The sequence below is a fragment of the Ascaphus truei genome, chromosome 4, assembly GCF_040206685.1.
Source record: "Ascaphus truei isolate aAscTru1 chromosome 4, aAscTru1.hap1, whole genome shotgun sequence".
NCBI lineage: Eukaryota > Metazoa > Chordata > Amphibia > Anura > Ascaphidae > Ascaphus > Ascaphus truei.
Window position 1 is genome coordinate 73932309 of NC_134486.1, and position 72089 is coordinate 74004397.

General features: G+C 42.1%; 1 protein-coding gene across 5 annotated transcripts; it reads left to right on the forward strand.

Annotated features, from left to right (window-relative positions):
- The first annotated feature begins 12024 nt into the window (after positions 1-12024).
- Positions 12025-46828, forward strand: BTBD3 (BTB domain containing 3). 5 transcript variants are annotated; one of them, XM_075596046.1, is made up of 5 exons: positions 12025-12205; positions 41281-41539; positions 41808-41898; positions 42136-42254; positions 44516-46828. In XM_075596046.1, exons 2-5 carry the CDS (start codon positions 41397-41399, stop codon positions 45546-45548), a joined length of 1386 nt encoding a protein of 461 aa, XP_075452161.1. In that variant the 5' UTR covers positions 12025-12205; positions 41281-41396; the 3' UTR covers positions 45549-46828. The 5 variants fall into 5 exon arrangements, with proteins under 5 accessions (XP_075452161.1, XP_075452163.1, XP_075452162.1 ...); XM_075596048.1 differs by lacking the exon at positions 12025-12205 and adding an exon at positions 12254-12388; XM_075596047.1 differs by lacking the exon at positions 12025-12205 and adding an exon at positions 12254-12383.
- The last annotated feature ends 25261 nt before the right edge of the window (positions 46829-72089 follow it).

Below are 72089 nucleotides of genomic sequence, written 5' to 3' on the forward strand. Positions count from 1 at the left end.
GGAGACTTTACTCTCTATACCAACCTCAAGGTCATTAGTAGACAAGTTAAAAAGCATGGTTCCCAGTACCGATCCTTGAGATACTCCACTTACAACTTTAGCCCAACCTGAAAAGTTTCAATTTATAACAAATCTCTGCTGTCTATCCTTCAACCAGTTTTCAATCTAGGTGCAAATATTTGTACCCGGAAAAAGGCCCTTTATTTTGCCTTTGCAAAATCTAAGTAGACCACATCAACTGCATTACTTTGGTCTAAATTCTTACTTACCTCCTCAACTAAACTAATAAGGTTAGTTTGGCACGACCTATCCTTCGAAAATCCATACTGACTATTACTAATAATTGTGTTATCCATGAAGTATTCTGGAATATTATTCCATACTAAACTTTCCAGCAGCGTCCCCACTATTGATGTCAGGCTTACAGGTCTGTAATTCCCCGGTTGTAGGTCCCTTTTTAATAATTGCTTTACACCAATCTTGTGGTACTGAGCCTGTGGAAATTGAGTCTTTAAATATTAAATGTAATGGTTTGGTTATTACTGAGCTTAGCTCCTTAAGAAACCTTGGGTGTATACTATCTGGTCCTGGTGCTTTATTTACTTTTATTTGATCAATTTGTCTATGCACATCTTCCTCAGTTAACCAATTGTTCATTAATAGAGGCTGCACCTTTCTCCTAACAATAGTTTATCAATGGACGCCTCCCTGCTAAATACAGAGGTAAATATGTAGTGAGTAGTAGAGCTCAAAAATAGGCTGCGACCATGGAAATATCTAGCAGCTGGTTTAGCTCACTGCTAGAATTGCTACCCTGAATAGCTTGAGGTGGTGGGCTCTGATCCCAGTAGACCTGACAGTACTCCCTGTAACAGTTTCGGCAATGGGCTTCTCATAATAAAAGTTGTAAACATGTATTTTATAATGTACCTGTGAACCTTTATGTCATGTAAATGGCAAAATGTGTATTTCTGTGTTCCCTTGGTAACACTTATCCAGCCTGCACACCAAGGGGTCTGGGTTTTGTTGATTGAGGAGGGGGAGTTGAAATCCTGGGGACAATGTCAATGTGTGGCTGGGTGGTACTCATCTCTGGGAGATGTTGGCTTGTAGAGCAGAACCTTTGTCTATCCCAGACATCAAGGCGCTTATCTCTGCGGGAGATATCTGGCTGGCCCATCACAAGCGAAACCTCATTCGGTGATTGGCCCGGGACACAGAATCTGCTCTGTGATTGGTCCAGACTCCGTTTTCATGCTTTTCTATGGTAGCAGGAATCCATGTAAAGCGGAGCCGATTTGGGCTCCAGAGTTCATTCTGAAGTTAGCATGGTAGCTAAGCTGTGTGTTTCAAGGCTGTGTCGGAGACACCACAGAATGAGGCTCATTGCAAAAGCAAGTGGGATATTCCAACTTGAAACTCTCCAAATCCCATCTCGAGGTCGTGAGACCGGAACCCCTGCTGACGTGGAAGTACTCATGGGTAGCTACTGAAGTTGCCCAGCTTGCTAGGATTACCCCCATAACCCATTTTGGTGAGTTTGAATCTTTTTGTGTATTTTGGTTGGGCCTGTTGGCTCCAGAGACAATAAACCTTCTTTGTTGAACTCCTTTGTCCTGTTTGATGCATTGATCCTGGTGAATTTTCCTGGTCCCAGTGACACTGTTTTTATCACAAGGTGCTATAGGACCTGGCCTATCAGTATAGGTTTTGTGGAGTGTGTCATTGAAATATACTTTGCATATTCAATTAGCATATTTTCCAGGTGTTCTTCTTTTAGACCACAGGTGTCTCTCCCCATGTCGTTTTGAGGGGATATATCTATATCTAGATATCTATTGTACTTGTGGTGCAAAACCCATATTTCAGAGTCTGGGCGAATCGAATGTCACAATATACACATAGGCGAATGTAATGATTTCATGCTGATTGAAAATGGCAGCGGCCTCAGGAGAATTCACTCAAAATGTGTAACTGTCAAATCCGCCCTTGGATATTCACATGTGGATCAGATTTGGACTAATTCGCCCATCTCTAGTATTAAGCTAGTATGGGGGGGAAAAAATTGGCAAAACATTTCCTAAGAGAAAAAAGGTTGCACTAGTGAGTAACACTCACAAGTGCAAAGGGGGTGCGCTGATGTTTACACAAATTGTTATATGTCCATAAATTCTGGGAAGGGAAAATCTATGGAGGGGGGATTTCTCCGAGGTGAATGAATGTTGAATGATCAACCTACAAACAAAGCAACTGTAGATAATAACCTGAAGTCTTGTTCTGATTGATGAACACAAAATGTAAATTGAATAACCACTGATACTAGATGCAATCCCTTAAAACAGCTCAGCAGAGTTCTACTCACAGATTTCATACAATGCGTATTTTACCAGTGTTAATGTCCATTGATTATAGACCAAAATAAACTGGTCCTCACAAAATGGAGAATAAAGGATCCTTGTAGTTGTTAGCTATTGCATGCCCACACAGCAGGATACCACTCCTCATATATACCTCAAACAGGAAAGAAAAGGAAATTAGGTGGAGGCGCAATAGTAAATGGAATCAACTTTATATTCACCTTCAGAGTGAGTGGTCAATAGTATTGTAAATAATACATATATAGTGCACTTCTGATAAAAGAACATACATTAAAAACATAGACAAATGTTCAAATTGATATTGCTGAATATCATATACTGTATAAAAACCCAAAAGGAGCTCCAGCATGAGCTTCTTTTGGGTTTCTATGATGTACAGTGGGGTTGTTTGGGCCCACTTTGTTCCATGCACCCTGTACATTTTGAGTATATTTTCGTTTTAGAGTGCTGTCTATTAGTATATATATCATATACTGTATGTGAACTGGTAATACTGTGTAAAGATCAGAGTTGCCTGTGAGTAAGGTGGTTGCCTTAATTGCTGCTGGCTGTCAGCTCCTGCATGATCCTTCCTCTCTGGGGTTAACACCTGGATAGTCCTGCCACAAAGCTGGATCGGGCGCTCACACTGCTGGGACTCACTACTTCCGTGAGTAGGCGGGGGCCGTGGGTCTCCTTGGTGTGCTCCGTCAGATGGGACCGTCCTGGGTGTCTTCCATATTTCCTCCTCAGGTTCACCTCCAGAGTCACCGGATTGCAGCTTGGAAAGGTAGCAGGCTGATCAGCTTGCTTTGCAGCAAATAACAAGATATTCCACTCGCAGCTCACAGGTCATGGCTTCCTCTGTGTTCACTTCACACACTGCTGACTCAATGCTGGCTCCTCCTACGCGTTTCTCCACGTGATGTGGCTTCATCAGGGATAGGGTTGCACCTCCCCCTGCTTACCCCTATATACATGCAAAGTGTTAAACAACACAGGTTCCAAATTAAACCAATTAGATGATAATTGTCATAGTAAGCTGCTCTCACTTGCATGTCAATAGGGAATAAGCTGTGGGGGAAGAGAGTATCAGTGGTTATTGGACGCAAAAGTACATATATACACTATAATATAGGCATGTTGACACCCAGGACGGTCCCATCTGACGGCTCACACCAAGGAGACCCACGGCCCCCGCCTACTCACGGAGGTAGTGAGTCCCAGCAGTGTGAGCGCCCGATCCAGCTTTGTGGCAGGATTATCCAGGTGATAACCCCAGAGAGGAAGGATCATGCACAAGCTGACAGCCAGCAGCAATTAAGGCAACCACCTTACTCACAGGCAACTCTGATCTTTACACACTATTACCAGTTCACATACAGTATATGATCTTCAGCAATATCAATTTTAACATTTGTCTATGTTTATAAAACATTTCCTAAGATAGGAATAATAAAAAATTAAAAAACAATTTAAACATTTTTGTGGAATTCTTCACAAAATGTTCTACTGAAAGTTTCTACTGAAACATTACAACACCTACTAAAACAATTGCTTTTCTCATATTAATGCTTTGGGTAGGAAGATATTTAACTTTGTTATAGACTTGCAACATCTGATAAAATCTAATATTGCATCTTCCACTCAATTATCTCCACAATCAAAGCCGTTTTATCATTAACTGGGCAGACTATGGTTTGCGTGTGTAGTCTGCCAAACACATGCAAATATTTGTAAGAGGCAAACGCTAGACTCTATAACTCAAAATATCTAAGAAAGATCCTACACCAATGAAAATATATATACTTCTTAGCAAGATCATTTGATATTTTTATGACTGTTATAGTATATTGGAAATTATTACTACTATGGGATCTGCATTTTGCAGAAGGAAGTTTATCTGACTATCTGAAAATCTATAATGAAGGCATCATGATGCCACATTCACAGACATTTCACAATACTGCTGCGGCCGAGTTTATTCGAGCATTTGCCCGTTCTCGGCCGCAGCAGTTACCTGGCGCGCGCCGGAGGGTGCCGGGCGCGCGCCGAAGCAGCGGAGGAGAGGCCCGCCGATCGCGGCTTCCCCCTCTCCTCTCCGGGTCCGCCGGGTCCCCCGGAACCCCCTGCCGCCGTCCCCCACATCGCAGGACACCAGGGCTCCCTCGGGGAGCCCTGGACGTGCGTGCAGGGGGCGCAGGCACCCGATGACGCGTGACCGCGCATCGGAGACGCGCGGCACGCCGAGGGGCTGCCACTTGCAAGCCGGGAAATCTCCCGGCTTGCGGTACTGGCCACACTGCAATAAAGTGTGTCGCCAGTGTATCTTACCATAATAGACTCACTCTCTAATACACAAACTTGCATGCCTTGGGAAGGTGTAAGACATTAGCCTATAGTAACTAATCGGTGCTGTTACAAATGAATGTCTATAGACATTTCTATAATCCTTGGGATGATCATAAACATCAGGCATTGTATCATCTTAATAATTTCACCCAGTGAACTATTTTGATAAAGCTACTTCACTCTTAATCATTTATAGCAGTTATTTCTAGCAAGGGCAATGATCTGTACTAATTTTAAGATACATAGCTATGTTTAAAACACGGCAAGAAATGGTCAGCACCTGTGTGTGCCCTTGTTAGAAATAATTGCTATAGAATCAATTTGATCTATTACCCATTTCCTAAATTATGTATTGTTGTTAATAATTGCTGATACAATTACTTGTATTTACCCCTGCTTTTTAACTTGTTTATTAATGACCTTGAGGTTGGGATCGAGAGCAAAGTCTCCATCTTTGCTGATGATACTAAATTGTGTAAGGTAATAGAATCAGAGCAGGATGTAATTTCTCTTCAGAAGGACTTAGAGAGACTGGAAACGTGGGCAGGTAAATTGCAGATGAGGTTTAATACAGATAAATGTAAGATTATGCATTTGGGATGCAAGAATAAAAAAGCGACTTACAAATTAAATGGATATATATTGGGGGAACCCTTGATGGAGAAGGATTTAGGAGTGCTTGTAGACAGCAGGCTTAGCAATAGTGCCCAAAGTCATGTAGTAGCTGCAAAGGCAAAAAGATCTTACCTTGCATCAAACGGGCAATGAATGGAAGGGAAGTAAACATAATTATGCCACTTTACAAAGCATTAGTAAGACCACACCTTGAATATGTAGTACAATTTTGGGCACCAATCCTAAGAAAAGACATTATGGAACTAGAGAGAGTGCAGAGAAGAGCCACCAAATTAATAAAGGGGATGGACAATCTAACTTATGAGGAGAGGCTAGCTAAATTAGATTTGTTTACATTAGAAAAGAGGCGTCTAAGAGGGGATATGATAACTATATACAAATATATTCAGGTACAATACAAGGAGCTTTCAAAAGAACTATTCATCCCACGGGCAGTACAAAGGACTCGGGGCCATCCCTTAAGGTTGGAGGAAAGGAGATTTCACCAGCTACAAATGAAATGGTTCTTTACAGTAAGGGCAGTTAAAATATGAAATTCATTACCCATGGAGACTGTGATGGCAGATACAATAGATTTGTTCAAAACAAAGTTGGACATCTTTTTAGATGGGAAAGGTATACAGGGATATACCAAATAAGTATACATAGGAAGGATGTTGATCCAGGGATTAATCCGATTGCCAATTATTGGAGTCAGGAAGGAATTAATTTTTCCCCTTATGAGATATCATTGGATGATATGTCACTGGGGTTTTTTGTTTGCCTTCCTCTGGATCAATAAGTAAGTATAGATATAGGATAAAGTATCTGTTATCTAAATTTAGCATACAGTAGGTTGAACTTGATGGACGTCCTTTTTTGTCAACCTCATCTACTATGTAACTATACTATGTAACTATGTACTCTTTATTATGACCACCAGATATCGACATTATTTTTTTTTTATTTTGTGACGGTCAAAATGAGAGCTCACGATGACACTGGTCATACACAGTCTGGATCAGAGTGCATGTTTAGAACACATAGGCCAAGATCCACAAAATGGCAGTAAGCTTTGGTGCACCTTTATTCCCACTCAAATAAAAACTGTTGTACTAGTACAGAGAGGTGCACTTTTGCTGTTATCGCAACACACATGCCACATATGATAGATCTCTAAAAATAAATTAAAATGTATCTCTAGCCACAAAATAAAGGATATCTGCAGCATCTAGTTTTGGTCTTGTACACTTTTGATTCATGTCTCATTAATCCATTTGAGCAATTCGTCTTTCACTTGTCTTCTACATCGTTGCTCCAGTTTTTCTCTTTTAATATATATATATATATATATATATATATATATATATATATATATATATATATGTACTGTGGCAGGATGGCCTCGCGGCAGGGTCAGTAAGACACCAGACACGGTATAAAACTTTAAACTGTAGTGGTTTACTAGCCACAATCAAATAAACTCTGGGTGCACTGTCCCTTTAAGAAAACCAAATCATAGAAAATAAACACCTATTCCATTTAGGGAAAGCTAACTACAGAATAGTTTTTGCCCTCACTAACTGCATGGCCAGCTAAGCTGGTTCCCAAGCCAAAAACATGCCCTGGCATATGCCACAGTGTCACACAGTCTCTGCATACAATAATAAGGGTTTTGCTTATCTTAGTCCTTTTTGCAGCAGACGTCCCTGCTTCAGCGCGGTCTCTCCTCCTTTTTTCCTAGGGGAACTCTGCCTCACATTGAGCCCAGAGAACTCCTCTATAGGTCATCTATACCAGTTGTCCGAAGCTGGGGAGCACTTCTATCTCCCCTACCTTCTCTGGGGAAAACAGTCTCTCTCTCTATCACTTCCTTTTTTTTAAACCTGCAGTCTCTCAGGAATCCTGCTTAATTAGGCTACAGGTGCATGCAATTCTCCAGAAGTAGGTTAACTGGTTGAGTGCTGGACAGTACACATATCCTCCATTCCAGCCTATTGAGTCAATGACTCTGTCACAGTATACACTGACGAAGTTGAGACATTAGGGGGTCTGACGTAACAGCATTAGGGTCAAAGCAGCCATTTTGTTTTACTATTTTAGTCCGCCATCTTGTCGTCTTTATAAGTTTATATATCATCTTTCTATGTGAAGAAATCTGTGTGAACGAACGTGTGAAACAGAGAATGGAATGTTTTCGCTCCTAGCTGACTTTATTGATCTTTCCTCATCCAATCAGCTCCAAAATGAAAGTGTAAACAGGCCAGAAGTTATGAGAAGCCTCGTTAGTAGTCTAAGATAAGCTCAGATTCTTGCAATGAAACTGTTTCTCATACTAATATGCCAGGTGGCAGAACAGACACATCCCATTTAACCCCATAATGATTTTTAGCTCACATACATTTATCCAGTATTATTATGTATTACAAAATTACATCAGCTTTAGTATTGTTATGTATTACAAAATTATGTCATATTTAGTGACGTGCAAGCCCCCCCATAAATGGGTGGAGCTTTAGTTTTTAGGGTATAAATATATGGCATACCGTGTTATCTGGGTGAGAGCTTTTTGTTTTGAAGCTGTCTCCACTGTGTGCACTCTGAATAAACTCATTTGATAACTGAATTTTTGTTGTAACATTTTTACAGCTTTTACAACACATATATAATATATATATATATCAAATAAAAATGCTCAATACTGTTGTGGGGCGAAATGCTTTTATTTGTGCGAGCTTTCGAAGAGAGAGAGATAGTAACAGCAGGCACTTCACTGGCTTGAATAGGGTAGGTGCATGTTCTATAGTGTTCAATAGAAAAACAATGTGACCCAATGGGAAACAAAAACAGCACTCAAGGTAATAATGCAAAGAACAAATATATTAGAGAAAAACAGGCACAAAAATCCAATGTTTCGGTCCTGTATAGGACCTTCCTCAGGGACGTGCTAGAGAACATTGCCCATGAAAAACATTTATACCCTCCACCAACCTGTGCAGACAATTAGAAGCAGCTGTTTATAATTAAAAAAGGGATCCTTCGGACACCGGGAGCTGACAGGCTATACCCTGCATTTGTACTCCAGATTAGTACTGTCGCTGTTAACATGTAATAACCACGCATCTGGAACATGTTTTTAACTCTTCAACATGTTTTTTACACTGTATTTTTATATGTTTATTTTAGGGATCTGATCGTGTGGTAGAAGTGACGTCATCGCCGACGCACAGCCCTGTGCTCCTGACCTCTGTTTGAGTCCGGTCCTGCCTTCGCAGCCTTGGTGCAGACGCTTTCGAATCGTCGCCATGGCAACGGGGGACGCCGTAGACATCTGGCGTGATAGCTGGCCTCTCCCGTAGATGCGCATGCGCGATGCGAACGGCATTGACAGCCGGATGTAAACGGACTTGCAGTGAAGCCTGACTGATGCGCGGTGCTGACGGAGCTCCCGGCATCCGAAGGGTCCCTTTTTTAATTATAAACAGCTGCTTCTAATTGTCTGCACAGGTTGGTGGAGGGTATAAATGTTTTTCATGGGCAGTGTTCTCTAGCACACCCCTGAGGAAGGTCCTATACAGGACCGAAACGTTGGATTTTTGTGCCTGTTTTTCTATAATATATTTGTTCTTTGCATTATTACCTTGAGTGCTGTTTATATATATATATATATATATATATATATATATATATATATATATATATTGTGAGAAAAAGAGACCCGCTAAGAGCACTCAGGTGTACCAAAAATGAAAAATAACAATTTATTGAATTGACACATAGATATTAAAAAAACAATGCAGAATAATTCAAATATGGCATGGACCCCTGACACGAGCACTGCAAAAGAACACTGATGTATAGAAAAGGTGAACTTACACTGTAGTCACCAATAACTGTATAATAGCAATAAGGAATCACCTATATCCACAGTGAGGTAAATAGCTTGTTAATATGATAAACCTGGCACAAGATCATACAATGCAAGGAACAATATCCACTGTGCTGAAGTTAGAGTATATGAAACTCAGCAAATAAAGAGGTTAGCTGGCTGTAGAATGTTAATTTACAATCAATCCTCAAAATTAAGCCTGTGATAGCAAAATAAATTCCAGGATCAGAGGTAAACTGTAGATTAAGAGAACTTTCAAACTGTAAGAATAACAGTAAGCAGACAGCAAGCCACATAAGGTATGTTATAATTGAGCACACCTAGATGCATGTAATGTCCAGTTGCCAACTCACTGATAGGCTCCTATAGGTGGTATAATTCCAACCAGTAATGTAATCCCCTGAAGAAATCAGCTTAGTCTGAAGAAACGCGTAGGGACGTGTTACTACTGTCATTTTACAAGTGCTCAGAATTAGTGCCAGTTGTGAGAGTGAAGCCAGACCCTGTTCCTGTGTATTGGGACTCTATACCACAAAGGGAACTTACATGCAAGAGACGGGAGTTGCCGGAGGAACCTCCAAGGTGTAACACCATCTAGAGAGACGTGACGTCAGTCCGGAGCATACCCAGTGGAGCAGAGGCGCCAACACACGAAGGGTCGGAGCATGAGTATTACTCATACAATGCTTTTTATATTTGGAATCTTGTGAGATTTGAATCGCGATGTCCATGTTTTATTAAATTTTATTTACGTTAATACACGAAGATCGGGCGCTTCTTCTACTTTTTTTCTGTTATATATATATATATGTGTGTGTGTGTGTCTGTGTGTAGCCATGCCACCTATGGCTACTAACCTGCCCTACTCCTGGCAGTAAGCCCTGGTGAAGCAGGCTTGCCTGTAGTCAATATGGGGTTTCCCCACTCACTGGTGCTGCACTTGAGTGACAGGGGGAGGCGGTGACATCAGGCCTGAGCATGTCCAATCATGGGACAGACCTGATGCCCTCTGTCCTACCTGTACTTAAGGGTGGCGACGCTCCAAATTTAGCAGTGCCTCTACCCCCATGAGCCTGAGTCTATCTTCCCCTTTGGGGGAAAGTGAGTGTGGACCATACCTCTGCCTCTGCTAGAGGGGCAGGGAAGAGCTGGGACTGCTGCGGGTGCCCTGTAGTGAAGGTCCAGGGACCATCCTTCAGTGGGTAGCTGCGCGTGGGACTGCATTGGGCAGAAGATTGCCGTGTACTGCTGTTGTTGTACAGACAATAAACCGTTCTGTTGTTATACCTCCAGTCTGATGAGTGATCTTACTGGAGGGGGGGGGGGGGGAAGAGAAGTTATCGGTTCTACTGTGGGAGATTATCTTCAGTTCCCTGGAGCCTACAGCAGACGAAGGCGCTGCACTGCTAAAGATATGTGGGGTATGAACCCCAGAAGCCTAGTCCACAACTATCGGCGGGATGACTCAGCCCTCCTGTTACCTACCAGCAGGTATCATGCACCACACGACCAGTAATGGTAGAATCTCCCGTAGGGTGGGGGAAACACTTTTACATATCTTTTATGTGTTACATTTGAAAAAAATGACAATTCTAATAAGAAAAAAATATAGTCTTAGTCATTTGGTGACATCTCACAATCAGTAATTAACACCACTGAGAATGTCTGCCACTCCTGAGCACAATTATAATATTGCACACTGTTTTGAGACACTAGATTTTCTTTTTTCCCCCAGTTCCAATAAAACTTAAGGCTTTATTTAATTAAGGCTTACAGCTTTTTTTTTTTTTTTGCCATTTGGTGTTCTCTTGTGGTTTTCAACAGAATTACTATTTAATTTACTGTACAGGTATTTGCCTTTACAACATCCATGTACAGTATCTACAACTTAATTACATACATATTTCCACATGTATCGAGTACCGCTTCAGTGAAATGTTCTCACAATCCCAAAGCTTCAGTTAATAAGTGTCGCTTAGTGCTTTTCCCCCCCTTTAGTAAATGCTTTCCTTGTTCTTTATTAATAGCCTGAATGTGCTTTAATATCGTCATTATAAAATTCGCATAGCATGGTTTATTAAGTTATTCATATTGAGGTCTATTAGCCTTTTTTGCCAATCCATGAGTCATATAATTTGCTATCATACAGTATATATTATACATGAATATATTTATAATACTCCTTAAAAAGAAAATGTATGTCGTTTCTTTTTTTTTTTTTTAAATACAAAGTCGTTGTACTCTGTAAACATAAGCACACATCACACGTTTGTTTGATCTTTGTATCAAGGAGATCTGGGAGGCATTCATAAGGGGGGGTGGGTAGTGGGAAAATGCTATTTATATTCTATCTTAATGCCTGCAAGTACCAAAATCAGTGACATTACTGGTCCAAAAAACTATTTCTGTGAACCGGTAGGTTGAAGTTCATGAGGCTGATTCCATATGAGTAAGACAGAAAAGCTGTGCAGGTTAACACTGTACATATCAGGGTGTCCTGATAATGAGGGAAACTTTGGATGTCTGTACTAGGCTTTTAACAGTTTACTATGAGGTCTGGGTATCCAGGCATCCGAAACAACCACCAGGCATTCATAATTCCATCTCCTCAACTTTCCTCCTCATCTACCTCCCTCTGCAGTGACCGGGAAAAGGAAACACTAAAGCACCCCCCCACTTCCTTGCAAGACGCAGAAGGCAGGAGAGGAATCTCTGCACCCTATTGGTTGCCCGCCGCCATGACAACAATCCAGCCGTCTGATTGGCCCTGGGCTCAGCCTTGTCCCCCCCTCCAGTGCTGGGCGGGTTGTTGCCTAGGAAACGAATTAAAAAAGAAATAGAAGGAAGCTGCGGCGCTCACAGCCGACTAGAACGTCCGAATTCAAAAATTAACGGCTGTTTGTGGCAGTTGTATATTGATATCGCTCCACAGAGAGCCCCGTGCATTGCGGTAACTGCGGAGCGACCCAGCAGCAGGGTAGTTGAGTGAAAGGTGCGTGTTTCTTTTGTTCTTATCCTTGCGCAATGTAAAGTCAGCGGGCGGAAGGATACGGCTGTAATGTTACCCATGGCGATCAGTGACTCCCACAGGCCGGAGGAATAATGGGATGTTCCTGCTTTTCCATTACAATGTATATTGTTTCCTTCCTCGCTCCCTACTCGAGACTTGTGTAAGGTGGGAAGTTATCAGGGATCCGAGCCGCCTTTGTCGTGTTATTTTCTATTTAGATTAAGGACGTCTGAAAAACAATCGCAAGAAAAACCTTTTAAGGGAAGGTGTGAAAGATCCTGTTTGCATTTACCTACAGTAATAATGTGTGTAAAGCATTGAGATAATGTACTGTAGGTCGTTTTATTAGGAAAGTGATGTTTGGCATATTTGTCAACTCTTCCTATTCAGGAAGGCGAGTGCCTCAAAACTTGTCGGATAAAGGTTCCCCCTAAAAATAAAATAATCCCATTCGCTTTATACACATCCAAAGGAAAATAAAGAGATTTCTCACATTATTCTGCCAAGCATCCCTGAAAAAATATAAAGATACCTGTGAGGATCCCCAGAGATCCAGTATACCAGAACAGCAGGAGGGATTATCACATAAAAGTGGTTTACTGGGTCCAAAATGCACACATATGCCCTACAAACCACTTTCATGTGATAAGACTAACTATTTACCATGCACCACACGTGCCTCTACAGAGAGGTTTTTTTCGTGCGTGTGTGCGTGCTTAGTTAAGTTATGGTGGGTAAAAAGTGACAAAATCCCACAGCAAAGCATATAGCAAATGGAAATATTACTGTATGCACATTTGCATGTCTTAGACAGGTCTGCAACCCCACCTTTCAACATTATCACACAGCAATCAACACTTCCACTGCAGCAAGGGATTCTGGGAAATGACATGCAAATGAGCACACAGTGCCACCTTTTGCTTCAAAACCATTCAACATGGTTCCCATAGGCTTAAGCTTGCTGAATGGTCACAGCTTTGAGCACAGCCAGGGTTAAGATGCATAGCCAGTAAACCTACCCACAGAGAGACTTTCGACCTTAATGGGTCTCCTCAGTGTGGAGGTGGTTACTGACTATGCAAAAAATATATATATATATATATATATACACACACACACCGATTTAGCAGATCTTAAATGGTATTGATTAAACATTACTTTTTGTATTCACCCCTCCCTGTAATGCCTTGCTGTCTCCATCATGCCTCGCTCCTCTCCTCACTTTGCACTCCCTTCCTTACTGTCTGCTCCTCTCTGTGCACATTACACTTCTTCCTCCTTGCTGTCTCTCTGTTTCCTCCTCCTATTTTAACATGCTGTCTCTCCTCCCTCTCTTTGCCCTCCCCCCTGCCCCATGGCTCTCCATTCCCTCCTCCTAGTCATCCTACTGTCTCCTCCTCTCCTTGCTGTTTTTGCCTAGCAACCCTGTAAGAGCTGAACCCTTTTACAGAAACATACATATCTAAGATAGATATATATTCAAAAATGAATTGACAATACCGTTCTGTGGCTAACGAAATGCTTTTATTTGTGCAAGCTTTCGAGATACACTGATATCCTCTTCTTCCGGCGATGTTACAATGCATAAAGCAAGAAAGGGGTTTACTTAAAAACAGTGTCTCTTGGAATGTTATCTGTGCTTATCCCTCCCCCATGTGTAGATGCAATTTATGACTAGGTGTTAAATAGTCCCTGAATGTTAGTGATGTGTGTGTATGTGTATGTGTGTATGTAAATATAAATGAATGAAGAGCCCACAGTGTATACAGCACTTTACAAAAGGTGTGTGTGGAGTGGGAGTGTATATAAATGGTGTGGACAGGTGTGGAAATGTGAGTGTGTGTTGCATTATTGATCCTTTATTATTAAGCTTGATTATTAAGCTCGGCTAACAAGGTACAGATACCTCTACATCAAAATATGGAAGATACCACATTGTACCACACTCAAATGAAGCTAAACGATTTACTGAAAAAACCTGCAACACTCTTTCAACATTTCCACATCCACTTGGTTCCTTTTGTCTTTTCCATCCTTGGATAAATGGCTGGCTGGGATTTTTGCGGGGCCTCTTACCTTCTCCAGAGCGGCATCTCATTTTGCTATGTCGTGTTGTCGTGGCTAGGTATCGCCATGGCGTCACATTTCCAGGTTCTATATTAGCCAAACCATTACATTTAATATTCAAAGACTCCATTTCCACAGGCTCAATACTACAAGATTGGCATAAAGCAGATGTAAAAGCCTATATGTAAAAAGGGTGCTAGATCACAACCGGGGAATTACAGACCTGAAAGCCTGACTTCAATAGTGGGGAAACTACTTGAAGGTTTACTACAGGATAATATTCAGGAATAGCTCATGGAAAACAAAATTATTAGTAATAGTCAGCATAGATTTATGAAGGATAGATCATGCCAAACTAACCTTATTTGTTTCTTTGAGGAGGTAATTAGGAATTTATACCAGGGTAATGCAGTTGATGTGGTCTACTTAGATTTTGCAAATGCTTTTTGATACGGTTCCACACGAGATTGATGTAGAAAATTAAGCAAATTGGACTCAGTAAAAATATATGCACCTGGATTGAAAACTGGTTGAAGGATAGACAATAGAGAGTTGTCATAAAATGAACTTTTTCAGGTTGGGCTAAAGTCGTGACTTGAGTACGTCAGGGATCGATACTGGGACCACTGCTTTTTAACTTGTTTATGAATGACATTGAGGTCATTGAGGTTGGCATCGAGAGCAAAGTCTCCATCTTTGCTGATGACACTAAATTCTGACAAATGACAACCCCTATGGAGGTAAGTATCTCAGGAAGTAGGGGGTTCCCGGAGCTGAAAGTAATAGAGTTCGGCTCCGGAGACGCCTGCTTTAATTCTATGAAAAGAAAATTGAGAGAAGACCACTTGGATTGCCGCTTTAAAACAAAGTATGTTGTGCAGTCCAATGTAGCAGTAAAACAAACATGCACAGTAGTTTATAACTAGAGCATGGCAAATGTGACTTGTTTGGTGGTATAGAAGGAAGAAGACTGCTCATCTGCTCACAGAAGGTGGCTAAATTACAATCAGACCTGAGGCCCGAACAAATAAACAGAACTGACTTTTATGACTTTTTTTTTTTTTTTTTTAAACGTCTGAAGCATGGGGTCTACGGAGCTGTCATTTACGTGGTGCACTTATTACCATTGTTTGTAATTTATTTACCTTCTATTGCAGTGGTTTTATTTTCAACCTTTTCTTTTGTTAAGGTACCCTGTAGATATATTCGGTGGAATCCCAACCCTCTCTCATAGTGTGTCTTGAGATCAGATGCAGCATCTTCTGTATTTGGTCCAATTTTCAAATCACCTGAAAATTGCAGGGAACGTTTTAGGGATGCCCAGAGAATTCAATGGTTCCTAGGAACCCCTGTTAAAAATGCTGTTCTATTGTAATGTTGTAAAGCAATGTGTACAGTACATTCTTGGCACTCCTTTAAACTATTGTTCTGCATTGTTTTATTCCTTGGACAACAGTTTATGTTTTTGTGGTCTGTGGAAAATGTATATATATTTTTCCTGTTCCCCACATGGCAGTGGGTATTAATTGGTATTGGCTCCTCCCTCAGCCCTTAGGGCAGGAAACTCTTCTTCAGGGACACGCTATATAAGGCCCTCCCAGTACCTGCAGAACAGCCCTTTTCCTGCCCTAGAGCGTAGCTTTTGTTATTTTGTTAAGTGCAATTCACGAACACTGGGTTTGGTGCAGTACAATCAGGGGGGTTCTCAGCATTTCTCCCCCTTAAGCTCCGGTAGCCCGGCGACCGAGCAGAAACGTTTCACTTTCCTGAGCCATAGGAATATGGTTAGCCAATGTGGAGAGGTGTTGGAAAGCAGTGTCAAGAGAGCCTCAATTCTGTCTGCGTTATCAGAAATTAAGTTGGCAACTGAGTATATCGCCGAAGCTTCTCTGTCCGCAAGAAGCATGGCCCTGTCAATGGCAGCAAGAAGGGCGAAGGCTGCACTTATGGTGCAGGGTACATTGACTGCGACGCGACCGGTAATATCACCCGTCACTGTTGCAAAAGTTGTAATTCAGTTGTAGCGACGTCGCTGTCTGCAAGGGGCGGTGACGTCTTGTTGATGTTATGTGATTTGGCTTATTGCCGTCGCGTGCAGCCGTCTCAGTAAAAATCTAATTTCATTGATTTCAGCAATATTGGTTGCGGACGCGACGGATTACATTTGTTTGTTTTGATGTGGCGCGCCATTGCTGTAGCCAGGACTATGAGCGCGACCTAAGACATTGGGTAGCAGATTCTACTTCCAAAAACCACCTTTAGTTCTTAACCTTTTGAAGGCAAATTTCTGTTTGGAGGAAAACTAGGCGCCATAATAGCAAATGTATTAGGAGGAAAGAGTGCTTTTCTTTCCCTGGAGAGAAGAAATCGAAGATTCTTTACACCGCAACAAGACAGCATGCTTTATAGAGAAGCAAATTCCTACCGACCAGGAAGGCCCTTTGACCGAGAGCAAACATGGAGAAGGGAACAAGGGAGCCTTTTTTTCTGGTCACCGAGGAAAAGGATCCTTCGGGAGAGGCAAGTTTGCATGAAATAAGGTGAACCCTGCACTATGCGGACAGGGGAAAATAGCTCTATACGCTATTGAATGGGGGCGCAATCCACAAAAGACAACTCCGTTCTGCGGATTGTCACATAAGGTTACCAACGAAAATTAGAACAAGAACCTCGACGAAACTAGTTTTGCATATCCCCGAATCCAACTTTCTCACAAGACACAAAAGCCTTGGACAATATCCTAAATCAACTGTTACTAGACAAAGTGATAAAACAAATTAAAAAAAATGTGTGTGCAGAGCACGTGCATTTTAAGTTAATCTTCTATGTCTCTTCTCACTGTTTTCTCACAGAAATTGTATTTGTGAAAAACATAAAGAAGTTTGACTTAGGCTGAGCTTATACTGTGTGCAATGGCGCTTGCGAGCAGAGTGTATGAGCTTGCCCTAAGGCCTTGCCCCCGCTGCATGCTGTGGCGGACGCTGCGCTCACCAGAGCCCTTCCCGCAACGGCGCCGGGCCCGCTGCGAGGGGGGGCCGCAGCGCTCGCGCGAGAGCTACTCCTGCTCTCAATAGAATTGAGAGCAGGAACTCGCGTCGAGCGGCTAGGCACGCCCCCCGGCGGTTCAGCCAATGAGGGCGAACCTGCCGGGTGACGTCATGGCCGCGCCCCCGTCACTCCTCCGGCACGCCCCCCCGGTCTCTGCTCCTGCAGTGAGCTGCAGACCGGGGAATCGCCGGAACGCGCAGCCGAAAGCGCGGGCGCGCATTAGAGCGCCGTGACCGGGGCCTTAGGCTTCGTGCATAGTGAACGAGGACGTTCACACGGTGTCCCTGCTCGCCTGCAGCAGGAGAGATTCTGTCCTGCATGCAGAGGCGACGGGAAGGTGTCGGGGGGCGTAGCCGCGACAACAGGGAGCTGGTTTGCCCGCTCACGTGACCCGGCCGTCGCGTGGCAAAGATGAAATGTTTTGTCCCGCCACGCATCGGTTGCCTCACCGCTCACGTGCATGGGCGCACTATGCACATACGTGTTGGCCTCCAGTGGTTTGTGTGTGTGTCCGTGCCTCAAGTGTCAGCTGTTTCTTCTGCTGAGTGCTGCTGTGCTCGCGGCGAGCATCGGCAGTTGCTGCTGTGCTCGATCCGAACTTTGGCTGCTACTGTGCATGCGCTGAGCTCCGGCTGCTGCTGTGCTCACGCCGAGCTCTGGCGGCTGCTCCTGTGCTTGCGCCGAGCTTTGGCTACTGCTGTGCACTCGCCGAGCTCCGGCTGCTGCTGTGCTCGGGCCGAGCTCTGGCGGCTGCTGCTGTGCATGCGCCGAGCTTCGGTTGCTGCTGCTGTGCACGCACCGAACTCCGGCAGTGCTCACGTCGAGGTCCGGCTGCTACCTACTGCAGGCGCGAGCACTCTCGGCCGTCGCCTACTGTGCAGGCGCGCAGAGCCAGGAACGGTTCCTGCGCATGTGCGCCGAGTGTGGGAGGTCTCTCTTGCCAGCTTACGGGACTGCACTTCCGTCTCCATCAAGCCGATTTACTCCCAGGGAAATTTTCATTTGGTAGGTGCAGCATAGAAATTTCACTTCAAAAAGTTCCATGTTTACAGAGGAGAACAGGCGTATATCCCAGACTCTTTCTGGTCAGAAAGGCATCTGGAGCTCCTCTCAGACACCATATTTATAGCAAATGGCACACGGCAGGGCTGCCCTCTCTCTCCACTTTTATTTGCGCTCTATTGAACCCTTGGCGGCCGCCTTGAGATTAAACCCCAATGTGTCGGCTATACAGGTCGGAAACAGAATATAAAGTGGCATTATTTGCTGACGACATACTAATGACAGTTACTAGACCACTCATTTCTCTCCCAAACCTTTTTCTAGCACTTGGTCAATTTGGCAGTATATCAGGCTTCAAAATTAATCAATCTGATTTGATTAAACTTCTTGGTATTAACTTCAATTTTATATGGCACACAAGCTATATACTATACCTAGCTGTAAATCTTACAAAATCCGTACAGACAATTTATAAATATAATTACCCCCAACAAATTCTCAAAAATGAATTTGGAAGAATGGGATAGACGACGACTCTTCCCAGGATAATGTACCTTTTTTGGACTCTCCCGGTCTGGGTCCCAGATAAAGATATAACCAGTCTACAGTAGTAGTAATAGACTGTAAGCTCCTCGGGGCAGGGACTCCTCTTCCTTAATGTTACTTTTATGTCTGAAGCACTTATTCCCATGACCTGTTATTTATATTATCTGTTAATTATTTGATTACCACATGTATTACTACTGTGAAGCGCTATGTACATTAATGGCGCTATATAAATAAAGACATACAATACAGTGCAGTATTGCTAGGTTCATATGTTCAGGTAAAAGGTCAAGAATTAAAAGTACAATACAGAGACTTCCGGTGACGTCACCGTGAATGGCAGGGTAGGCAACGAGCTCCCGACACCCTCCCCACAAAGCTAAACAGAAAAGCACCCCACACGGCGCAAACACCCCCAAAAAGTGGCCAGCACCCTCCCTAAGACACCAGGGATGGCGGGGAAACAACAAAAGAAGACACAGAACCCCGTTTCAAAGTTCTTTCAGCTGACGCAGCGCCCGATGGAGCCGTCCTCAGAATCACAAGATGGCGCCGAGGAGCACGAGCATGCCGCGGAGGCCGCATTGCTCGGCCAAGTTGTTCCGGCCCATCAGGAACTCAGTAAAGAATTCTTTGAGGCTCTTCTCCTCAGAATGCGCAGGGGATTTATGGAGGACCTGGAGAAGGTCCTGCGTGACATCAGATCGGACCTGAGCACCATAACCACAAGAACAGAGGCAGTGGAATCACAAATTACACCCATATCGGTCACTCACTCCAACATGGAGGATGACATGGCTAGAATGGGGCATGAGCTGGCTGCCCTCAAGAATACAATCGAGGACCACGAAAATAGGGACCGTAGGCAGAACCTACGATTCAGAGGAATCCCTGAATCAGTCCCACCAGAATCCATCCAGCCCTACCTAAAAAAACTTTCTGAATCTCGTTCCTGACTTATCCGACCATGAGCTCCAGCTAGACAGGGCACATAGAGCCCTCTGTCCTATATCCCCGGATCCTAACCGCCCCAGGGATGTGATCGTGTGATTCCACGTCTACACAGCGAAAGAAAAGATCTCGGCGGCCGCAAGAAGAGCGGGAGACGTTAAAATGGACGACCACACAGTCCAGATACACAGCGACCTCTCCAGGTCCACGGTTATGAAGCGAATGGAGATGAAGCCTCTCACGGTTCTCCTTCGTGACCGAGGTGTCTCCTACCGATGGGGTTTCCCCTTTAAACTCATCGTCCCGAGGAATGGACGGTTCTTCACCATCACGGACCCAGAGGACACCAACGACTTCCTCAAAGCCATCGGCATCGCCCCCCCACGAGGAGAAGAACGCGCCCCCCGAGCAGCACGATCCGAGCCTACCGAAACCCCCGAGCCTCAGAAAGACTCGCTAACCAACGGATCCAGTGAGCCGCACATCCCACGACTGTGCCCCGAAAGGCCCGGTAGCCTCTACGCCCATCCCTGCCAGATGTCCAACTCATCCACACTAACTCTCCTGCATCGATTCCTGAACCATTAAAGAGACGATCCAGCTGGTTCTACTCTGCTCCCTCCCTCCCTCATCCACCTTCCCCCCTCCCCCCCATATCTAGTAAGCGGACTCACCCCTTGAGCATACTCCCCCCCCCTTTTTTCTCCTAGCCTTCCCCCCCCAACCCTCCCCCCTCTCCTTGCCTTCCCCCCCCCCCCTCCTTGTGTTCCACCCTCCCTCCTTACCCCACTTCCCCCCCATCTCCTCTCCTTACCTCTTTCCTATTTGCCCCCACGCATCTGACTGCACCACAATCCAGCCGACGCCCAGCCCTCATCGCAACCGAGCCGTCCCCGAGGAGTACCTGACGAGAGATGGCGCCGTGGGTCACTCTCTCCATCTGCAGGGCCAGACCAGCAAAAGCAGATGGCTGTTGCCTAGCGCGTCACGTGAACCGATGAGCCCGGTTCTCTGGGGGTGGGGAGACCTTAAAGGACCAGAGTCGCGGAACTGTCCTAACCAAGGGCCTACACCCCCCCACCCCCGATTCTCAACGGCAGAGTCAGAGCAGCTCCAGAACTCTAGCAGTGGCGCAAACCCGGACAACTTTGCGTGGACAGTTGGCGTCCCCCGCTGCCAGCCCCTGAACTCAGGTTGGATAAGCTAAGCCCCCTCCCCCTCCATGTATCCCCCTCGGCCCGGCTCTACGGCCCCCCCCCCACTCCCATACCCTGCTCCAAGTCTGTCTCAAATGAACTATGTATAGCCTATACAGCAAGCTTAGCTGTATGCGTTGGGTGCCCCTCGGTCACTCTCAGTTGATATCACCCTCTTTCAGTTCAGGGAATCTTTACCACTGTATCTGCTTAAGGTCATGCTCCAAGTGATCCCCCTCTCCCCCCCCTCTCTCTACCTCCTGCTCCCCCCCCTCCCCCCCTTCCGCTTCCCCCCCCTCTCTCTACCTCCTGCTCCCCCCCTTCCGCTTCCCCCCCATCTCCCCTTCTTTTTCTCCCTTCCCCCCCATCCCCCCCACATCGACTGCAGCAGCACCCTAAGTCTGCCTAAGCAGAAGTCTGAGCCCCCAGCGACCCTCTGCACTGCTCAATAGGTGGTCAAATTATGTAAATAAGAGGTAGAAAGTGCAAGATGATATAAATGTGTTGAAAAGTCTTACGCATAACCTCAAGTCCAAATGAGATATCGATAACCTGTGATCGATGGGAACCGTTACGCAGGTGATGAAACAGCACCACGCGTTCATAATCATCAGATCCCCATGAGGCCCCCCTCCTCCTTTGCCCCTACTAACATAGTTAGAGACCCAGAGGGACGATACTTACTTTTGCAGGGGTCCCTATCTGCAAACCCCATCTCCATCATCAATGTTTACGCCCCCAACGAAAATCAGGTATGCTTCATACAGGACCTTCTAGAATCCCTAGACCAGTTAATACTCGCCTCGCTTCTTTTGCTCGGAGACTTTAATATGGTTCTGTCTCCAGACCAAGACAAGTCTAGCATGCCCTCCACTACACACACCGCCCATACCCAGCAAAAGGCGAAAAAGTTCAGAGAGATCTTACAGAACTTTTCCTCACGGATATTTGGAGGGCCCAGCACGTAGGCCAGAGGGACTACACGTTCTTCTCGGCCCCACATCAGTCTTACTCGCGGATCGACTATTTGCTAGGAACCTCAAATGTTCTCCAGGAGGCCTCCCAGTCCGACATAGGCCCGATCACATGGTCGGACCATGCCCCAGTCGAATTGACCCTCTCTCTGCCTTTTGTTAAGAACTCCTCGTATAAGTGGAAACTTAATGATTCCCTCCTTAACGACCCACAAGTTGTGGAAACAATCCAGCGAAAATTAGCATCATTCTTTAAAATAAAAAAGGGGTCTGTCTCCGCTGCATCAATGTTGTGGGAAGCCCACAAGGCCACAATCAGAGGAGACCTAATCTCTCTAGCATCCCACAAGAAAAAAAAAAACTAAAAATTCAGAAAGCATTAACTGACAAGATACTAGCCCTCGAGCAACAACACAAAAAGACCCCCTCCAAGAAACTTCTCAGAACACTTGACAAAACAAGATCTGAGCTAAAGCAATCCCAACTAGAAGAGGTAGAGAGAGCGCTCAAGTGGACCAACCAGAGGTTCTACGATAAGGGCAACAAGGCAGACACACTTTTAGCAACAAAGCTAAGAGGTCTTAAGGCAAAGGCCCAAATCACAAAGATCCGCACTAAAGGAGGCCACACTACTTATGTGGAAAAAGAAATCGCCCAAGAATTCACAAACTATTACACAGACCTCTATAATCTACACCCCCCTAATCAAGACCCAAACGCAGTAGATACTGCCTCGCAATTTCTGGCGCAATGTAATCTTCCCTCTCTCACTGAAGAAGAGCTTGCAGCTCTGAACCACAAAATCACTAAGGAGGAATTGACCCAAGCCATAAGCTCTCTCAAAATAACTAAAACCCCAGGACCCGACGGCTTTTCGAATGCCTACTATAAAAAATTTGCATCGTCCCTTTCCCCTTACCTAATTGAAATGTTCAACTCCTTCCTAGAAGGAGAACCGATCCCGGGCACAATTTCAGCTGCCAACCTAGCCATTATTCATAAGGAAGGAAGGGACCCGCTTCAATGCGGTAACTACAGACCGATCTCCCTGCTTAACACAGACCTGAAACTCTTCAGCAAGATCCTCGCAAACAGGCTAAACCCTATTCTCCCCAGACTAATTCATATAGACCAAGTGGGTTTCGTGTCAGGAAGACAGGCCTCTGACAACACCCGTAAAATCATTGATATAATTGACCACGTGCAACTCGATAAACTCCAGGCCATGATTTTTAGCCTAGACGCCGAGAAGGCCTTTGATCGGATCAAATGGACCTTCCTCGACCAAACCATGATTAAATTCGGCTTCTCAGGCCCTTTTCTCGAGGGTGTCCGAGCCCTATATCAGAACCCCACCGCATATTTAAAACTCCCGGGAGGACAATCCAACCCAATCCATATAAGAAATGGAACCAGACAGGGCTGCCCCCTCTCCCCTCTGCTTTTCGCGATCTCTATTGAACCACTAGCATCTCAAATTAGAGCCGACCCAAACATCAAAGGCATAACAATCGCTGATAAAAACTATAAAATATCCCTTTTCGCGGATGACGTTATTCTGACCCTAGCTGACCCACACATCTCACTCCCTAATCTACAGAAACTATTAGACCAATTCAGTCAGGTCTCAGATTATAAGATAAACATGGATAAATCCGAAGCGCTGAACATATCCCTCCCTGATCCCATCTGGAAGCTTCTGCAATTAAATTACAAGTATAAGTGGAACTCCACCTACATAAAATATTTGGGAATAAAAATCACAAGCTCATACAACTTGTTGTACAAAGCAAACTACCCCCCTCCCCCCCCTATTTGACCAAATCAAGAGAGACCTAGACGCTTGGAACACATACCAGATCTCCTGGTTTGGCAGAATCATCTCCGCTAAAATGAATATCCTCTCCCGCCTACTGTATTATTTTCAGACACTCCCAATCCCCCTGGCTGAATTAAGAAATATACAATCACAGATCCTACGTTTCATATGGAAACAACGTAAACCTAGAGTCCCGAGATCGGTACTCTTGTCTGCAAAGACAAGAGGAGGACTAGGGGTCCCTGACGTGGTTAGATACTACCACGCAGCCCAGCTTAGGCAAGCTGTGGTTTGGAACAACCCACCGAGCTCTGCTTGCTGGCTAGAAATAGAAACCCATCACGCAGCCCCCATCCCCCTTCCAGTGCTATTATGGTCCCAAGAATACAGAGAAAAATGACCCCAGAGGCTAGAGCTAGGAGCAATGAAATGCACGTGGTCCACATGGTTTAAGAACAGAGGGAAATATGGCCTAACTTCATCCCCCTCCCAACTCACCCCCATACTTTTGGGAACCCAGAATTCCCTCCTGGGTGCTCCCGAGCCCAGTTTGGTCAATTTCAGGACCTAGACATTAGCATGGTTGCGGATCTGCTTGAGAATAACGAAGCTCTGTCCTTCCAAGAGCTCAAAACTAAATTTACAGCCCCTAATCTCCCCATATTCAAATTCCTACAGATAAGGCATTTCCTTGGAGCTCTATCCCCGACCTCGAAATTCCCCCCGCTGACCAGATTTGAATCTCTCTGTCGTATAAGAGTACCAAAAAGGACTAATATCAGGAATCTACAGAATAATCGAGAACTCCCTCCCCCTACCCACACATACCTACATGCAAAAATGGAGTGCAGACCTTAACACATCAATTGATCTGGAGGACTGGGAGGACGTCTGGGAAGCAGCTTCCAAAACCTCAATATGCACAGTCACAAAAGAAAACATTTATAAAATACTATTTCAGTGGTACCTGACCCCGAGTAGACTGAGCCAGATTTTCCCCGGCACGGTTGACCTGTGCTGGAGAGGATGTGGACAAAAGGGTGACATGGCCCACATTTGGTGGTCATGTCCAGAGATCCAGAGCTTCTGGGCTACAATCCAGTGACTCCTGGACAATACCCTGGGCCTAGAGGTCCCCTTGGACCCCCTAACATACGTGCTGGGTAAACCAATAGAGGACCTCCCGGCCCCCACGGCCAGGCTGACCTCAGCCATACTCACGGCGGCGAGATGCTCAGTTGCGGCGGCCTGGAAGCAAGTTAAGGCACCCTCGAGAAGGACAGTAGTGAATAGGATGAACATGGTCAGGAACATGGAAAAACTCACGGTCATGCTGAAACAAAAAATGCCCCAATTTTACAACACATGGGAACCCTGGCCCAACTCAGACGACCTGCCTCTGCCACAGATTCTAACTATTAACTAAACAACAAGGGATAGGAATTGATCGGAGAGATACCATACCCCGCCCCCTCTCCTCCCCCCCTCCTCCCCCTCCTACCCTCCTTTTTTCATGCCCACCTATCGTCCCACCCTATGTCACCCCCTCTTTTTATACTAAAAAACCAGGAAAAGGATTATTGGGACATCTAACATACTCTGCGGTCATGTGCCGACTCCACTGTACAGTGTATTGAAATGATGTAACTAACCACTGTTTGTAACCTTCACACATGTCTCCAATAAAGGGGAAAAAGTTTTGGGGAAAAAAAAAAAGTACAATACAAGAGAGACCCTCGAAGCCAGGAGGTCTTGCTATGCCTAATCTGCGAAAATATCTTCAGGCATCTCAGCTAAGACAGCTACTCCTCTGGAATTCAGCAGCGGGTACGAGGCATTGGTCGATTATAGAGAACCATATTTGTTCCCCGGCAAGATTAGACTCTTTGTTATGGCTGGACAGCCAAGATAGACCACCAGGGGGAGTAGCAAACCCAATGATTAAACATTCACTGGCACTATGGGATCAACTTAAATTTAAGTACAGATTTACCAACAAAAATTCTAGTATGAGTCAGCTTTTCTATAACCCCCAGTTTGCCCCAGGAATGGAGGAGAGTGGATTTGCAGCTTGTAAGAGAGGAGGGATAACTCAGATCAGGCACATGATATCCGATAAAGTGATTTAAGAGTTTTCCAGAGCTTCAGGAGAAGGCTGAACTACAACCTGGAGTGGTATTTAGATATCTCCAGTGTAAACATTTTATTATGACAAAGCGTACAAGCACATTTCCGGCGGTTGCAACCAATTTTTGAAATGCTCTATAACTCAAGATATTTGGACAAAGGTTTAATCTCCATTATCTGTCGGCTTCTGTTGGATGTAGATTATATATAAATAAATATATATATATTATATACCTACATACACATATATACACACACACACACACACACACACACACACACACACACACACACACACACACACACACACACACACACACACACACAGTATCCCACGTAAAGCACTCTGGTGTAAACAAGTATAACAAATGTATTTATTAAAGACACATCACATAACATGCAAACATAATAAAATCACTCTGACACCTCAAAAAGTATGGAAAAACAGACACACGCAACCTGTAATAATAGTGTGAACCAAAGCTAAAGCCAGAAATTTATAAGTAAAATAATAATCAAATGACACATAATATCAGAATGGTGTGGCTCAATTAAAGCCTCCCTTCTGTAGACCGGCCAGTCAACAAGGAAAAAGCTGCTCAATTGAGAATGCTGATACTAAGACCTAGCTAAGGCAAAGACCCTTGACAACAAATCCTGCTACTGCATGAATATGCACACATAAGCTATTGCTATACAGTTGAAAAGGACGTGTGTGTGTGTGTGTGTGCGTGTGCGTGTGTGTGTGTGTGTGTGTGTGTGTGTTGCATTGGCAATGCATCTGACAAGTTTACATCTTAAGGTGGGATTTTAGAGTATTTTGAAACTGACTATACTATAGATGAATATTAGATGATGCTATATTTTGTCTTAACCTTTTTGGTGCCCCAGGACCAAGGTACAACGTCATGGGGTCTGGCAGTCCGGAGGCCCCATGGCGTAGTAGCTGCATCCAAAAACCCTGCAGCTTCTAGGGCAGATCGCGATCTGAACAGAAAGGAAATTACCCATTCCTTCTTGTCGTCAGTGATGGAATCTATAAGGTGGCTGCTTCTCGCAGTGGTCACGTGATTGGATGGGTGGTGACACTCTGGCCACTCCGGCACTCAAAAAGTTAATGCATCAATAGCAGTTGCAAATTTAGTCTCACAGTGAGGCAACGTTTCAGAAAACGATAACTCCTGAATTTAATTATAGAATTGAAAAGGTAAGATTGCTAAAAACTGCAGCAATGGAAGAATTAAAGTCCTTTTTTAAAAAAAATTTTTTAATGATGAATTGACCAGATTGTTGCTGCAAAGCCACAATTCTCCCCAGAAGCCTATGAGTGACTCATATAATGTACCATCTTCTGCATGTCCTGCTTTTTAAAATAAAATAAATACCCTTTTCTAGTGTTTAAAAAAACACGAATCTCTTATTATCTAGCCTCTGAAGGTACCATGATTGCAATAGGGGAGAACTTTAAACCTCCTGGACACTTAATATTTCAAACGCTTGACAGAGCATCATATTTATAAATAAAAACCGCTTTGAAAAGAGCAAGAAGAGATCTCTTAAAAAAAAAAAGTAAAGAAATAAAATGCAAAATGGCGATCGAGGATTACTGCTTTAATGCTGCAGTTCAAGTTGTGTGTGTTTTTTTTTTTTTTTTCCAATATGTGCATACAATCTACACACTTACACTTGATTAGCTAAATTGCTGATCGATCCATTCTCTGTAATCTGTCGCTGAAATTCGGATGGGGGTTCACTAAATACATCTTGGGTAATCTGCTGCACTGACAGCTAAAGTTCTGTGAGGAAGATCATGTGACCAGGCAGGCCCTAGATTCAATTGGTTCACTGCTAGAGAGGGCTGGGCTCAAAAAGGTGAGGCTGTTTCAGAAGGGGATGTGACTTTGTATATGGAACAAAAATGCATGTTACATTAGAATACATGACAAATGTCTTTAAAATTGTGTTTTGGTTTTTTTGCTACATGTATTTTCTTATAGTACAGAACTGATTTCTTAAAAAAAAAAAAACCACATAGGATATTGCTTGAACTGCAGCTTTAAGAGCATTGTGTAAATAAGCAGTAATAGCTATAATACTTTTCTAAATATTTCTCTGACTCCATAGGAGGACATAGCAAGACTTACAGATGTAGCAGTCTTTATTGTACCCTTTGGTGTGTTATGGGTTGATGATATTCTGAAACAATACTACCATGAAATCCTATGGAAACACTGTCACTTGCTACATCTGGAAATATGGTCCTGAATGTTGTACACCTCCAATATTAGAAGTTTCTCTCTTGGTATTTGTAGAGGGCTAGAGCAGTGGTTTTGAACCTTCTCTTTTTTTTGTTTTGTTACGGAGCTCTATAATTATATTGTCAAATTCTCTGGAACCCCAATCCTCACTAATTGCATCTGAGATCAGATGCATTGTAAGAAACCCTAACCCTCTCTAATAGCGTGTCTGAGATCAGATGCATTGTAAATTCTTCTGTATTTGAAACAATTTTCAAATGACCTGAAAATTTTGTGGAACCCTTTAGGGATGCTCGTGGAACCCAAGGGTTTCTAGGACCCCTGGTTAACAAAAAAAAAAACATGGCTAGAGGATGTTGTACTGTAAGTGAACAGAAATGGGGTGACTTTATTAAAACCTTTTCTAAACATTGTAATTCCACACATTCGGTTATTGACCATCTTGAATCTGTGCTGTGTTAATTAGGCTGTGTCCCCGCTGGTGCTGAGCTTGCTCATGCTTGGAGAGCTCTCCAAGCACAAGCGGGGGTTGTCCTTTAACATTTCGCAAGCGGAGAGGGGGGGAACGATGCAGGGGAAGCTGAGCGCACTAGAGAGTATAACAATTTTGTTTAGCTAAGCGCAGAGCACCGGTGAGCGTGTGTGCGTGCGCGGGAAGTTGCATATATATTTATATGCAAGTCACCTCTCCAAGCGCCGCCCGCTCAGCGCTAGCGGGGACGCAGCCTTACATTATGTGAAATCCTTAAATATGTACATTCTTGACTTGATACTTTCTCTTTTTTTGTACCTAATATCCTGACCTTAACACTTCACGACTCCCTGTCAAGATAATTATGTCTGTTCAGTTGTGCAGGCATAATTATGGGTCGACCAAGCATTTAATTAAAATCAAGATTATAGAACAGATGCAGAATATTTAAGGTTCTTATTACATAACTTGTAATGTATTTTCATTGAGGTATTAATTTTTTGTTGTTGCACATAAGCATCCATAACATTTTAATTGTGCAAAGCATATTACAAATTATAAATATAGTCTAAAATCCAAGTGGGATATTATAAATGTATATATGTTTCCTGTTCATCATGGCAGTGGGCACCGTAGGGTTAGCTCTATCCCCAGCTGAGTAGGACAGGAAATTTAATTCTTGCAGGTAGGCCATAAAAGGCCCCTCCCACTAACTGCAGATAGTCTTTTTTCTTGTCCTACAGCTAAGAATATAGTTTATTTTTTAAGAGGACTCACCAGACTGTAATTATTGCAGTCAAGCCAGGGGTTTCTCAGCCTCTCTTCCCCTGAAGCTCCGTTCAACGTACCGTGGGTGGTAGCAAGAAAGAGGCCCGTGTGACCGGGCAAAACCGCGGATCCGTCATTGAACTTGGCAGGTAGACAGCAGGGCTGTAGAGCAGACCGGAGGCTCAGATAATATTTACCGCAGAGGCGTCTGAGAACGCAGCGGAGTGGGGGAGACAGACCGGCAAGGCATTCCATGTAAGTGCACAGCACGCACACGTTTGAGCGTGCCCGCTACGATCCCACAGGCGTGCACCTGTGCGCGAGAGCCAAGTGCTCCGATTGGACGGATTGACGCTGACATCAGAGCGACGGCACACAGCTGCGTGAAGGTGTTCTGGCAGCAGCAGCATGGAACGCTCGGCAGACAGGAGAAATCAGCTGCAAGAAGCTGAAAAGTTTGGAAGCCAGCATGGAAGCTGGAGGAAGTAAAGGGTCGCTTACAAAAACTAGTTGAGTCCTTAGTTTAGTAGAGAATAAAAGAGAGTTGATATCATGGAACTGAAAGAAATATTTTTGCACCTTTTGTCGTATGGTTATACAACCAGAAGAAGGAACTTCTAAGGGGCGGTAAAATCCCTGCATTAAAAGGAGAAAGCTGCTATAAAAAAAAAAACTAGGTGGTTCGCAGCATGTGAAAAACCAGCATTAGAAGCCAAGAAGCTTTGTGCAGACTGCCTTAAAGCAGCAGCCAGGAGAGTCAAATGAACAAATGAATTATTTCCTATCATGGATGAAAGATACAGTAAAGTAGAGTCTGCCGTGCAACAAGCAGTGAAACCAGCGCAAAAGAGAGCAAGGTCTCAAACCAGCCGAATCAGAGATGATATATCACTAAGCGTCGGTAGGAGAGTGTGATTCGTCCGAGCAAGAAAAGCAGGAGGAGGAATCAGAATTTAACTTAGAAATGGTGGATCCTCTTATAAGGATACAGAAGAAGTTACACAGAAATCGGATACATTATTTGGGACAAGGCAGAAGAAAACCAGATGTTTTCCAATTCATCAAGTAATCAAGGATATGATACAAATGGAATTGTCACAGCTGGATTGAAAACTAAATATTCCCCGAAAGTTTAACAGGATGTATCATTTTGTACAAGAGGAGGTAAAATACTGTGATGTCAGTCCTAAAATTGATTCAGCAATTTCCAGAATTTCAAGAAAAACAACCATACCAGTCGAAAATGTAGACTCAGAAAAAGGGGGGGGGGAAGGGAAACACAAAGTGATTGTGCCCCTAAAAGAGAAACGTGCAATGTTGTCAGTCTCCTATTTGGAGCTGTTTTAATGTAGTTTTGTTAGGTTCCTGTTTCAGTATGTTTAGATCACAGAACTTGGCTAATTTAGTCTAGGTTGTGCAGTCAGCGACTACTGTTGCCATTCCTCCTATCTCTGTGTGTATGTACTCTCACAGAGTATATGCTGTGAACTTACCAACACTGTGGCTGTGAGTGCTAGTTCCTGTACTCACAGGATATGCACTTCATGTGACAGCCAATAACCACAAAACTGGTCAATATTATGTTCATGTTAGGAGGATTGGATATTGAAGTGAAACTTCTTTAGTGGCACCTCTGATGGGATAAAACTGGATAGATGGGGGGGCGAAATGTGAAACGGAAGTGACGTCACGTAATGGACGCCGCTCGCCGCCGGCGCCGCTCCTAATCGCCGCCGCACCCCTCACCCTCCCACACACCCACACCTAGTTGCTCACATGCGGCGGCGATAGCCGCCGCTCCTAACTGCCACGGCGCCGCTGTTCCGCCGCGCGCTGCCATGCCGCGCGCCACGCATGCGCAGAAGTGGCTGGCAGCGGCGCCGTTCCCCGCCCACTGCCATGCCGCGCGCCACGCATGCGCAGAAGCGGCTGGCAGTGGCGCCTGGGAATAGGGTGGTTTGAGCGCGCCGCCGGGGGGGGGGTGGGGAAGGGGGGAGCTTGAGCGCGCCGCCGGGTTGTGGGGAAGGGGGGAGCTTGAGCGCGCCGCCGGGTTGTGGGGAAGGGGGGAGCTTGAGCGCGCCGCCGGGTTGTGGGGAAGGGGGGAGCTTGAGCGCGCCGCCGGGGGGTGGGGAAGGGGGGAGCTTGAGCGCGCCGCCGGGGGGGGTATCTGATCAGAAGACTCAGACTGAGCCCCCCGGGTCCGCAGCTCCGTCGGGGGTGGGGGGAGTCAGGAGAGAGGGGGCAGGACACAGACAGAGAGACATACGGTACACACAGAGAGATACACATACACTGACAGACACACACACACTGACAGACACGCACACACTGACATACACACATTGACTGACACACACATTGACTGACACATACACACAATGACACACACACACTTACTCTGACGCACACACACACACTGACTGACACACACACACACTTACTCTGACGCACGCACACACTCTGACGCACGCGCACACACTCTGACGCGCACGCACGCGCACACACTGACGCACGCACGTGCACACACTGACGCACGCACGCGCACACACTGACGCACGCACGCGCACCCCAGTGATGTACCGAACACCGCCCCTGAATGATGTGCCTATTCCTTCCCCCCCACTGTGAGCTCCCCCACCCGCTCAACATTCATGATGCTGGTACTGCTGCCAATAAACACATACACACACACACTTTGACGCACGCACACTTTGACGCACGCACACTTTGACGCACGCGCACGCACACTGACTGTCACACATACGCACACACACTGACTGACACACATACGCACGCACACTGACTGACACACACACACATACTCACTGACCGACACAGAGAGACATTCACACAACACAGAGAGACATACACTGACACACACACACACACACACACAATGACTGACACAAATACACACACTGACCGGTACAGATACATACACTGACCGGCACAGATACATACACTGACTGACACACACACAAACAAACACATAAATACTCACTGACTGACACACTGACACATGTGTGCCGAGCACGCGCGTTATAAGTCAATTTCTGTGACAAAAGTCAAAGAAGTTTCACTTACTATGCGCGTGCACAGCACACACAGCTTTTTTTTCTATTACTTTCTATTTGGTCTCGCTTACTTCTATATAGGTACCATCTGGTCTAACAGCTGATGCAGAGGGGCTAACACCCTGACCCATTGCATCGTATGCCTTCAATCCCACCATCATTAGCTGGTATATTGGGATACTACTATCATACATACTAGACGACATAGATGCTTGATATTTTTTGATTTAATTTATTTTTAACTCACGTTACACCTATCTCTGGTTATATATGTTTTAAGTCAATCTATTAAAAGTTACTTTTTACACCTTGTGGAGTGCAGTTTAGTGAATTCTTTTAGGGGCACAATCACTTTGTGTTTCCCTTCCCCCTCCTTTTTCTGATTCACTAGTCAGTTCACAGTTTGCACCCACAACTCAATTACCTTATTTATTATATAACTACACAATTAGTATGGTTTTGTGATCACTCCCCATCCCTCCCTTTGTCTCTCTGAAATTGTAGACTCACTCAAAGATGTAATGGATAGGATGATGGATAGTGGTTTGTAGGAAGCATATGTGATAGCAGGTACAGCATGCAAGCCGGTGATATCAACGACATCGGTATCAAGAGCAATGCGGATATGGATTGCTAATATAGAAGCATTGGAAAAAGGAGTCGAGAACTTCTATTCTAAAAGCATTGTCAGAAATCAAATGGGCAGCCGACTGCGTTGCTGAATGCGGTAAGCCTGGCAGCCAAATCAATGGCATATACAGTAACAGCAAGAAGAGCGCTATGGCTCAGACACTGGATGGCAGACACAGCATTCAAAAACAGTTCATGTAATTTGCCCTTTGAAGGAGAATTTCTATTTGGGAATAAATTAGATACAATTATAACCAGAGCGTCAGGAGGTAAAAGCACATTTTTACCACAAGAAAGTACTGTGCAGTAGAAGTTGTCTGTTTATAGAGTCAATGAGCTTACACCAATACTATGGTGTAGCAGCTAGAGAATTGCTACCAATGTATGAATGGTTATAGGTTTGATTCCTGCATGGTATAGTAACATTATTAGTGTAGGGGGGAGGTATGTGTGTCCGTTAGTAATAAAGCATTGAATGTTATAAAAAATAAAACCTTGGAGATGTGCGCCGCACATGCAGCCTGATGAAGCTTAGAGAACGCTGCAGGTGCCGGGTAAGTCCTCGCGGCGGCAGCCATTTTCCGGTTATAATGCGGTCTCATTATGTAGACCCCGAGCACCGCTTTATAACCGGTTCAGCTGTATTTATTTTTGTATCCGTATTGGGTTCTTTTTTATATGTATCAAAGTATTATTTATTTATTTTTTGTTATTTATATATTGTGTGAGGGGGAGGAAATGAATGAGAGTGGGGTAATTGATGGTGGGGGTGAGAGGAGAGGGGGTGAGTGAGGAAAAGAGTGAGACGCAGGGGAGAGAAATACATGCGAGGGGGGAGGGGAGAGATTGAGGGAGTGGGTAATTGATGGAGGGGGGAGAGTGAGGTGAGATGGAGAGGATATATATATGAATGCGGGACAAAACCATGCCAGGACCCAAGATGCAAAACCTGCGCAATGCTCTACACAGCGGACACAATACAAATACCACACAGGAATCGGGAATACAAAATCAGAGGAAGGTTCACCTGTTCTTCCAGCAATGTCGTGTACCTCATGTGCATGAAATGCCCAGGGGGCTGCTACTACATAGGTGAGACAGGGCAGGGGCTAAACAAGAGAATGAACCTGCATCGCCACAGCATCACACGCGGTACAAGAGACAGTCCTGTTGGCGAACATTTCTCTGACTCTGGCCATAAGATGAACGATCTGAGGGTTGCCATACTCAAAGGTAATCTTAAAACACCGAAAGAGAGACGGTTACATGAATACAAATTTATGCAACTGTTCGGGACACTTAGCAGTGGCCTAAACAGAGATCGAAATTTTATGAGTCATTACTGACAGTAGTGAACTCTCGTCCCATGAGCGCTAAAGGCCATGTCTGTACATACTGTGCTATATGTATGCACACACAGCTGTCTCTCACACATACTAATACTCCTTGTTTTTCCATCCCTATACACCAATAGGGACCAATAAGTATCCACACACACTTGTAGTTGTGCTACAAACTCTCACATTTCCACACCCACCCACACCATTTATATCCACTCCCACTCCACACACACCTTGTGTAAAGCACTGTATATACTGTGGGCTCTCCATTCATTTTTATTCACACTGATACACATACACACTCTTTCTTCACTTGCTTTCATCTACCTTTTGACACCTCTAGCCATAAAACACATCCACACCGTGGGAAGGAACAGCACAGATAACATTCCAAGAGACACTGTTTTTAAGTATACCTTTTGCTTCATTCATTGTAACATCGCCGGAAGAAGAGATCAGTGTATCTCGAAAGCTCGCACAAATAAAAGCATTTCGTTAGCCACAGAACGGTATCATCTATTTATTTTTTGATTATTGAAGCTCGGCTAACACGGTACTGATACCTCTATATATATATATATATATATATATATATATATATATATATATATATATATATATATATATATATATATATATAATATGGGAAAAGGAAGGAAACTAGAGGGGGCTAACCCGGTGTGAAATGTACAAACTTTTCATTAAAATGTATTAAATATTAATGGAAAATAAAATGTTTCTTAAATTAAGTTTTCGAAACTCACCCATGCACACCCACACCTGTCTGGGTGGTCACCTCACTGTAACCCCCTCCCCCCCTGTAAGGGGATACCCTGACTGTGCACACACCCCCGGCCGGTGCGCTGGGGGGGGCTGCTAAAGAGGGGGAGTTGTGAGGGAAAGGGCTGCTATACACACGCTGCGACGTTTATATGTACAGTCACAATCATGCTTTATTATTGTGCTTAATGTGAGAAGGGTACCTTACTGTCATTCATAAATTTTAATATAATAAAAGTATTTCTATGAGGAGAGGCTAGCTAAATTATATTTATTCACATTAGAAAAGAGGCGTCAAATAGAGGAGATATGATAAATAGGTAAACATACTGTAGGAAGAATGTTGATCCAGGGAGAAATCCGATTGCCAATTCTTGGAGTCAGGAAGGAATTGATTTTTCCCTTTGAGAGATCATTGGATAATGTGTCACTGGGGTTTCTGTTTGCCTTCATCTGGGTCAATATACTGTAAGTACAGATATAGGATAAAGTATTTGTCGTCTAAATTTGGCATAGATTGAACTTGATGTACGCATGTCTTTTTCCAACCGCCTCTACTATGAGACGAGGACTAATTTTAGTAAAGTATAAATGTAATACAATAAATAAACTTATCTCAAAAACGAATGTTTGGGTGGGGCTTGGTGGCGAGTAGCTTTTTGGGTAATATGCCAAGCTTTGTCTATATCTATCTATATCAGTATGTACAGATGTTATTACCCCTTTTAAAGCTGCAGTTCAACCAATAACCTGCATGTGTGTTTTTTTTTTGTTGGTACAGAATTGATTAATTAAAACAATCAGAAAATAATTGTAGCATTTAAAAAAATTTTTTTTTAAAGACATTTGTAATGTATTTTAATGTAACAGGCAACCATAAACAAAGTCACATTCCCTTCCCCTTCTGAAACAACATCACCTTTTTGAGCCTTGCCCTCTTTAGCAGTGAACCAATTAATTCTAGTGCCTGCCTGGTCACATAATCTTCCTGACAGAACTTTGACTGTCAGTGCAGCAGAAGATTACCCAAGATGCATTTAGTGAACCCCCAGCCGAATTTCAGCGATCGATTACAGGAGAATGGATCGGTCAGCAACTTAGCTAATCACGTGTCGGTGTGTAGATTGTATTGATGCACATTTTGTATGGAGAGAAAAAAAATTAAACCACAGCTTGAACTGCAGTTTTAACGCTCAAAATAACGTATTAAATTACACGTGTTCTCAACTTTACAATTGTTTTCAATAGCTCTTCTGTTTAAGTAACACACTAGCATTAACACAATGCTTTGCATTAAATAGTGCAATAACCTCTGTTATATCTCTGTGCTTGGCTTCTCTTTTGTTGGTAAAGCCGAGTCCTCGATGGTGACAGCCGCACGTGCTACGGTGTGTGTGCGCCACACACCGCAGGCCTCAGTGGCTGTGTGTGTGTGGGCGCGCAAAGCCCTGCGATGCGATGCGTACGCTTGCAGGGAAGACAAGAACTTTGTCTTCCCATGCCGCGATGTGGCCGTGCGCAGCCAATGGCAGGGCAGATATGCCTGTCATGGCCGCGCCCCCCGTCATGGCCCCGCTCTCCCTCGATTGCGGCTATAGTCTCTGCACGTGCCGCCATATTGGCAGGTGCGCGTGCAGCAGGGAGGACTGGGGCCGTAGCCTTAGTTGTACTGTATGTTATTTTTGCCTCAGTTGTCTAAATCGATTATCTGCCTGCTGGTAACGATCCATGTTTGCAAAGCCGTTAATTATTTAAAGTGAAATAAGGACTATGAGAACTGTCTGATTTTTGCAATAAACTTGCTGACATTTGATTACTATATCTGTGTTGTGTTGTAACCTGGCAAAACTACAGTACTTTCTTTAATTAGGCAAAAGGAAATCTAGTTAGTGACTAATATGATCATGCATGAGTAGCTACTCCCAGCTCCAAAGATAGCAATATGGGGACTCTGAAATATGTACAGAGAAACCCAAAATGTAATAAGTAGATATAGCTTGAAAAAATACAATAAGGATCTAAATCCGTAACACAGCAGGTAAGTAATCACTGGCAATTGACATTGCGTTGACTTGTAATATATAAGGAAACTTGCTGGAAGGGAAAGATGGACCATATGAGACAACTGCTGGTAAATATGAAGCAAGCCTTAGACCATGCCCTTGATATTCCAGTCTAACACATAGTTCTCAGTCCTAACTTCTGCATCCCATAATGTCCAGAGGTATGTATAAGCAAATCGATACCTGAGTCCTTTAGAGTATAGCTGTAGGGATCCCGCGTGATGAGAGCCAAGGCTTCAGACCGTCCGGGAAAATCTCTAAACTTACACGTGGAGATGCCCGTCTCCTGTCGGCGTTCTCCAGTGATGCGTCACGATGTGCCAAACAACCTGCGCTGCGGAAGTGCGTCACTCCAATTGAAGGGTAGCAAGATGTGAATGAGAAAAATTGGTTGAACAGCAGGATCCAAGGAAAAAGCACCAATCAACTCACCAGGTATGAAAAAATAAAAAAAGTTTAATGAATCACATAATAAAAAACAAACTAACATACAAGGACAAATTCCTCCATTGGTGCTTTTTCCTTGGATCCTGCTGTTCAACCAATTTTTCTCATTCACATCTAGTGACTAATATGACCTGATAACTCTGAACAAAAGATATAGCTTTTTTATGAACAAACTTGAGCAGTTTACCCAGAACATTACTATACTTCTTTGCATTGATCCATTGAGTGTAAAATGTGCCAGCCCTCCAGAGCATGTTTTCATATGGGGTATGAAAATTAAAATGACTCAATGTTGCTTCAGGAGCCCCTATTGTCAGGGAATCCATGTTGATCATATGTAGTGCTTCTCAGCTTTGCTATCTGACTCACTAATAGTAGAGATTTGGAGATATTGGAGCATTGTGTTTTGTAATGGGACTTTGTAGCTATATTGTTTGGTAGAAGACAATACGGGTTCTTGAACTCTATTGTCAATTAAGGGGAAGGCTGATTTTAAAGGGTTTTATACCCAACAAGCCTTAGAGTGCAGAATATTTACATTAAAGCAGCAGTCCAAGCTGCCATTTATTTCCCCCCTTTAATATGTGCATCAATACAATCCACACAAGTAATTAGCTAAGTTGCAGATCAATCCGTTCTCCTGTGATCGATCGGCGAAGATTCGGCTCGGGGGTTCACTAAATGGCTGTCACTGCAGCAGAAGAGGACCAAAGATGCAAAGTTCTGTGGGGAAGATCATGTGACTAGGCAGTCACTAGATACAATTTGGTTCACTGCTAGAGAAAGGGCAGGGCTCAAAAAGGGGTGTGCCAGAGCTTATTTCAGAAGAGGAATGGGATGTAACTTTGTAAATGGTTGCTATAGAAACAAAACATGCGTGTTACATTATAATACATCAAAAATGTAATTCAGAGTTGTAGAATATTTTTTTTTTTTTTAAAGTATTTTCTCATAGTACATAGTTGGATATTTCTTGGTCTGCAGCTTTGAGAGGGGTTATTGTCAAGTACTGTTTTAAGGCTTGCATAAGCCTATATTAATAACCAATAACTATTTTAGGCAGTGTATGGCAGTTGCTACTGTCCAGTGTGACAAAACCAAAAAAATAGAGGTGCTTAGTTTTACAATCCAGCAGTCTGAGAATTGTTGCTTGGGAAATTAATTTACACGATACATTTCAGTTTAAAATGTCATGCATTTGTATTGGTTCTATCTCGAAGATCAAAATGAATGTAGCCTTATTTGACAATTACCCCTTTCTATCTTGGGTTTACATTACTTGGATGTTATGCTACAGATTTTTTGATCACTTTTCGGAATACAATTAAAAAATATATGTGTGTGTGTGTGTGTGTGTGTGTGTGTGTGTGTGTGTGTGTGTGTGTGTGTGTGTGTGTGTGTGTGTGTGTGTGTGTGTGTGTGTGTGTGTGTGTGTGTGTGTGTGTGTGTGTGTGTGTGTGTGTGTGTGTGTAATATATATATATATATATATATATATATATATAATTTTTGTTTTATATTGTTAACAAAAGGGGGATATAAGACAGAACTTGTCAAAACTAAAGCGGTCTCACATTTTAATCTGGTCTGTAACTTGTATACGCCTATAATATAAATATATATATATATATATATATATATATATATATATATATAAAATCAATCTTTAGCTGTGCATGCAATGTCTTTTATATAATGTACTGTAGAACCCTTTTCATTTAATGTAACCATATATTTATCATTATAACTCTGTGCCCAGGACATACTTGAAAACGAGAGGTAACTCAATGTGTTACTTCCTGGTAAAACATTTTAGAAATAAAATAAATACTGCTACAAAATCATATTGTACAGAACCATGATCATTCTAATGCAACCTCGAAGTCAAATTAGCATTTTAAGATTGAAAGATTATATCTTTAATACATTAAGATTAAATATTATGCAATATTCCCTGACACAGAAACGAAGTATGAAAAAATCAGATGCTGAAATACTGGAGTATGCTTGCATGTAATCAACCCTGATGTATAGCAATTAAGGATGCGCTCAACATACAATGTGATCTAAACTAAATAAACTAGTATGGGGTAGGTGCTGCTTGAAAAAGAGCTGTTCCCGGTTCTGAGTGAAAATGTGTCCAGGAGAATCAGCGCACATCAAATAAAAAAGGGAGCAAAAAAAAAGAGAAAAAACACTTTATTTTTAATTTTTTTTTTCTTTTTTTTTTTTTTCTCCCTTTTTTTAATTTGAGGTGCGCTGATTCTCCTGGACACATGTAATCAACCCAGCTTACTCCAAATAGTGACTGTAAAATGTACTAAGTTTTAATGTCCTGAACATTTTCTTAAACAGATTAATATTCTATTGTATGTATGTATGTATGTATGTATGTATGTATGTATGTATGTATACATATAGTTTTTTTTTTTTAAACAAAGCATTTCTGTCATACTGTAGCTGTTGGCCCAATTAGTGCTACTTCGTAATTTGGAACTCCTGTCAGAGACCATTATGATAGTTGGAAAGAGAATGGATTAAATTAAATGCAGTGACCTAATCTCTTCATTTTTACTGTGCAATGAAAGCAGTACAAAAAGCTATCTGTTTGCTTGCATTGACAGAGTGAAACAGATAATTTATTTTAATTCATCAGAAGTCTCCTCTCCACTAAAAAATGTTACATATGTAGGAAATAGTTTAAATAATTGCTACAAACAAATTAGTATGTGCTTTATACGTTTGTATTGTTTGTAGAATTGTGTGTGTGTGTGTGTGTGTGTGTGTGTGTTATAATTCCCTCTTCATTGCACTGGCACTGTTTATACTGTATTTGGTTAGCCTGGGCATACATATGTATGCCTTGTGTTTGCAAATAACATTTTAAATAGGAGACTACAGTATATATTTTGTCCTTTAACAGAGAGGCTATGTATATTACATGAAACATCGCTGTGATTTTTGGTCCAATCATTATCTGTGGCTTTAGCTATTGGCTCAAAGCTATTGACTGCCTAACACCATCTGCAAGCCTGCAATCTCTACTCTTCAGATCCATTCAGCACACGACTTGAGTCAGCGAACAGACGATCTGTGCTTTAAGCAGAATCAGATCTTGTTAACCTAATTCAGAACAAGTTCTTCAGACAGATATATGCTATCTCTTTTGCAGTGTAACACAATAGGTGATTCAGCTTTGTTGAATCTGAAAATAATTTTGAAAGCAAAGAAAATAGGAGACATGCTTGGAATATGTTTATCACATCAAGTACTGGATCAAACTTGAAGCCAGTTTGTCATTCTGCACATGGGAAAGGTCAGCTTGGCTTTCTGCAGAAGCTACATTTTGACCTCCATCATAGATACATTTGGATTTCAGTTTATTTCAGAATATTCTGTTCTACTTAAGCTGTTTAGCTGCACAAACTAGCATACTAATGGTAGATGCAAAAGGGAAGAACATGAAATGTCTCACTTTTTTCTTGATGCTTCCAGAAACTGTCAAGAACCGGTCCAAAAAAGGCCCCAAAAAGGGAAACCCGAGTAATAACAGCAAGTTGCCACCGGTTTGCTATGAAATAATTACCTTAAAGACCAAAAAGAAGAAGAAGATGGCTGCTGAGATATTTCCTAATAAGAAACCAGCCAACAGCAACTCAAACTCTGCTCAGCAATATCACCAACAAAACCTTAATAACAATAACACTATTCCATCCCCAAACTGGCAAGGGCTTTATGCCACCATCCGAGAAAGGTAAGATTGGTGCTTTTTCATTTATTTATATCAGTGTTACCAAATAAATATTTGTTTCTTGTTAACTGATGTTCACTGTTGTACATAACTAATGAGATATATTTAAATCTAATGTAGACTTATATTTGCATTTCAGTTGGAAGAGGAAGATAAATTATTTATTAATGTTTGCACATACTCAATTTGTTGTAGTCTGACAAAGTATTTCAGCTGTTATGTTCTGGGAGTATGCAGTACTGTAAAACGTTCACTGTACCTCTGTTTGTAGAAATGCTGTGATGTTCAACAATGAATTGATGGCAGATGTTAATTTTGTGGTGGGACCACCAGGTGGGACCGAGCGGTTACCAGGACACAAAGTAAGCAATAGCCTTCTTGCCAATTTAATGCAGAAAAATAAATAATTTATAGGGACATGTTGTGTTTGTATGCTAAATGGATTTTATCTCAAATGTATTTTTAATTAACTTCTTTTTAACAATAAAAAACAATCTAATATATCTTGTGATTACTTGGTGATCTTCATTAATGTTTGTGTTTAATTCCAACTTTTTCCCCTGTGTATTTAACTCTAGAATTTTTCTTTTGCTTAACAGTATGTTTTAGCTGTTGGGAGCTCAGTATTTCATGCAATGTTTTACGGAGAGCTTGCTGAGGACAAAGATGAAATTCGGATTCCAGATGTTGAACCTGCTGCTTTTCTTGCTATGCTGAAGTAAGCATTATTCCTACACTATATAGCAGTTGATATTTTCTTTAGTGAACAGCAAATTACTGCCAGATAGGATTTATCATGTACTGATAGGCTTATTACAGAATTACCAACAGCACATGGAACGTGGACCACATATTTCTTGTTTCATACGTCCAAACAACCAGCATGTCTTTTTCCTCTGTTATTGAGACCTGAGCATTTTGGAAAAACCTTTTTGCTAAAGACAGTGTGTTTTGGAGCAGATCTTTAATATATTCATGAGTATGTAAATTAACTTTGCGTCGAGATTACATACATTTAATTTAAAAAAAGGGGGGGGGGGAGAAACTACAATGAATTTTTTAAAAGTAAAGCAGGTGATGGTGTTTCAAAATGGACAAACCCTGCCCCCTATCCATTTAATGGTCATCCACAGTAATAAAAAGAAGACGCACTGCACACACACAAATTAAATCATTATGGTATTAAATATAATGCAATTTAGCATTAACATCAAATTGCCAGCAGAATGACATTTGGGGGGGGGGGGGAGAAAGATCCCTGCCTTAGCTTGGATGATACCTGAGACTAATGCAAATATGCATGCCACTTACAAGTTTTATTTTATAAACAGGTCTCCATCTTAAACCCCTTTTATTTCTTATTTACTCAACACTTTTTTGTTAATACAGTTACAGATATTGCTCTAATTGTTTAAGCGGTTACAGTTCTATACGAGTGCTGAAATGGTTAATTATTGAGGAGATGTGTTTTTTTTCCCCAAAAGTAAAATGTAATGAAGCTATCCTATATGTTGGTATAATAGAATAGAAGTATGGTATGATAGAAGAAATTGAAATAGGTGTATGAAACTACAACCAAGAATGCAGTATGGGAAAAGGGTAGCAATGATACATATTAGTTCAAAGATTTCTGAATTACAAGTGATTTCATTTTGAAACAGTTTGAATGTAAATAAAAGTACAAAGTCTCACATAATGAAATTGTGACCTTCTATTTAAAAGAATGTTTTTTTTTTAACACATCTGATAATCTTTGTTTAATGATTATAGGCAAATAGAGGTTAGTGAAAGGTATTGGTATAGGAGAATGCTTTAAAGCAGAAATACTAATCCCCCCCACCCTTTTTTTCTTATTATTTGTATATGAAGCATGTGATGTATAAATGATACATTCTTACCTAAACTGGCAATCGTTTCGTGCTCCTGTTATAAATCTGTAAAAATCCTGATTGTGTGCCTAACTAAATGGCCACCTTCTAACTTTGTGCTGTAGTCTGTGAAATGCTGCAACTGATATGTAACAATATATTACTAAGTGTAACACATTACTGTTACAGCTTTCTGAGTCATAAACAGTCTGCTGTTTGGATCACAGCAACAGATCGGTTTGTGATGCTTTGTTGCCAAAGGGCAGAGCTCAAAAAGGTGTGTTTGTGTGTGTGTGTGTGTGTGTGTGTGTGTGTGTGTGTGTGTGTGTGTTTGTTTCAAAAGATGAAGTGGATATGACTTTCTAAATGGTTGCTGTAGCAACCAAACGATTATAAGTAAATTAAAAAAAATCATTAAAATTTGCTTTAGGAGTTTTAAAAAAAAATGCAGACAGTATTATCTAATACAACAGGACTGATTTTAAAAAAAAACATAGGATTTCTCACGTTTTGCTCCTTTATGCATGTGCGGTTTTGTGATACAAATAATGTTAACACAATAAGCTTCTGTAAACTATGGTATTAAAGAATTAGAAATAAATATTAATATCACTTGTTTTACAGTATAGTTGCACATATACATGGTATATATGGTAGAGCCAGTTAGTTTGCAATTTTTTTCACAGAGATATTTGAAACATAACTACTGCAAGCATCAGAAGTGTGATGGATTGGTTTATCCCAACCTAAGGGCTGTAAAAATATTCTATGATGCTAAATACATTTGAATTTTCAATGAGACACAAATGGAATGTGTATATGCTTTCCAATTTTCAATTAAATGGGTTCTTGTCAACTTATTTAAGCAGGTCTTGTAAATTTTGATTTATTGATTTTTTTTCTATTATCAATCTTTAGTTCATATAACAGGCATTAAAGTATATTTTTGAACATGATTGACATTTTTTGAAAGCTTGATCATTACGTTTCTGTTTACATTATATTTGCAAAAATACCTTTAGCGAGACCTATTTTATGAAATTTATTATTTTAGAAAATATATTTTCTAATTTGCAATTTTAACATGTTTTTTTTCTTTCTTTTTTTTTAGATATTTGTATTGTGACGAAATTGACTTGGCTGCTGATACAGTTTTGGCAACTCTTTATGCTGCTAAGAAATATATTGTCCCCCATCTTGCCCGGGCATGTGTTAACTTCCTGGAGACCAGCCTCAGTGCAAAGAATGCTTGTGTTCTTCTCTCCCAGAGCTGCTTGTTTGAAGAACCTGATCTGACCCAGAGGTGCTGGGAAGTGATTGATGCCCAGGCAGAACTTGCATTGAAAAGTGAAGGTTTTTGTGACATTGACTTTCAGACACTTGAAAGTATTCTTAAAAGAGAGACTTTAAATGCCAAAGAAATCGTTGTCTTTGAGGCAGCTCTTAGTTGGGCAGAAGTAGAATGTCAACGTCAAGAAATAACTTCAACTATAGACAATAAACGAAAGGTTCTGGGGAAAGCGCTCTACTTGATTCGCATTCCTACTATGGCACTAGACGATTTTGCAAATGGAGCTGCTCAGTCTGGTGTTTTGACACTTAATGAAACTAATGATATTTTTCTCTGGTATACTGCTGCTAATAAACCAGAGTTAGAGTTTGTAAGCAAGCCCAGAAAAGGTCTTGTCCCTCAGAGGTGCCACCGTTTTCAATCATGTGCCTACCGTAGTAACCAGTGGCGTTACAGAGGCCGTTGTGACAGCATTCAGTTTGCTGTGGATAAACGAGTATTTATTGCTGGTTTTGGTCTGTATGGTTCCAGCTGTGGATCGGCAGAATACAGTGCAAAAATTGAATTGAAACGCCAGGGTGTCATACTAGGACAGAATCTAAGCAAATATTTTTCTGACGGGTCTAGCAATACCTTTTCTGCTTGGTTTGAGTATCCAGTCCAAATTGAGCCTGACACTTTCTACACTGCCAGTGTGGTTCTAGATGGCAATGAACTAAGTTACTTTGGACAGGAAGGAATGACAGAAGTCCAGTGTGGAAAAGTAACTGTGCAGTTTCAGTGCTCCTCAGATAGCACAAATGGGACAGGTGTGCAAGGAGGACAGATCCCCGAACTCATTTTCTATGCCTGAAATTATATTTTTGTTATGAAGTTTTGTGTACATATCTTGCATTTTTTCAGTGTTTAGGAAGATACAGAATGTGATTATAAGTACTTAAGGTATCTGGGGGAATGCTTTGTATTTTAGGATAAATATAGTAATTTGAGTACTTGAACATTTCAGTTGTACAGCAAAACTGTAAATTAAAGGTAATTTTTTAAAGAATGTATTTAAACGTTTCATTAACTTAGCCTGCTTGCTACAGATAAGGAAAGCATTTTGATCAATTAAGTGCATTCTACCTATGTAACAAATAATGGGTTAACTACTTTTAGATCAGATATCTACTGTATATGCACTTCAACAAAAGAAAACTCGAGCAAATTCAAATGATGAGTATATATTTAATTTTCTGATTTGTATGCTGCTACAGAAACTTAAAGATCTGGAAATATTCATAAAGGAGGCCTTATGAGAAAATAGGCTATTTAATTTGTAGTACGTATACAGTATGTATTTTTTATCTAATGTTGGACTACATTTCTAGGCTATTTGGAGCAGTGAAGCTACAGATTACACTATTGGATTGTACTGCTGTTCAAATATGGTATAGTTATATAACATCTTAAACCGTTTGCTGCCACAGGTGCATAGAGATTTCATATTGCCATTTGGAGTGCACATTGTAAAATATATGTGCTCCTTGGGTACTAAAAATACTTATAAAGTACTGATGTTCAAAACCGTGTGAATACAAAGTGCCTTGTTGATGTTTAAATAAAATACATATTATCGGTATACTGTATCTTCCCATTCTCAAATTGTATAAAGTTTAGTATATTAACCTGGATTTCAGGAGCCTCTCAAATAGTTTATTTTTTTTCCTTTTATTTGTTGATATACTTATGCTGTTTAATGCAATTGTATCCTACAGTATTTCAAACCCCATTCTTTTTATTGCTGATTTTTTTTTTTTTTAGTTGAAGTTCCCTATAGCTTGTAAATATTTGTAACAGGATAATAGTAAGATTATATAACTTTAAAAGTATTTCAGACAATTATGCTGTTACTATATGGGACACTCTAAAATTAGTATCTTGATGTAAAAGCCGGCTTGCTAATGCAATTTGTTATAATGCTCATTTCTTTATTTGAAGTGCTAAAAACAAAAAACAATATGGTCATGTACTGTAGGGTAGGAGTCAATGCTGTTGCATGTTTACAAACACTTCTGAATACGTTTCAAGCTTTATTTGACAATCTCTATTTTGTTAACTTATTTTGTTTTTAAAATAAAGGTGAAAAAGAAATGCGGGCCTGTAAGATTACATTTAGATATTATGTATTAGTCTTAATTTACATAACATTTCTATATAATAGATTTTAATTTTGCATCTAAAGTTGAGCATTATGGTCGAAGTTAGTAGTACGCCAGGTAAAATGATTTATGGGAATTGTTCAGATTATGTCACATTTGGTGATCACTTCTGGTTTATTGCTGATACTCCCCAAAATGTAATATGAGTAAAATGAATGTTTAGCAACCAAAGTTATTCTATATAAATTATTATGACTTTCCAATTTACCATAAGATAATGACCGGCAAAACTTTTCAATGTATAGAAAATAATAGAGACAAAATAGCAGTGCTTCTACATATTCCATACTTGCATATAAGCACACTACATATGTCCCATTTTAGCTGCGAAATCCATTTTTCTATATTTGTTTCCTTATGATAATTTCTGTCTGGGACAAACAATATGGCCCCTTAGGGCAGCCTCACTCTGGCGATCTACAGAAAGCCGTGAAATCATTGTCCGATGACATTGCATTAGATCAGCGGGCCCCAACCTTTTCGGCACCAGGGACCAGTTTCGTGGAAGACAAATTTTCCACGGACCGGGGGGGCATGGTTTCGGGATGAGGCCAGAGAAAGGTATTTGGTAAAATACACTTTAATAACAAATTAACTCTCTAAACTCACATGTAAGAAAGTCCCAGGCTGCAAACATGTAGTCTGTGACCAGTGCGGAACTGGCGTGTCCCTGCTACCGCGTATCTTGCTCTGGGGCACAGCTGGAACGCAATCTGGATCGGGCTGCTACGGTGGCCTCTCTGAGACAAACAACTGAGCAACGCGTTTTGCCGATTTTATACAGTTGTGCTTAACCCGTGGCTCCTCACCTCCTGTTGTGCGGCCCAGTTCCTAACAGGCCACGGACCGGTACCGGTCCGGGGGTTGGGGACCGCTGCATTAGATGACCGTGCAGCCGTCTGTTTTTCCTTTTGCAAATACGAATACAAACCAATATTGATGCAACCAGGGGGTGCCCGATGTTAAGAATGCTGTGGTTAAACTCCTTACTTCCATTGAGGGTTTTTTTTGGAGGGGAGGGGGGGTTCTACATTAAACCAAAGTCTTTAAAAATGAAACCCCCAGAAATGTTTCAAAGCAATATGTTAAATATTGTAATTGAAGGAATTTAACCATTTTGTGTCTCGCCGGAATCAGCAGTTATTTCTGCACTACACTAGAGTAACATTTTAAAGAGTGCCAATATTTTAGTAGATCTGTACCAAGGGAAGATAAGGGTGTATTATTGTGGGTTTTTTATTTATTTATTTTTATTGGATTTTTTAATGATTTTTATGACTTTTGGCTGGAAGAAGTACAGAACTGATTATGTAAAATAGATATACAGTATGACCTGTAATTTACCAGAATGTAGTTACAGTAGTCATTTTAACATAGTAAAGCAGAAACTAATCAATTACATTTTTATTATTTTTAATAATATATTTAATATATTTAAATAATATTTAATATTAAATTTTAATATTTTTGCAGAACCAACATTTCCATACTTAGCTCAGTTCATCAGTACATTTGTATATTAAATATACTGTATATTTACACAGTGTGAATTTATTTCCCCCAGATAATACAACATATCCTATTTTAGAACGTAGAATATCAGTTTCCATAGGATTCAATGTCATTGCAGAATATTGCAGCATAACCCACCACTATCCATATGTGTATTTAAAAACCACTGGACCCATATCTAAAAATCATGCAGGAGAGGGATGTCTGAAGGGGGACTACCACACTTTATCACTACCAATAAACCACAGAAATATGGTGCTACAAAGCCAAGCTAGTATAACTTATAATATTATTTAAATGGCAGGTTTGCAATATCAATGAAGAGTAGAAGGTACCTCCATGTTGAATGTAAAATTACTGTACTTATATGTATGATAGAACAGTGAAAATACTGCTGGACATATGAATGTGTATGGTCATGCTGGACACATGAAAGCAAAGAACGTGACAACTGCTATGAAAACGGCTACCTTGCTCCTTTCACCTGATTATGACCGCGACAGTAACATAAAAGGTCAGCTTTTCCCTTGGTACGTAAACTTAAATACTGTGTAGAGTAGATTCTGCCTTTTAATAATTGTATTAATACTTAAATATGTATGTTCTACTGCCCATAGATTATCGTTTAAGCAGTAACAATTATTTAAAAAAAACAATGTTTTTCTTAACATGTCCTATTTAAGAAACTGATGCCCATCCGGGAAGGGGTTATATATATATATATATATATATATATATATAATGCCTCAGTTGATGAACTCTACAACTAAGGATAATTTAAGTAACTTCCCCATTCATGAGTAATTAATGCCCAAGATTTTAATCGCAGACCAGGATTTGTTTTTACAATAAATTATATTTACAAACACTTGTTCTAAATAAAAATATACATTCTGTTTTTCTTTCAATTGCATCAATCAAGTGTTTAACATGACGAGAGGCATCAAAAATAAAGATTTTAGTATTACTTTTTCGCAATAATATATATATATATATATTTTATTTTATATATATTTTTTAATATTTCCATCTGCTATATGCTTTACTGTGGAGGGTTTTTGCCACTTTTTTTACCCACCGTGTGGTGAAGCCCAAGCTTCATTTTGCAAAGCCAGTATAACCAGCCTCGCACTGATGAGACTATAGGTCAAAACAGCTATCTGTGGGTACGTTTACTGGCTATGCTCTTAACCTAGGCTAAGGTCCCGTTGCACGCGTCCGCACGGCTGGCTTGCTTGCCGGCGGCACGTGCAACTCGCTGTACCGCGATCTGCGGTCTACAGGCTACTTTTCTCGGAGCGGGGGGGGCGTGGCCAAACGGGTCGGGGGGGGCGCGGCCATGACGTGAGGAGCGGGAGGTGGGCGGGAGTGGGAGGATTGACAGGGAGGGGGGGGCGTGGCTTGAGCGGAGGGACCCGCTACTCTTCCCCCCTCCCTCCACGGGCTGCCACGGGCTGCAGGTAAGTAAAAAAAACACACACACGCAGGCACTCATACATACATACATACATACACACACACACACACACACAGGCAGGCACTCACGCACTCATACACACACACACACACACAGACAGAGACAGGCACGCACGCACTCATACACACACACACAGACAGAGACAGGCACGCACACAGACAGGCACACACATACACATACACAGGCAGGCACGCACGCACTCAGACACACACACAGAGAGGCACTCACGCTGCTTTCACTTCACACTCCTCCCCGCTCCCCGAAGCCTCTCCTCCTCCCGCAGCCTCCCCTCCCCATTGGCTCACAGCCACACCACGTGACGCGTCGAAGCTAGGAAACACCATTCTGTGGTGTCTCCTAGCGGCTAACGCGCCACAGCGTGTAGTCAGCTGTGCAGCCAGTGGGGACCGGGACCGGCTCGCAAGGATTCCCCTGCTGGTGGGGAACTCGCTACATTGCCGCCCGCGCCAACGAGCGCAGCGGGTCCCAGGCCCTAGGCTGTGCTCAAAAGCTGTGCAATGCAGCAAGCATAAGCTTATAGGGGACCATGTCATGGTTTTGACACATAAGGTGGCACTGTGTGCTCATTTGCATGTCATTTCCCAGAATCCCTTGCTGCAGTGGAAGTACTGTATGCTGGGTGATAATGGTGGAAGGCATGGTTGCAGACCTGTTTAAGACATGCAAATGTATGTGTGTGTGTAATATATCTATCATATATATATATATATATATATATATCTAATATATATATATATATCTTTGTACATAGACTCCATTGTCTACATGTATCTCCTATTGAAGTCATCCACCATTATCCGGATCAGTTTTTGATGCTGCTTCTTACTGGTCTCAGGTTGTGTGTGCTGTAAAACAATTTAGGCTTAGAGAAGCCTAGTTTTATAATTCTGAATATTTGTTGGATCAGATTCTGACCATTGATAATGTTCCGATACTATTCTAGCTGGAGACTAAGGCTGCGGCAAGAGTGATGCTGAGAGGGCACTTGCGCTAGCCGCGATGAAACACATTGCTACAATTGTGTGGCCAGCGTGAGTGCGCGGCACTCCGTTGCTTACAGAGACAAGTACATTTGTTTCTGACGCCTAAGGCAATCTAGGAAGCTAAAGTAGGCCACTTCAGCACTGTGGACAAGGCCCAAACTAGCACAGCCGGGGCTGCTACTGACACCCCCTTCCAAGGTAACTCGGGAAGCAGGCGAACCCCTGGAGATGAAATGAATGTGGTTCAGCTCCGGAGACCTTTTACTTCAAACCTATTAAATAAAATTAAGAAAAAAAAAACAACAAAATGTGTCAAAAGGTGTGCCTAGTGACACTTTTTTTGTTTTGTTATTTTTTTAATAGGTTTGAAGCAGGGTGTCCCCTGAGCTGAAACATGTTTGTTTCAGCTCCGAGGACCCCCTACTTTCTGAGATACTTCTGTAGGTGCTGCAGATAGGAGCCCAGACGGGGCAATCAATATGGTGATTTGAAAGTCCTGCGGACCACTTGGACGCTGTGATAGGAAACCGCAAAGGAATCACATCGGCCCACGTAATGCAGGAGCTTTAAACTGCGCAGAGATACCAGTTGCACCTACGGTAAAACGTGTTGTCAGGACTGCTCCTTTAACGAGGCATTAACATCTCGCTAGTCAATAACGGAGCTGCGTGGATCTTCCCCTATAAGATGTAGCTCAGTGAAGCTTGGTGTTAAATAAGTATGTATAAGGGTTTTTTTTTTTAATAAATACTTATCAGGATTTATTCTTGGGCTTTTTCCTACTCTGAACAATCAATGGGTGATGAATAGTCAATGATATTTTATTACGTGTAAAATAAACTCCTAAGTACTATTTTTCATCTTAAGCAATTAAAAGTAATTGCTTTATGTTCTACTCTTATCTTCAGTACTTACATTTTATTTTGTTGTATCCTATGTACAAATGCTACAGTATATCAAAATTAAAGACTGATTCAAACTCGATATCAAAATATACCCTACAGTTCTAAACAGATTTGTGACACTGGTATACGTTATAATGTAAATGCTTGAAAATACATCTCATCAACAAGAAAAACTTTTTTCCTTCAAAAATGCCTGTTACTCATGCAAATCTGCTTTCAATGAGCGTTGACAAGAAAGCAAATCTAAACATGATTGATGATTTAAATTATCGTTCAGGAAGATATGATCAATGACTGAACTAGTAGCCTCTTGCATTAGACCTAGATTCAGACATAAATTTGGGTTTATGTTAATGTCACATTTATAACAAAAAAAAAGCCCTCTTTTACCACTATGCTGTGTGATGATTTGTGGGATGGAGACAGAATGTGTGCAAGTCACAAAATGATATATGGTAGAATTCTGGCACGTCTGGTTTAACACCTAGCATAATAATTACAGCTGTATAGGAATTTTACATACAAGTACTGTACCATGTTGAGAAAAATAGAATGTAGGAATAGTTGTAGTTGATTTACTTAAATAGATGCCTAACTAGAAGATTACATTAGTGGGACAGCAATTTATTAGTTAATATCCCAAATATTGCATTTCTTTTATGGTGAATATAGAATAACTCTTAAACTACAGTGGACAGAACACCTTTTTAAGGGTGTGACAGGAGGGGGTAACCAGGCTATACAATAAAGGTTTAAGCCCATCTGGTTACCCCTGAAACCGTGGGGTCCCTGGCAGCTACCTAGCAGCATGGACCAGGGATTATACATGTGAAAAATAAAGTGACCCTGCTTTTCCTGTTTACATGTTCTCTTTGCCCTTGAAACGTGAAACTTCTTGTGTGTAAGTTTTATGTTGGATATTTGGGTTGAAATGCAGTTATTTTGTTTGCAGGAGTTTGGGGGCCAAAGTTACCGGTGGTCCCCTAATTCTCCCGGCGTGCAGGCACCATTTGCCGGTACGCTGGTGGAATTACGTCGGGGCTGCCCAGTGTCCCCTAGACTCCTGGTTTTTCGATCCCAGATCCATCTCCTGCACAGATATGGGACTCCCCAAGAAATATTGTGTAATAAAACATATTTTATTATGAGTTGTGCATTTACTATAAATGTGTATTCGGCCAGCTCGGCATATACCAAGATGCCGGGATGCCTGGATAGACATCGTAGTTCAAAGACGAGACGGGATGTTGAGGGGTCGGGGTGCTAAGTAGCTGGGGCAGAGCGGAGTACTGAGTCCGGAGGACAGAGACCCCCTGCTGGGACGACCCTCTGGTCTACCAGACTCCGTTTAGCCTGCCCAGCAGGTGGCAATGGGTTGACTTGGGGAAGCGGCAGAATGTCAGCATGTTTCCCATTGGTGAATTTATATGTCCCGCCCACGGGGCATCCCAAGCCAGCTTGGCACGCCCTCTCCTCTGTCGTCAGCCAACGGACAAGCCCCTATTCCTATTGACTAGCGGGGAGGAATTCCCACGCTCTGATTGGTCGCTCCTCCTTCCATGCTGAAGACAGAACAGTGGAAGGTATGTAAGGAGAATCCCCAGTCCGAGAACCAGACCATCGTGTGTCTTGAGTTGCTCTGTTCCAAATAGCAGAGCAACCGGCTTCGTTTTGACGCGAAGTTCAAGTTATTTTAGCCCAGCGGCCCAGTAAGTGTGTATATTTCCTGTATCTTTGTATATCACTGGGTGTACGCGGGTTTACCCGAATAAACCTCATTTTATTCCACTACTGTGTTTTGCCTAGTGAATGATCCCGGTATAAATGTGATAAAAGTCTTGGTCTCCCATGACAAAGGGACAACATTTACTCTTGGCAATAATATGCATCAACTGCATTTAAAAACAATAAATTACAAGCAGACTTTGTAGCCCACCCCGGTAGCCCATTACTTTCAAATAAATGTTCATAGCACATACATGGTAGTCTCAAACTTATTCTCTTTTAACATTAACCACTTTTACAATACATGGCCTAAAATATAGAATCCCTATAAAGTGGCTCAACATAAATAATAAACTCAGAAAAAAGGGGCACTTCCCCCTATGTTTTTATAGACCTATGGTGCTTTGTGCTTATAGAAGAGAAATCTATTAGTGTCAGTGATCTCTAGCAGATCTTGAACTCTGTGCTCGTAGGTTGGAGCCCTGCCTGTCTGCCACCATGACTGTTGATCGTGTCTGGCTAATATTGCAGGAATCTTTCTCCATGGCTAATTACTTTATTAATGGTACCTGTTCCCTAACTGCAGACAGGCCTTTATAAGACTTCCTGTTTCCTGTGCCTGATTATTGTGGTTCTCCCAGTGATCAAGCTATTGCCTTTTTTATTATTGCTATTAACAGACCCTATTTTGATCCTAGTATGTTGCTCCTCCCTTGTCCTTAACTAGGCTTATTCCTGCCTGCTAGCCATTCCATCAAGTAGACTTCCGCTTCAGCTCAGCAAGGGGCCACTATGATGCAAGTTATTACAGGCTTACAAGGTAAAGTGCTTGGACTATGTGTTAACCTTGTTTTTTACTCGACTATGCAAGATCAAATCGGGCAAGTACTTAGCTGGCTTGTTAATGCAGAAACTTAGCTGCAGGATCAACATGCATTCAAGCCAGTCTCAACCGCTCAGTCAGCATGCCGTCTACCTCTTCCACAGGCACTAGTTAAGAGGATTCCTTAACCGCTTTTTGTTAGCGATCCTCTAGTTTTTCCTGCGCTTTCAACTAAAATCTAAATAAATTTCTGAAAATTGTTTGTTATAATGTCCCCATGCACTTAGAGCAAGCTGAAGAGCTTTTTCAGTTCTAGCTGAAATTATCTGCTGTTATTCTTGAGGTTATTGATGTTTGTTTTTGTCTTCTGTTTAATAAGTTTTCTTTCCATATTCACATTCAGATGTAATTTGCAGCAAAAAAATCGTGTTTTTTGTTAGCTAGGATATAGTCAATTTCATGCTTTATTTGTAATTCTACAAATTCTACTAATCTGTCTCCACGTTCATATCTACAAATCTGTCTCCACGTCCCCGTAACCATACTTACCAACTTGTCTTTCTGCTGGACACCAATCTTAACTTTGAAATCTACCATATTGATCGTGTGGTGACCATTTCCTTTCTTATTAAGTTGGTTGATTTTATAGTATAAATCTTAAACATCAAGTCACACAGATATGGAAGTTAGAGCATGCAGTACAACGCGATTATTTGAAGCCTGTATCTCTTTGTCAACTGACAATTCTGGCTGCTATTTCTGATGAGCTTTCATACTCCCTGTTGCTTCTCCATCTCTTGTTAATGATGAAGACAGCTCCACGGATTCTTCCATTTTTCGTACCTTTGTAAAATAATAGGCATCTGATTTTGAGCTCTGAGGCTTTCATCTTTTCTTCTTGCTTCACCATGGCCAACAACATCCCATATAAACTTTTCAAGTTTGTCTTCCAGTTCTTGCAGTGGTGCTTCACTAAAGAGAGTCTCACAAGTAAAAAATCAGGGAGCGCAGAAAACCGGTGACTACTTTCACCATCTTTGTCCAGCTCCTTATTTGTTCTGGTCGACAAGTGTATTTACACATCTACAGTATCTGGTTTGAAGATAGCTACCAACTGACTACGTGTGGGACTTACTATACGTTTGCACTCTTGTGGGTGCACACCGCCAGGAAGCTTGCTTTCACCGGTTTTCTGCACTCCCTGATTTTCTACCTCAGCGAATACGGAGGACGGCCAAGGAAGGTCCAGTGAGAGTTGAGCTGGAATTCACCAAAGTTTGTACTGAAGTTTTTCTTTATTTATTATTTCATTATTATTTCTGTGTATCTATTTATTCAATTGAACAGCATCGTGCATTGACAAGTACTGGGTTACGGATTGCTTGCACACCGTAACAGGAGCGCCGGGTGAATATCTGTCTTTAAACTGAAGAGAGTCTGGCAGTTGTAAGTAGCCAGATTTTAGGTTTGAATGACTGCTTTTGTTAAATCTCCAAGGACTTTTAGCATCCTCTGCCTTAATGCCTTGTTGCTGAAGCTCAGGAACAGTTCAGCCTCCAGAGAATGAGGGCCATTGTTATTCGGTGTGTTACATATTTGAGCTTTGAGACATTACTTGTTATGTCGGGTTCATTGGCATGTTGGCAAGTAACTTTCCATTGTCTTTAAATTAGGCATGCACAAAAAAGGGACAGAGCTAATGCAATCTCACCTGCTGGCATGCACCAGCGAGTGAAATAACATCTGCTACATGTGTATAGCTATCCTGTATATGTTGTCTAAAATAAGAAATTGGAACAAATTTGGAGTGTAGTGGGGGGGAAGGGGGTGGTGTAGGGGGGTGGTGTAGGGGGGTGGTGTGGTGGGGGGTGGTGTGGTGGGGGGTGGTCGAGGGTTAACCCAGTGGTTCCCAAACTTTTTCGGTTCAAGGCTCCCCAAAGCAATCAGAATTTTTTCAAGGTTCCCCAAGGCGATTAGGATTTTTCCGCGGCGCCCAAAGTAAAAACAAAAGTGTATATACATACCTAACAGTTGCAGTGCGCAGTTGGTGTCTCTCTCAGACACTCACACACTCTCTCTCACTCTCTCTCTGACCTCACTCTCTCAGACCTCACTCTCTCTCTCTCACTCTCTCTCAGACCTCACTCTCTCTCTCTCTCTAAGACCTCACTCTCTCTCTCTCTCAGACCTCTCTCTCTCTCTCTCTCTCTCTCTCTCTCTCGGACCTCACTCTCTCTCTCTCTCTCTCAGACCTCACTCTCTCTCTCAGACCTCACTCTCTCTCTCAGACCTCACTCTCTCTCTCAGACCTCACTCTCTCTCTCAGACCTCACTCTCTCAGACCTCACTCTCTCTCTCTCAGACCTCACCCTCTCTCTCAGACCTTACTCTCTCTCTCAGACCTCACTCTATCTCTCTCTCAGACCTCACTCTCTCTCTCTCTCTCTCTCTCTCTCTCTCAGACCTCACTCTCTCTCTCTCTCTCTCTCTCTCTCTCTCTCTTTCTCTCAGACCTCACTCTCTCTCTCTCTCAGACCTGTCTCTCTCTCTCTCAGACCTCTCTCTCTCTCAGACCTCTCTCTCAGACCTCTCTCTCTCTCTCAGACCTCACTCTCTCTCAGACCTCACTCTCTCTCAGACCTCACTCTCTCTCTCAGACCTGTCTCTCTCTCAGACCTCTCTCTCTCTCTCAGACCTCTCTCTCTCTCTCAGACCTCACTCTCTCTCAGACCTCACTCTCTCTCTCAGACCTCACTCTCTCTCAGACCTCACTCTCTCTCAGACCTCACTCTCTCTCAGACCTCACTCTCTCTCTCAGACCTCACTCTCTATCTCTGACCTCTCTCTCTCTCTCTCTCTCTCTCTCTCTCAGACCTCTCTCTCTCTCAGACCTCTCTCTCTCTCTCAGACCTCTCTCTCTCTCTCAGACCTCTCTCTCTCAGACCTCTCTCTCTCAGACATCATTCTCTCTCTCAGACCTCACTCTCTCTCTCAGACCTCACTCTCTCAGACCTCACTCTCTCTCTCTCTCTCAGACATCACTCTCTCTCTCAGACCTCACTCTCTCTCTCAGACCTCTCTCTCTCAGACCTCACTCTCTCTCTCAGACATCTCTCTCTCTCACAGACCTCTCTCTCTCAGACCTCTGTCCCTCTCACTCTCAGACCTCTCTCTCTCAGACCTCTCTCTCACTCTCTGACCTCTCTCTCTCACTCTCTCAGACCTCTCTCTCACTCTCTCAGACCTCTCTCTCTCTCAGACCTCTCTCTCTCAGACCCCTCTCTCTCTCTCTCTCTCTCTCTCTCTCTCTCTCAGACCTCTCTCTCTCAGACCCCTCTCTCTCTCTCACTCTCTCAGACCTCTCTCTCTCTCAGACCTCTCTCTCTCAGACCCCCCTCTCTCTCTCTCTCTCAGACCGCTCTCCCTCTCACTCTCAGACCTTTCTCTCAGACTTCTCTCTCACTCTCTGACCTCTCTCTCACTCTCTCAGACCTCTCTCTCTCACTCTCTCAGACCTCTCTCTCTCTCAGACCTCTCTCTCTCTCTCAGACCTCTCTCTCTCTCAAACCTCTCTCTCTCTCAGACCTCTCTCTCTCTGACCTCTCTCTCTCTCTGACCTCTCTCTCTCTCTGACCTGTCTCTCTCTCTGACCTCTCTCTCTCTCTCTCAGACCTCTCTCTCTCTCTCTCAGACCTCTCTCGCTCAGACCTCTCTCCCTCTCACTCTCAGACCTCTCTCTCTCAGACCTCTCTCTCACTCTCTGACCTCTCTCTCTCACTCTCTCAGACCTCTCTCTCACTCTCTCTGACCTCACTCTCTCTGACCTCACTCTCTCACTCTCTCTGACCTCACTCTCTCTGACCTCACTCTCTCACTCTCTCTGACCTCACTCTCTCACTCTCTCTGACCTCACTCTCTCTGACCTCACTCTCTCTCTGTCAGACACAGACAGATGGACACTCACTCTCACAGACAGACGGACACTCTCTCACAGACAGACAGACACTCTCTCTCACAGACAGACAGACACTCTCACAGACAGACGGACACTCTCACTCTCTCAGACAGACACTCACTCTCTCAGACAGACACTCTCACTCTCTCAGACAGACACTCTCACTCTCTCAGACAGACACTCTCTCAGACAGATACTCTCACTCTCTGAGACAGACACTCTCACTCTCTCAGACAGACACCCTCACTCTCTCAGACAGACACTTTCACTCTCTCAGACAGACACTCTAACTCTCTCAAACAGACACTCTACCTCTCTCAGACAGACACTCTACCTCTCTCAGACAAACACTCTACCTTTCTCAGACAGACACTCTCACTCTCTCAGACACACTCTCTCTCTCACTCTCTCAGACACACTCTCTCACTCTCTCAGACCTCTCTCTCTCACTCTCTCTGACCCCACTCTCTCACTCTCTCTGACCTCACTGTCTCTGACCTCACTCTCTCTATGTCAGACACAGACAGACGGAAACTCTCTTTCTCACAGACAGACAGACACACTCTCTCACAGACAGACGGACACTCTCACTCTCACAGACAGACGGACACTCTCACTCTCACAGACAGACGGACACTCTCACAGACAGACGGACACTCTCACTCTCACAGACAGACGGACACTCTACCTCTCTCAGACAGACGGACACTACCTCTCTCAGACAGACGGACACTCTACCTCTCTCAGACAGACACTCACTCTCTCAGACACACTCTCTCTCTCACTCTCTCAGACACACTCTCTCACTGTCTCTCTCACTCTCTCAGACACACTCTCTCTCTCTCACTCTCTCAGACACACTCTCTCAGGGAGGGAGGAAAGGCAGGAGATCCATGCAGGCAGCTCCCTCCACACAGACACACACACACAAATAAATACACACACACAAATACACACACACACACACACACACACACAAATACACACACACACACACACACACACACACAAATACACACACAAATACACACACAAATACACACACACACAAATACACACACACACACACACAAATACACACACACACAAATACAAAAACACACACAAATACACACACACATAAATACACACACACACACACACACACAAATACACACACACACACACACAAATACACACACACAAATACACACAAACACACACACAAATACACACACACACACACACACACAAATACACACACACACACACAAATACACACACACACACACACACAAATACACACACACACATAAATACACATACACATAAATACACACACACACATAAATACACACACACACACACATAAATACACACACACACGAATAAATACACACACACGAATAAATACACACACACACGAATAAATACACACACACACGAATAAATACACACACACACGAATAAATACACACACACACGAATAAATACACACACACACACAAATAAATACACACACACACAAATAAATACACACACACACACACAAATAAATACACACACACACACAAATAAATACACACACACAAATAAATACACACACACACACACACACAAATAAATAAATACACACACACACACACAAATAAATACACACACAAATACACCCACACACACAAATAAATACACACACACACACACACACACACACAAATAAATACACACACACACAAATAAATAAATAAATACACACAGATACACACACACAGATACACACACACAAATAAATACACACAGATACACACACACAGATGCAGAAACACACACACACACAGATACACACATTGGAGAGCAGTGGAGAGCAGAGGCAGCGACGGATGTGAGTGACTGGGGGGTGATGGGGGGAAAGGCATGCGATCCGTGCAGGCAGCTCCCTGCACACAGTCACTGGGCAGGCAAATGTACACGCCTCTCTCCCTCCCCCCAACCTTCTCCTATCACCCCCCCTACCTTCTCCTATCACCCGGGGCAGAAGGGGATGGGAAACCGCGCAGACAGATGAGGCAGGAGCGGGGAGGCAGACACACACACTCACCGTGTGCTCTGCACAAAGCGGAAGCCCCGCCCCCGGTTTCCTCTCTGCCTGCATCCAATCCCCTGCGGCCCGGCCGGCATGAAGCAGTGATGGTGGGGAGGGATGATCGGAGTGATGGTGGGGAGGCTAATTGCGGCGCCCCTCTAGGCAAGCCACGGCGTACCAGTGCGCCGCGGCGCACAGATTGGGAAACACTGGGTTAACCCATTGGTTGCTTTGCTGTTAGTAAATCATTGACATGCAATGCCTTACTAGGCTCTTAGATAAGCCAAGAGGTACAGCTTGTTAGCTATTAATTCATAGTAGCCCTTTGCTGTCAGCAAGTTATGACTAGCTGGCCACTTGGGCTACAGTGGTAATATCTACTAAAATGTTTGGATGAAACCTTTTTATCGCCAATTCTAAGTTGTTATAGCTTGTCTTGTCTATATGTATATAACGGCCATTATATACAGAGGCAAGATAGGCCTAACGCCTGCAGGCAATTTTTTTTTTGCATAAAATGTTAGTGATAAACCTATATTGCCAGGTGTAAGGGAGTCAAGGGGTTAAACTCCCTTTACAGGGCAGGAAACTGCATGGGTGTCGGATTTAATACCTGAACTGGCAGGTGTGTACAATTAACTCCTGATTGAGCAGTGATAAAAGGCAGGAAGTTGCCTGAGACGGGGAGACTATTATCCCCCAGAGAGGAGGGAACCTGGTTGATATGGACCCTAAGACTGCAGGAAGCAGGCCTGCGGGGTCCAGCTGGGAATCACATCCAGGATAAAGATCACTACGGACTGGACAGCCTGTCCCGGAACCAGCGTCTCTGGATGGCTGAAGGAGCGATACAGAGACCCTGGGATAGGAATCCCCTGCAAATACAGATAAGCAATAAATAAGACTCTGCAATGTTAAAACACTGTTTGTTTGCATAAGATAGTATATGTTTTGGGCTGGGAACCAGTTTAGCTGGCCAGCGACAGAAAGGAACACAGCAAAGTTTAGTTGGTTTCCATATAGGGAATAGGTGTTTTATTTTATGATTTTGTTTTCTTAAAGGCACAGGCATATGGTTTAAGTGGCTTGTGGGGAACAAACCACTGTGATTAAGCTTAACCCTCTGTCTAAGCGTCTTACTAACCTTGCCTACAGTCCGCTCCATCACACCAGGTATCGCTATTTGAAAAGTAGCATCAAAATGAGTAAATGTATGTTATTTACTTATTTTGTACACGGTTCCAATGTATATAACACACACTTTAAAATATGTGGTATTTTACGCAGAAGCATGTTAAATGAAAGCATAATTTAGTGTATTGAATTCAATAAAGTACCTTTTACACTAGTTCTAAAACAAAAAGGTTCATAAATGCAATTGTATATTCCAAATGCTTTCATTTGTTATCCAATGTGGAACACCTTTGGTTACATTTACCTATATACATTTGCTCATGTTCATTAATGTTTTTATCTTATATTTGATTTACAGTATTTATTGAAGTTGTTACTGTGAGATAAAGGACTTGCTCTGATAACAATGACATTGACTATGAAGAAGGGGAGCATGGGTTCAGCTCCATGTGACTTTGTCAAGTCAATTCATCTCCCTGTACCTCAGACATCAAAATTAGATTGTAAGCTCTGCCATGCAGAGACTTATGGTGCCTGCAAAACTCTATGTATTTCACGGCATACACTATCAGCACTAAGGCTGCGGTCCCAGTGACTGCCACAGCGCACGCCTTGGCGTGCACTGTGCGAACAAGCACGGGCCCCCCAGTCACTCAGGGCCGAGTACATGCATCGGCGCACAGTCAGCAGCCGTGCTGTACTGCAAGATTCCACACACTCAAAAAAAATTGTGTGTGGAACTTGCGACGGAGCCGTGGCCACGCCCCCGCCGGCGGTTCAGCCAATGAGGGTGAACCAGCCGCGTGAGGTCATGGCCATGCCCTCAAAAAAACCTGGCCATGCCCCCTCCCGTCACAACTTCTCCCTCTCTCCTGAAGACCGCAGATCGCAGTTAGCGCTGTGCATGCGCCGCCCCCCTCCCTGCCGGGCGCGCGTGTCACAGTGATGACTGGGACCGCAGCCTCAGGGGGGATATTTTTTATAGTCAAGCAATGTTTGTTTTGTTAGCGCATCGTATGCCCAAGATTTTTGCAGTGTGGGTTAATATGGTGGGTATTTGAGACTAGTGCCCAAATGCTTCACAGAAGAGGTTGGCTTTAAGTGATTTCTCGGAAGGTGGGAGCTTTTCTGATGTTGATACGCAGGTTTTACTCCCCTTATTTTTAACACCCGTTATTCTAAATGACATGCAAATGAACTCTGTACAGCCCAAATGTTATTTATCTCATAATTAAATATGGCTTTTGCTGAAGAAAGTTAGGCAAAGAATGTAAAGAGATGGGAGAGAGCGAGAGGTATCTGGTAAATATGCAAATACAAATATGTAAAGTGTATTCAAATTATTTGCATATTGCCCAGATATTCACAGGTATCTCACAACATGGAGCACAGGCTCATTTCAGTTTTTCGCTCAATCTTTTTAATACATTGGACATATTTTTAATTTGCATATCTCAGATATGTCCCCCCAGTAAAAGTCCAATTTAGCACCTGGCTGGGACTCCTGGGTGTTTCGCTAAGACTTTATAATAACCTTATGTTATTTGAGGATAGTTCAGCATTATCACAAAATCATGTTGCATTAACCCTATCCTATTTAGCTCAATTATGGCCATTATATTTGCATATTATTAGCTTGGTAAATAAGGTGTTAATTTTGGGGAAATTACAGCCATTACAGTTTTAGGTAATGTCGCATGATTTAACAGAGGTTGGTGAAACTAGGCCTTTCTTTTTCAGCAAAAGTTAATACAGTATTCTGAAAATGTGTGTTTAAAATAATCCAGTGAGCAATACAAGTATTTATTTTCTAGCTTTTTGCCATACTTAAGATATTAAATTGCTTAGTTACTGTACAATACTAAGAGTATATTGGAACGTGTTATTTGTATGGTAAAGAGCACAAATGCATGGTCTACTTTTGCTTCCCCCCCACACAAATTATATACATCTCCACTCACTGGATTATTTTAGTATTGTAACTAAGCAATTTAATATCTTAAGTATGGCAAAAAGCTAGAAAATAAATACAGACCAGCAATACTTGTATGTACCAATATATATATATATATATATATATATATATATATATATATATATATAACACAGCGCACAGCCCTAGTGCATTACAAATGGCAAAGGTTTAATAAAAGATAGAAGTAGATAATGCCCACTTACAGAAAGATAAAGTTTAAATTCACTTAAAGGTATCTTTATCCACATGTACAATACCACTGGGAAAATGTGCCAGACTGCCGGGGGGGGGGAAGGAGGGGGGAAGGGGGGGGGGAAGGAGGGGGGAAGGTGGGGGGAGAGAGGTTCACGTGTGACCGCCTGGAAGAGCCTATGTCCGGGTCAATTCAGCTGGAGTCCGAAAAAGCCCTCCGATATCCACTCAAACAGCTGCAAGCCCTGACAGGCAAGAGTGGTAACACAGGCAGCCCACAACCCACTCGAAATGGCTGAACAGCTGATAAATTCTCAAGCAGCGTGTGAAGGAAGATATCCACGGTAAACCGACTGCACCTCGCTGCAGCGTGATGACGTCACCCGACGCGTTTCGTCAACAGACTTTTTCAAGGGAAGTTCAAATGTATCATACACACACATTTTATAGGTAAAATGGTGAGACTTGATTGGCAAACAGTACAGGTGGTCCAAATGACCACAGACACGACAACAATGAGTAATAATCCTAGTCACTATAATAGTAATTTAAAGATAAGAGCATTACAAATATAAATAAATATATGCAGAGGGAACATGTTATGAAAACACAGACCTAAGGAATGTGTGTGTATGTATATATATATATATATATATATATATATATATATATATATATATATATATATATATATATACAGTATATATATATCAAATGGAAATATTACTGTATGCTCATTTGCATGTCTAAGACAGGTCTGCAACCCCGCCTTTCACCATTATCACCCAGCACACAGCACTTCCACTGCAGCAAGGGATTCTGGGAAATGACATGCAAATGGACACACAGTGTCACCTTTTGCTTCAAAACCATTTTTAACATGGTTTCCTATAGGCTTAAGCTAGCTGCATGGTCACAGCTTTGAGCACAGCCAGGGTTAAGATGCATAGCCAAAAAACCCACCCACAGACAGCCGTTTCGACTTCAGACCTGTCTAAGACATGCAAATGAGCATACAGTAATATTTCCATTTGCTTTATGCTTTGCTGTGGAGGGTTTTGTCACTTTTTTTACCCACCATAACTTAACTATATATATATATATATATATATATATATATATATATATATATATATATATATATATATATATTGAAAAATTAATAAAACAATCCAAAAAAGATTCATTATAAAAAACAAGAGGATTATTTAATGCTGAGAAAAAATAGGAATATAAAATAGGGAGTTGTCTCCCTATAACAGATGAAATACTGAAACAGTGTGCAAACTGTTGCACACACATATACAGTAAACAGAAACCATACCTAAGATACCAGAATAAAACTACACTATGGTGCTAATGTCCAAATGCTCATTAAGGCCAAAGGGGCAGTTTAACCTAAACATCCAATAACTCTCTTTTTTTAGAAAGGAGTTTGAAGCGTTCACCAGCCAAAACAGATGGGGGTATAACTTCCAACCCCATAATTTTAAGACTGTCAGGGCTTTTAGACTAGTAAGGGAAACTAATCCCTAATTGGGTGCTCTAAAATAACATCTGTGAAGGCTTATATGCATACAATACTCAATTGATGGGTCCAGGATATAAAGTAATCTGTGAGCAGGGTTTCCTATCCCCAATAGAACGATAGATCCATCATGTATTAGCAGTGAAGTCTAAACACCGTAGGCATACCACTGTAGGGAGGGAAACCTCTAACCTGACCGGTGTGTTGGTCCCACCCGGCGGTCCCTTCTTTGGCGGGTCTCGCGATCCCAGTGGGTCTTCTCGGCAGAGAGTGTCTGTACTCACATAGCTGCCCTGATGCCGGTGTGCTGCTGTGGGGAGAAAGCTCAGCTGCTCCGTCGCGTGCGTCCGTCCCAATGGCTGAATGCAGAAGGTAGGTAAGGGGACTCTGAGCACTGCTTGATGATATCAGGCTGGAGGCAACGTGCGGTGAAAAAACTTTATTATGGCATGAAAGCCCGATTAAAAAACATGAGAGACAATTCTCTGACGCGTTTCGTCTTGCGACTTTATCAAAGAGTGCTTTGTGGCAGCCAGAGACGTACCTTAAATAGCCCTGAGTACCTGCGTGAGGATGGGAATACCCACCCCCCTGTGACGTAGTCCCCGCAGCTGAAGTGATGAATGCATAATAGAGGAGTCAGCACTCACAGCATAATGAGGGGAACTTAACTCATATGCTGCTGATGGACTATGAAACCCTTTGAGAGAGATATAATACTAGTACTTAGTAGTAAACAGGAACACTGCTAGCAAAAGTGTACACTTAGGTTCAGGGTTAATACATACAACTATTGGACTAGTTGAATATCCAGATATGTACTCAGGTAGGAAAAAACAAAGTCGTTCTATTTAAAAATACCCCCCTAGCTGCCACAGCAAACTGGCATATGGAAAACAAAAGATAAACAAAACATATAGACACCTAGAAAATAAATACAAGAAAAAATTAAAAAAAACTAGTATAAGAATGTAACTAGACTACTATAACTATACATTTTTATAATAACATAGGAAAGAATATAAATACTAACTATAAACTAATCTATGACTATATAAATCAATATACACCTAATGTGTACTTAAAATAACATATATACAAACACCAAATATAAACAGAATCCCATGTCTATTAAAACAGGAATGATGTATAGGAACTGATTTGTGAGGGTATATAAAGTATTATGAAAGCAGATTATTGGGTACAAACATAACCATATAGAACACTAATTCAATACTGCAGATGCTGAAATATATAATATTTGTAATGTTTATAATATACACAATATACATCTAGCGTAATTAATCTGCATAGTATATCATAATTACAGTAAATCCCCCTAAATGATCTAAAGGGTATACAGTCAATACAATGTATGTGTAATAACTTATAAATATTCACTTCCATACTGCAAATATAAAAATTTACATAAGATGTCATATAATTATATGCATTGATCAGTTAAGATAGAGATAATATTAGTATACATTTAGCAGAATAAACCCGCATGGTTAATTATAATAGCAGTAAATACCCATACATAATCTAAAGGGATATGAAATATCAATATAACGAATATATGGTGTCATCTAATTATTCATTTTAGAAAAATGAGTGCTATGTGTAGAAGTGTAGACTACAAAAAATGGGCAAGCTCCGAGTCCACATTGATACCTTGTGGATGGAGGCTGTCAGTGCAAAAGATCCAAGACATCTCTTTTTGATTAAGGATTTTTAGTCTATTTCCACCTCTTTGCATAACGGGCACATGTTCAAGCCCCATAAAGGAAAAGCCCTTTATACCTCCTAAATGACAAGAGGAAAAGTGTCGGGGGACCGGATGTAATAAATCCTTTTTCTTTATCAGGCGCACATGTTCTTGAATTCTTATTTTTAATGTTCTTATTGTGCGCCCAATATACGTCTTATTACACCCACATCTAATCATATAGACAACATAGCTGCTGTTGCAATTGATGAACGTCTGTATTGTCTTTTGCATTTTAGGTTTAAGACATTCAATCTTTTTGGTGGGTCTAGCATATTGACAAATATTACATTGCCCACACTGGAAAAAGCCTTTTGGGATGTTTTTTATCCTCCCTAGACTTTGTGACGAAAAAAGGCTGGGTGACAGATGTGTCGCAAGAGATTTAGCTCTGCGAAAAACCAATTTGGGCCTTACGTCTGTGATGTTATGTAAGTCAGGGTCCAGCTTAAGGGTGTCCCAATGTTTCTCAATGATTGAGCGAATATTTTTTGACTGACCACTCTGTCGTGTGATGAACAATGGAACAGGTTTAGATGTGTCCCCCCTCCACTTGTTTTTTTCACTAATGTTGGTGGAAAGAAGATCTTCTCTTGACATGGCTTTTACCAAGGTATAGATCTCTACAAGATCTTTTTCTAAATATCCCCTATTCTTAAACCTGGTGATCAGTTGGTGGGCCTGCTCTTCGAAGTTCTCCTCAGTTGAGCAAAGCCTCCTAAGGCGCATGAACTGTCCCTTAGGTATTCCTTTTTTTAAGGGGTAAAGAGTGGTTACTGTTAGCCATTAGGTAAGTATTCCTGGAGTTGGGCTTTCTGTACACATCAGTCTGTATCTCTCCCCTGATATCAATATAAATAAGGATATCCAAGTAGTGAATATGGTGACTATTGTGCTCATAGGTGAAGTGTAGATTATAATCATTAGAGTTTAAAGTCTGGATAAAAAGATCCAGAGTATGTGCATCACCCTCCCAAATGAAAAACAGATCATCGATATACCGTCGATAGAATAAAATGTGTTGCCTAAACAAATTCAAATCACCATAAATGAAAAGTGATTCCCAAAACCCCATAAAAAGATTCGCATAAGATGGTGCAAAGGACGTGCCCATAGCTGTGCCTGTGAGTTGTAAGTAATATTGTGAATCATAACAGAAATAGTTGTGCGTAAGTAAAAAAGTAATAGATTCAATAAGAAACACACAAAATGCAGGGGAGAGATCAGATCTATTCAAAAAGTGTTGTGCAGCCTCAATGCCTTGTCTATGGTCTATGATGGAGTACAAAGATTGCACATCCATCGTTACCCATATACAGTTTGTATTCCATTTTATTGTTTTCAGGTCTTCAATCAAATTCCTAGAGTCTTTAATAAACGATGGTAGACTTAGCACCAGAGGCTGCAAAAAGAAATCAACATAACGTGATACACATCTCCCAAAGATCCAATACCCTACACAATTGGCCTACCTGGAGGCTGTGTCAGGGTTTTATGGACCTTTGGGAGATGATAAAAAATAGGTGTGATTGGATTTGGTGTGTACAGAAAGCCCAACTCTTTTGGATCAAGAATGTAAAGAACCTCCCCTAGTTCAAGATGGGATTTTATTTGTTCGAGGAACTTATGTGTGGGATCTGCCTTAAGTTTTTTATATGAAGACTCATCTCCCAATTGCCTGAGTGACTCTTTGTTATAATCTTCAGAGGACTGAACGATAATCGCCCCCACTGTATCTGCTTTTTTAATAATAAGGGATTTATCTTTTTGGAGCTTTATAAGTTCTTGTCTTTCAGACCTCGACAGATTATCCACCCTTGGGCGGTCAAGCATAATGCCTTCTGCCAAAATTCTAAGGTCCCTCTCCACCAATTTCTCAAAGGTAGAGATGAAGGGACCCTTAGAATTATTGGCACAGAAGATTGATTTCCTCTTGAAATGTGTATGCTCATGTTGGAAAAAGTCAGTTGAAAAATCATAAGGTGGTAAACCACTAGCTTGTTCATCAAAAAGACCCTCCAGGTCTGCAACAGCACAATGTTCTCTATAAGAGAGAAACTGTCTATGTATGCCACATCACATGTACTCATATTATCTGCCATAGTATTATCAGGATCCTCTGCTGGCTCGTCTGCTGAAACAATACCTGGAGAAAAGAATTTTGTTAGGGCCAATCTACGTGAGAAACACTGCAAATCTATTATAGTATCAAAGAGGCTGAAGTTACTTTGTGGGGCAAAGTTAAGGCCCTTATTAAGGAGTTTTAGTTGGTCCAAAGTCAATGTAGCATTTGAAATATTAATAACATTGTCCTCCATTAGTTGTACTTTTTCCTCTTTGTGGCCTCTCTTTGAAAGTCCCCTCTTCCTTTTGGACCTCCGCGTCCTAAAAAAGCGGGTGAAGAGGAAGAGGTGGACGGTCTTGTATCCTCCTCATAGGTATGTACAGCAGCATTTATTCGATCTGGGTTTACGGTGTCACGATAGACCCCTCCCGTATTTTTCTTCCTCCAAAAGTCCTCATTTTTATCTTTTTCAAACGAAATTGAGGTATTTCTATTTTCCCCCTCAGAGTTATCGGAATCTGCACTGGAAACTTCTGCATATTTGTTTTTAAGTATTGATTTTTTGGGGGTAGGATGGACAAAACCCTTCCCCTGATTACTTCTATCACTGATTTTACTCTGTGAGGATTTTGATCTACCTCTGGATCGATTAATATTTGGGTTTGGGGGTCTTTCCCAATAATACACTTGTTTTTTTAGATAGTCTTGTATATCCCTCTTGAATTTAGACTGCTTTTTCTCCAAAATAGTTTTCTCCACCTCATCTATGTTCTGGGACAAGATCATATAATTATTTGTGAAATGTTCCATTTTGTTAAAGGATTTCAGTTTAGTTTTCAACTCGTTAACTTCTTTTTCCAGGACTGATCTCTCTTCTTGTTTCTGGGCTATAATTAATCCTATTAGCTTAAAGGAGCATTCATCTAGAACCGACCTCCATTTATTCTCAAAGTCCTTATTGACAAAACCAAAGGTGGGGGATTTTTTTATTCGCAACCCCCTTGGTATCCTATTAACTCTCACATAGTTATCCAAGGAGGTTATGTCCCACCATAGTCTGATGTTAAGAGATAAAAGTTGTTCCAACTTTTGAAAATAAGTAACAAGGTCTGATGATTCCTCACAGAAAACCTTGCCGGTTTCATCAAAAACATGTTCGGCTTTTCTGCTTCGTTTAGTGTGATCACTGCATCTAAATACAAAGGTGTCTGCCCTATCATCCTGCACAATATCTTCTAATGTGTCATCCATTGACTAGCAATATATAAACAGTCCTGATAAGAAAGAACTCCTAATGCTCAGTAATTGCAAGAAAAATAAAAAAATTAAAAAAGTAGATATATATAAAATCGATAAGCACAGAAGCCAAAGAACCAGCCTGAAAATCGTTTAAAAATTGGTATCACTGGACCTAATCCATAATATTCTAGTCACAGGTGTATAATGAGCTACCTCAAAAGACAATGCAGACTAGTAAGGGAAACCAATCCCTAATTGGGTGCTCTAAAATAACATCTGTGACGGCTTATATGCATACAATAATCAATTGATGGGTCCAGGATATAAAGTAATCTGTGAGCAGGGTTTCCTATCCCCAATAGAACGATAGATCCATCATGTATTAGCAGCTAAATCTAAACACCGTAGGCATACCACTGTAGGGAGGGAAACCTCTAACCTGACCGGTGTGTTGGTCCCACCCGGCGGTCCCTTCTTTGGCGGGTCTCGCGATCCCAGCGGGTCTTCTCGGCAGAGAGTGTCTGTACTCACATAGCTGCCCTGATGCCGGTGTGCTGCTGAGGGGAGAAAGCTCAGCTGCTCCGTCGCGTGCGTCCGTCCCAATGGCTGAATGCAGAAGGTAGGTAAGGGGACTCTGAGCACTGCTTGATGATATCAGGCTGGAGGCAACGTGCGGTGAAAAAACTTTATTATGGCATGAAAGCCCGATTAAAAAACATGAGAGACAATTCTCTGACGCGTTTTGTCTTGCGACTTTATCAAAGAGTGCTTTTCAGGGCTTTTACCATGTACCAAAGTAAAATATTTGGATACATAAGTGTTGGTGACGGCATTAATAATATTCCTCCTATGTTCCATAAATCGTGTACTCAATGGCCTAGTGGTCCGGCTCACATAATGCAGGCCGCAACCACAGGTCAACAAGTACACTACATAGGAAAGAGACAATTAACAAACCCCCTTACTTTGTATAGGGGACTGCCTGGGGGAGAGGAAGAGAACTCTTTCGTGCACTCCAAAAAGGAGTAAGTGGTGCATCTCCCTAGTCCACATTTATAATTGCCATCAGGTCTGAGACTAAATTTAAACAAAGTTCTAATCTTAGTGGAAGCAATGATGTTTATGATACTATTAGCCTTCTTGTAAACTATAGTAGGCTTCTTCTCTAAACTGTCAACTAAAACAGGATCTCCTAATAGGACAGGCCAATGCTTTCTAATAATGGCCTCAAGAGAACATGAAGAACTACTATATTTGGTAAACACTGTCCGTCCACTAACAAAGTTCTCCTTCTCTTTAAACCCATCAATCCGTCTATTTTTTGATGCCAACAAAAGACCGTCCCTCTCCAAACCAGCCGCTCTAGTACATGCTTCCTCTACCATGGTATGATCATATCCCTTGGCGAGGAAATATATATATCTACCAATACATATTGAATGGGTAAAATATACATATACAACATAGACAAAAGTACTACATAACAATTTCTGAGTTTCTTCTATACTGAAGGTTCGCATATATTGTATTTTGTCTTATATACTTAAAAACAGACATGACATTATACCTAAGGAACTGTCGTTTCTATATCCGTGAGCAATTCCATAATGCTTTAGAACTTTACACTTTTTTTAGATTTTTATTACCGTGAATATTAAAGTTACAGCCCAATTTCACCATCTACTGTATGTATACTACACTTGTCTTAAATCATGTAAGCCGCATAACATCAGGGAAACCTAAACATAGGGTGTCACATAAATAAATTCTGCTTAAAAACATTGCCCAGTTGCCATAACTTTGTTCCTTTCCATTTTATGCTCATACAA

Bases quoted from the DNA above. Each gene is read 5' to 3' on its own strand.
- BTBD3 (XM_075596045.1), top strand. From the start codon at position 41,223: ATGGTAGATGCAAAAGGGAAGAACATGAAATGTCTCACTTTTTTCTTG. The intron at 41,540-41,807 runs GTAAGATTGGTG...CTCTGTTTGTAG, and splicing joins TATGCCACCATCCGAGAAAG to AAATGCTGTGATGTTCAACA. The intron at 42,255-44,515 runs GTAAGCATTATT...CTTTTTTTTTAG, and splicing joins GCTTTTCTTGCTATGCTGAA to ATATTTGTATTGTGACGAAA.